The sequence below is a fragment of the Humulus lupulus genome, chromosome 7 (genome assembly GCF_963169125.1).
Source record: "Humulus lupulus chromosome 7, drHumLupu1.1, whole genome shotgun sequence".
NCBI lineage: Eukaryota > Viridiplantae > Streptophyta > Magnoliopsida > Rosales > Cannabaceae > Humulus > Humulus lupulus.
This window is the reverse complement of record NC_084799.1, coordinates 174,970,328-175,042,416: the sequence shown is the minus strand read 5'-3', so window position 1 is coordinate 175,042,416 and position 72,089 is coordinate 174,970,328. Positions and strand designations below refer to the sequence as shown.

The following is a 72,089-nucleotide window of genomic DNA, read 5'->3' as shown; positions in this document are numbered from 1 at the left end:
AATGATGAAGAATAAGAAAGGTAAATATGATTTATTTATTCTTATAACCAAGTGGAAAAAGATTTGTCATCCTTAATTTTACAGTTAGGGTCCACTAACAATGTTTATTCTTCTATGTAGATAGTTGAATCTTATGATTCAAAGAAGGTTGTTGATGATGATCTTGAAGTAAAAGAGAGAGAAAACGTCTACCTCGAGAAAGCGTTAAAGAAAGTTTGTTTATTTTATATTTCTTTAGTTTTATTAAAAGAAAACTATTATGTTGTTTTGAACAATTCTTTTAGTATTTTGAATTTGATTTTATTGCATGTATTGACTTTAGAATATTTTTTTAATTTGATTATTCTTTTAATTTCTTTAGACGTGCAATTGAATTATCAGAGTTTAAACGCTTTCATTAATTGAACAATCGCTAAATAACTCAAAATTATTTAAAGTAGCTAAACCGAAAGGAAAAAAAAAAGACAAAATGTTTCTAATAAGGATGACACATATCTTTGGTTTCTTAGACTTGGTCATATAGAACTAGACAGGATAAATTGGTTAACAAAAGATGGACCATTGAGAGAACTAAGAGTTGGAACTCTTCCAGTTTGTGAATCTCATCTAGAAGGCAAAATTATCAAACGTCCTTTCTCATCGAAAGGCAATAGAGCTAAATAACCTTTAGAGCTTGTACACAGTGATGTATGTGGTCCAATCAATGTACAAGCTAGAGGTGGATATGAGTACTTCATCACCTTTATTGATGATTACTCTAGATATGGTCTTACTTACCTAATGCTTAGGAAGTGTGAAACCTTTGGTAAGTTTCAAGACTTCAAAGATGAGGCTGAGAAGTAATTAGGTAAGACTCTTAAAACACTTCGATCAGATTGAGGTGGTGAATATTTGGATTTGGAATTCAAAGATTTCATGCTGCAGCATGGTATTCTATCCTAACTCACAACACTTGGAATGTGATAACTAAATGGTGTTTCAAAAAGAAGAAATAGGACCTTGTTGGACATGGTCAGTTTTATATTAAGCTACTCTTCACTTCCTCTCTCATTCTAGGGATATGCACTTCAAATGGTGAGATACATTTCGAATGTTGTCCCATCTGAGACAATAAGCTAAACACCACTAGAAATGTGGTGTAACGCCCCAAACTCCAGGGACCGTTACGGTGTGCCTTGTAAACAGTGCTAAACTCGCTAATCGAGTCATTTGGCCAAAATCATGATCTAGGTATGATTAGCGGTTTAGGGATTAAACATTTTGGTTAGGGTGTAACGTTTCACTAGAACGTTTAATATATACATTGGGATCCCGAAAATATAATTTCAAAGTTTATTACAGAAAATATTTACAATAGGTCGTTCTAAGCGGCAAAACAGGGTTCAACCCTAGTTCCACTTTAAACCTCGGCCGTGGTGGACGAGCAGCTGCATATGTACACGTCATCACCTAAGATCTCCAACTCAAGGATGGTCCAGCTTCCTCTTTCCTTTACCTACACCACGTAGCACCCGTGAGCTGAAGCCCAGCAAGAAAACACAATCCAACATGATATAATATCAACAAATAACATGACGTAATATCATCGGGTAACATGAGATAAGATCAACATATAACATGGTATAATACCAACAGATAACATGATATAATATCAACAGTAATTGTAACAGCCATTCAGGACCAACGGTCCAAAACAAGTAGGTGACAATAGCCAAAAGTCACAAAAGTGGGTACAGCTTCCTCTAGCCATGTGACGATAGGGTCACCAGGGCTTAACTGATAGGTGGTTCCTTCATAAGCTTGATTAGGATAGGTGCATGGTGATTAGTCACCAACATAACCATCCTCTCGACTCTAGAGTCGTAACTAAGGACAGCGTCCCCCAGCCATGTGACAAACAGTCACCGGGGTTATATACCTTGGCTGAAATCATCTGATCTTAGACCAGGCAAGCGCTTATAAGTTCTTCGACCCTAGGGTCGGTCTAGCATTAATTCCATAGAGCCATTCAATGCATGATTCTCGACTTTAGAGTCAGTCCCTGACAAGTCAGTGCCATACACAAGCAAGTCATGCCATCAAACATATACCACATGTTCAATATCCATAAACAATGTATTTAGCATGCTTACTAAACAGATACCAGTACAATTAGGATCATGTACAACCACAGAGGCTCAAGCTCTTAACAATATCATACCCAGTATACAAAGCATGTCCTAATCACATGTTTCTCATGCATCATATGCAATATATCCAGCAATCCAACATGCACCAATAACAGCCATGCATGTCACGTTTAATAGTCAACCAACACGCATCAAGAATAGCCATGTATGTTATACATAATAATCAACCGACATGCATCAATAATAACCACGCATGTCATACTCAATAATCAACCAACATGCATCATAATAACCATGCATGTCACATATACACAAGGTGCAGTTTTCTTACCTCAGATTCAAGCTCTTTCGATTAAAAGAACGACCCTTGAGAACGATCAACTTTCAGTCCTTTAGCGGTCACCTAGTCATAACCAAATATAAGGTATCATCAATAAAAATTATCAACATAAGTTCCCAAACCAATATCTAGCCTCCAGGACATCAATCCCCACTTAACCGGGTACTAGGTTCAACCCCGAGGCCTATGGCTTGAATCCCCAAGCTAAAAACATGTTTTTGGGCCAAAATGGCCTTAAGGGCCACGGAGCGCCCTAGCTGCGCCGCGCCGCGCCCCTCAAACAGAGAGGGCTCCCCCTGACTGACGCCTTGAGCCGCGGCGAACCACAGCCATGCCGCGGCTCAATACCCAGAATTCCCAAAATGGCAGCACGCACCAGCCAAATATCCCTTGTGTTTTCCTCTCAAACCAGCCCTACAAACCAACTCAAAACCTCCTCCAAACACTCATTTAAACCTCCATACATCACCCATAACCTCCCCTCATCAAAACCCAATCTAACCATTAATCAAAACCCCTTTAAATCCAAACTTCCAACAAGAAATCAAAACTGAAAAACTAAAGAAGAAAACAGAGTACCACCTGAATTCAAAGACTAAAACTCACCTCAAACACAGCTTTGAATCCCCTTTAATGGCTGAAACTAGTCCCCTAGCTGCCACCTTTGATTTCCTAACTCAAAACCTCAAGATGGCCTCAAGAACACCAAAGAAGAGATGGTGAGGGATGGTGTACGAGTTGAAGATGAAAACCCCTGTTTTGGCTCTGTTCTTTCTACAGCCCTCCTAAGTCATATATATCCAAACTCCAAATGACCAAATTACCCTTAAGTCACTTAAAGCCTCTAAAATCATTTCAATTGTAGAATTGGAACTTTTCACTTATCCCGTTAATCATAATTAACGCTTTCCAATTCCCGCTAATCTCAACAATCTCAAATTTCAATAAATCATACCCCATTACCCTTTAATTCCCGGTAATGCTCTAATCATAAAATTCACCCCGAGACTCTCCCCGAGCCTCGAACTTAAACCCGTTATGACTAGACCGAACACTTACATCTCATGATCGTCTCATGTCGATTAGCTCGAACCAATCCACCTTATAATGTGGCTATATTAATTAATAACAACCATGCACCCAAAATATACAATTACGCCCACAGTGGCCAAATTACCAAAATACCCTCACAATAATAAATTCTCCCATATGCATGCATCCACCATCATATAATAATATAATTCACGTAAACATGCATATAATCATTAAATACTATAATAAATCAATTATGGACCTCCCGGCCTCTTAATCAAGGTCCTAAACCTTATTAGGAAATTTGGGGCATTACATGTGGAATGGTAACAAACCTAGTTTTCACCACTTTTGCATCGGGGTTGTCCTGCTCATGTTCTTAGACCTAAATCAGGGGAACCTGATTCGAGGTCTAAAGTATGCATTTTCGTGGGCTACGCTCCGGAAACAAGACGCGGTTACTTCTATAGTCCCAAGGACCAAGAGGTATTTGTTTAAATAAATGCGACCCTCCTTGAACACGACTATATGAATAACTATAAACCTCGAAGCAAGGTAGTTTTGGAGAAACTCACAACTAATAAGATTCCATCACCTTCTTCATAATCATTAAATGATAAATGACAAACCAAGGAAACCACTATTCCTGAAAAGGAAACCCAATGCAACGTCGTAGTGAGAGGATTGTGAGATAGCCTGTTCGCTACGAACATGAGGCACATGTCCTTATTTCTGATACAGACAAGGAAGATTCATAACCTTCAAAGAGGCAATGGATGATCCTAAAAAGGAAAAATGGCGAGAATTCATGAACCAAGATATGGAATCGATGTATTCCAATTCTGTCTAGGAACTTGTAGACCCACCTGAAGATGTCAGGCCCATTGGGTGCAAATGGATCTTCAAGAAGAAAAGAGGTGTAGATGGGAAAGTAGAGACTTTCCAGCCAAAGGTTACACTCAAAGAGAGGGTGTTGATTATGAAGAAACATTTTCTTCGATGGCCATGCTAAAATACATTTGCATCCTCTTATTCATAGCTACCACCTATGACTATGAGATATGTCAAATGGACATCAAGACAACTTTTTTGAATGACTATCTTGATGAAAGTATCAATGATACAACCAGAAGGGTTCATTAAGAATGGGGAAGATCATAGGTTTGTAAGTTGTTGAAATCCATATATGGATTAAAGCAAGCATCTAGATCATGGAATCTCACCTTTGATGAGACAATTAAAATACACGGCTTCAAACAGAATGTCAACAAAGCATGTGTGTATAAATATGTCAAGGATAAAATGGTGGTTTTCTTAGTTCTTTACATGGATGACATTATCGTCATTAGTAACAATGTAGAGACACTGTCAAATGTGAAGAAGTGGTTAGTTGAAAAGTTCCAAATGAAATATTTGGGTGAAGTGAGCTATCTTCAAAGAATCCAAATCCTAAGGGATAAGAAGAACAAGCTCTTGGAACTTTCTCAGACTAATTATATAGATAAGTTGCTTGAAAGGTTCTCTGTGGAGAATTCCAAGAAAGGTCAGTTATCGACAAGACATGGAATTTCTCTTTCCAAAGAGCAATGTCCAAAGAGGACATGAGAAAGTATCCATATGCTTCTAATGTATGCTATGTTGTGTACTAAGCTCGACATATGCTATGCAGTAGGGATTGTAAGTTGTTATCAATTAAATCCCGGTTTGAAACATTGGATTGCAGTAAAGCACATTCTCAAGTATCTTAGGAGAACGAGAGAGTATGTTCTTGTATATTCAGGGGTGAGCTAAACCCTATTAGATACACTAATTCTGATTTCCAATCAGACAAAAGCAATCTTCGGTCAATGTCTGGGTCAGTATTCACTCTTGGTGGAGGAGTTGTAGTCTTGAGAAGAATTAAACATTCCAATATTGCAGATTCAACCATGGAAGCCGAGTATATAGTAGCTTATGAAGAAGCTAAGGAAGTCGTTTGGCTTAGAAAGTTCTACAAAGATATGGAAGTAATTCCTGATATGGAGAAGCCACTAATTTTGTACTGTGACAACAGTGGAGCAGTATCTAACTCTAAGGAACTTGGAATCCACAAGAGAGGAAAGCATATAGAAAAGAAATACCATCTGGTTCAAAAGATTTTGCTTCGAGGTGATGTGACTGTTAGGAAGATAGCGTCGGAACAGAACCTAGCAAACTCGTTTACCAAGACACTTCCTACAAAATCGTTTATGAGTATGTGCACAACATGAGATTAAGGGAGATACCTCACTCGCTTTGAGGGAAAGTGGGAGATTGTTAGGATTTATGCCCTAAAATCATGTAAAGTCATTTTATATTGATTTAAATAAAAGTACAATTTTATTATATTTAAATGTTATAATTATTATTTGAATAATTTATATAAATATCAAGAAAATTTCACATTCATTTATGAGGATATGATCTTGTATTAGTACAAGAGAATTAAGAACATATACAATGAATACAATAATCAGTAACATATTAAAGTAAGGAATCTTTAATGAATTGTTACTAGTATGGTTTACTATGCATACGAGATGCAAGTAGTCTAGATTCGGATTACCGATGTGGATAGACATCTTGGTAAAGGTATTGTATATAATAGAGATTATATATAATAGGACCGATACGAATTAACTATCTTTATAAACTTATCGTTTGCCATAAAGATTTAATTATTATCATAATAGATGATCATTTGTATATTAGTTTATATCCTGAGTAGTCATGAACTCGTGTTTGTGCTTATTAGATCTTTTGATTCACTCGTTAAGGTTTCTTCGTATAATGAGGCTAATGAATTATGTTTTGGAGATTCAATATCATGAGTGGCTAGGAACATGATTTACAATAATGGAATCCATACTTTCCTAACGGATCGAATATTGGTTCCCTTAAGGATTAATTTTGGAATTGAATAGTTATTGAGCTCAAATTTATAATTTGATTATATATTAATTATTCGCTAGTGAATTAATGGTACTTAATGAACAAGAGGTAATTAGAAGCATAAAACGGTAATTTTGACCAGCTCTAATTAACGAACAAATAAGTGGAGGACAGAACTAAATTTATTGATTATATCACTGGACTACAAAGAAAACTCTGTAAATATAATTCTATAAATACTTATAGTGCAATTCCATATTTATAGTGGAGTAATCATGAAATTAATAAATAAGATTATTAGATTAAAGAGCTTGATTAATAATCTGGTTTATTGGAGCTTCGTATTATAGGTCCATCATCATCGTGTCACCTTTATCCTATACTGTCAAGAATAAGAATGTCATAAGGAAGATTTGTAGAGAGAATGACTTAATTGCAAATAGATTAATTTTTCGAGGTAATGAACTAATTATGTGATACTTATGGTCAATTGATTAATTGTTAATTAATTAATTTTTTAACTATATAGTTTTTCTTTGAAAAACTATATGTTAAAATATATATTAATTATGTTTGGATTATTATAGAGATATATTAATAATTATCTTATTATAAGATATTTATTCATTTATTTAAAGTTTGATATTTTAAGATAAAGTTAATTTTGAATTAACTATATTTATTTTGGGATAAATATATTATCTTAAATATTAATTAAACAAACAAATGAGAAAATTAGGGAAATCCTTAATGTGGCTCACGACACACACTTACTGTACGGTAAGTGTGTTGCGCCACCGAGGGATAGAAAATATTCCCAGGATTTGAATTTTGAATTTCAAACTTATTTGTTTATGTAATTATATTTAATTATTCTTTTTAAATATGATTTAAGTTAAATAATTAAATAAGTTGTTACTGATCAATTTTATTTAAAATAAAATAAATGTTAATTGAATTAGTTAATTATCTTTATAAACCTAAAAGAAGCGATACTTTCAGTTTAAGTTTTATGAAGTTGTCCTCAAGAAAACGATAGAATTTCCTAAACCTGAAATTCTAGAAATTTCTATAGCCTCTCTCTTCTCAATCATCTCTAGATCTCATGTGCTGATGACATCTAGATAGTCTAAATCAACATTTGAATCATACGTGCCCATACACGTCCTTGTGTGTTTGATGATTGATCAGGAAGATCAAGGTGTAAGCTTATAGAATAAGGATAGGAAGTTCGTTGATTTATACAAAAAGATTCAAGGACACCTAATAGGCTTCAAGAGGTAATCTTTTATCTATTTGTATGTGATTTAATATATTTATTTATGTATGATCTTAGCTGGTATTAATAATTTTTTAAAAGATCTCATTTTGCTGCTTATTCTGATTTTCATATATAATACCAACAAACATTCCTTTCAATAACAATTGTTAACTCCATCCAAATTCACCTACAATTATAACAATAATTTTTTAAAACATTAACTTGACAATAAAAAAAAAGAATGTTTCAAAAATTATATCTCAATAATTAATTGTTGACCCACGATTTAGCCAACTGACACGGAGTCAAAATATGAATGATATAGAAGAATGTATAGAGAATAACTTAATGACAAAAGTAAAGAAAACACAGTGATTTATAGTGGTTCGGCCCCAGGATCTGGAAATGACCTACGTCCACTTAGAATGATATTGATATAGAATCAAAAGTATGATCAGAGAACTTGGGTTCAATGAGTTTCAACACTTCTGACCAACAATACAAGTTTACTAGGAGAAATTCTATAATCTCTATGATTACCAAGCTCTCAAAAAAAAGGTCCCTTCCCCTGAGCTATCTCTTGCTATTTATAGGCTCATGGAGGGTTACAAAATATTGTTACAGATATTACTCCCTGAATAATCGGATATCCAGAAGATTGCATGAGATAAATTCGGGATTCACAAAGATCTTCCATAATTGTTGCCTTGGCTGCGGAACCACCGACCAGACTGGTCGAGGGTAAGACAGGCTGATTCTGCTTCTGCTGTGCATCCTGGTCGATACTCTAGCAAACGCCTTCCAGGTATCAGCCACGTGTCAAGAGATTATTTGTCACGTCACAAATGCTAATTCGATGGATAACACTAATAAACTAAGAAAATGGAAACTTTTAAAATGAAAGTTGCACTAGAACAAAAAAATTTACTTATAATTTTATACAACAAAAAGTGCAATCAACACATTACACAATTTGCACTATTTAAAAAATTAAATCTACATTAATCTAAAATATTTCAATTATATTGTTTACTAACATTACCTAATATTTAACTTATGAATATACAAAAAAAAAGTATAATATAAATTTAATATAACCAATTTTTGGCAAAAAAAATAAAAAAAAACAACAAAAAAATTGAAATGTTACCCAAACAATCTTGAAAGAAATTTTCCAAGCTCCCTAACCTTGTATGAACATTGCCAACAATATTTTGAACATTTCCCACTAAAAAAATATAGGAATTAAGACAAAAACTTGAAAAATACTTACCAATAACATATTCTCAAAGCTCATCTTGATGTTCATGAAGATAATGATGAAAGAGAGCTAAAACCTTTGAGTTTACACTGCAAAAATGGAGTTTTCGTTGGTGGAGTGAGATAGGAGCCGAAAATGGAGAAGAGGGAGAAGAGGGAAAAAAAAGAAAAAAAAGGAGGAAATGAGGAAGAAGGCACAAGCTAGGAAAAATTAGGAGGAAATGAGAGACTCTATCTCGGTGGGCCCAGTACTAAAAATCCAATCTCAGTGGGCCCATTAGGCCCGTCGAGATAAAGCAATTTTTTTAAAATAAAAAAAGACCACCAATCTTTGCAGCCCATTTGATGCGCGTAGAGATTGTTCTCTTTCTCGACAGACACACACAGGCTCGCCAAGATTGGTATGACGAAAAAGCCCATTTTTTAATAGTGAGTGATTCTTACATGCCCACACACGTTCTTGTATATTTGATGAACGGTTTGGAAAACTGTAGTGTGACTATTTGCATAGATAGGAAGATCATTTGATAATACAAAAAGACTCAAGGACTCTTGATAGTCTACAATACGTATTCTTCTTTTCTTTTCATCTTGTATGTAAATTTAATGTATAAATATATGTATTGATTTTAGTTCAGTATTAATGATTTTTAAAACCACCGCATTCGGCTACATATCAAATTTTATTAAATTAATACCAACACAATTGAGTTACGGACGTGCTAAAATATATATAACAACAAGAAGCATTTATTGTTTCTTTCTTTTAGCAGGAAAGAAACAATGACAACATCATGGCACAAAAAAATTTATCGATGGTAACGTTAAACGACAATATTGTAAAAAATATTGTTAGTAAAAACTCTATTTTCTGTAGTGTTGCTATAGCACTTTTTGAGACGCTTTTCTTCTGATTCGTATTAAGTTCAGACTAAGATATTATGTCTAATCAAATATACAATATAGTTATAAATTGATCCTATCTATTCTATAGAAGTATGGAGTAAGTTAGTTACTCTAGATCGGTTACTTTATTTTTTAATTATGAATTATAAATTTTGATATTCTCTTCAAATATATGTCTAAAACTCATAATTTCAACTTAGTAAAAAAAAATTAACTTTTATATAATTTCATAATATCATTTTATGTATATATATTTTAAATATATATATAAATAAAATGTGAATTTGATTTAATCGGATATTTTCAACACATAAAAGTACATTCATTTTAATAGAAGTGTAGATTTTAAAAATGCAATCAAATCTAATTTATATGAATATCGACACTTAGCAAATTGAATTAAGTGAATATCATGAGCTTGTATAGGGTTCAATGAGTATGAGAGAAACACAGACATGGAGACGAGAGCGAGAGTTAAAGGTTAGGAAACTATAGATTCACAAAAAAAAAAAAAAGAAATACAAGAGTTTTAACCTAGCTAGTCGATGGCACGTCAGGGATTGATGGTGTGCAGATCATACTAAGAACCATGGCAATTGGCAACCGCATATATATGTATGGCTCTCTACACTTTGAGACCACAATGCCACTTGCCGAGCAAGTGTTTACATGGCTGCCATGTATATATGGCTCCTATGCAAACATACAAAAAGAATATATGCTTATGTTTAGTTTAAAAGACAAAATATAAAAGTGCTGCCAAATTAAGTACTTAAATTAAACATATGATTTAATTACTTATTTACCACGACAACAAGCTCGATAATTATTTTTCTTTAAAATAAGTCAGTTTTAAGTTTATCATTTTTATGGTGCAAGAAATTTTTTTATTTTTTTTATTTCTTAAAAGTACAATCTTGAATTTTCTAAATATAAAATTTATTTTTTATTTAATTTTTAAATTTAATATCAAGCATATATTGAGCATTTAATGTAACGTCCCAAAAATTCCTAATAAGGCTTAGTGCCTTGATTTAGGGCCAAGAGAGCATTATTGGAATTGTTTACCCAAAAACGGCTACTGATGACGTGACAATGATTTCTCACACGTGGTTGACACGTGGCAGAGTCGAAATAAGGAGATGTTGTTCGATAATCGACCAATTACACATTGCTTCGTCAAACCTCACGATTAGATACGACCACGCTGGTCGTATGATTCAGTTTATTTTCTTAAAAGATTGTAATCTTGTAATAACTATGTTGACGCAGTTCTTCGCCAAAAGGTAATTAAGAAAATAAGAGGAAGGGGATTAGTACTTATGTTGAACCGAAATAGATGAATGATCTTTTAAAAATAGGCTGGTGATACAATTACGTTTTTAGGTGGTTCAAAGGTTAAAATCATTCTACTCCACCAGTCAGTATTATTGCCATATGCTTGGTATTCTTTTACAGGGTATTTTTTACACAATAGAGTCCAACCATTTGCAACTCCCAGGGTCTCCATATTTATAGGAGAGAGCACCTGGGAGTTGGTAAGAAGGTCATCCCGTGACCTTCTTACCTATCATGTCAACTCTGTGACATTCATGATTAATACCTAAAACCTGACACATGAAGTGTGATCTAATCAATAGGTAAGGGGGATAATGGGCTGCACGGCCCAACCCAGTCGTGGGTGTCAGAATGCGCACGTTCATGCTGCGTGTCCGAGAAGTCAGGGATATATCAGACACGTGATGTCTGATATATGCACGTTTACCTTGCATGGTTGACTTTATAAAAGGTCACAGCCTCCAACTCTAGCTCGTACCACGAGCTGGATGCTTCCCTCGACCTGTGGCCTTCAATGTCCAAACCCAGTCTAATCTTGGCGAACCCTTAGGTTACCTCGAGCTGAGGAGGTAGGGTCTTTCGAGTGGCAGCTCCGATCTTGGGAATGTCCACGTGGTAGACATGATTAGGCCGTATCTCATGATTAGGTCGTATCTCAGCTTGCTAACAGCCCGTTGAAAAACCAGGGCGTACATTTGCCCCCCAAGCCTCTGCTCGTGGAACACGTCGTCGCATAGGGCCACAATAGGGGCTTTTAGGCTTCCCCATGAACTCTTCATATTCCACATTCTACGCAGGCGTCGAATACGTGGAACATCGTGGTTGGTGACGGTACGTCTTCCGAGAACCGCATTTAATGGCCTAGCCTATACCCAGCCGTCGTTTCGTATTTTGAGTGGAGAGCCTTGGATCCCACATCAGGGCAATCCAACGGCCCTCCTCACGTTGCCCTTCACGTATATAAAAGGGGTGGCCACCTTACGCATGGGCCACCCGTTCATTTGAAATTTTTCAGAAATTTTCTTCTCTTTCTCTCTTCTTTTTCAAAAGAAAAAACCCTCTTCTTTCCGGTTGCCATTCCCAGCACTCAAGAAGTTCAGGTGTAAGGGCTCCTTCGAAGCTTTGGAATCAACTACTCGGACGAAGCCTCAACCCAGGCGATCCCTTCATCCTCTTCTCAACCAAAACATTCTGTAAGTCTCCTGACTGTGCATGTTTTGAAATTATTTTTCACTGTAGCTTAGGTAAATATTTACTGTAGCAACATGCAAGGATTTTGTGGTTTTTTGTGGGCATGAAGGGTGAAAGCCTTTTAGGTTAGGGTATCGTTTGCAGTAGAAAACCATTTAGGAGCATTGTTTATAGGGTGCGTCTTCTGGGGAAATTTTCTGGATAGGATTTAAGGTAAGTTGGTTTAAAATACCCAGTATTTTGGGTGTAAAACCGGGTAGCTTAGGGGACATGCTTCACAGGCGGTTTTGCCTTTCTTGCCTACTGAAACTTTCCCTCCAAGGAAAATTCTATCCTGACCCTCCTGACAAACGAATTCTGAGTAATCGGGGATCTGTTGGGAGCACAGGCGCGTGTTCATAGAACCGCATGGTCTCACTCTACACGGGCTGGGCTTACCTCAGCTCGTGTCAAGGAAACACATTCAGATTCTTCTCCATTTTTAGGTCGCCTTTTTCTAAAATTTCTTCTTTTTGTTTGCTAGGCGACCAGATGGGACCCAAGAAGAACGCTCCCAAGAAGTCTGTAGGCAGCTCGTCCTCCCAACAAAACAAGGAAAATGAGGTGATGGTTGAATCCCCAATTCCCAACTTTGGGCCAGCAGTGGAACGGGAGCTCGAGGTGGCCCCCGACGCATTCTTTGAGGCGAAGAGGATCGTCTCGAAGATCACTGACCAGGCGAGGGTAAACAAAATATTCCCCTCCCACAACATCGAGCTGGGGAGAGGAATCGTGATTGCTCGACCTCCCTTAGAAGGCGAGCAGAGCTGCACGCCGCTTGATGAGGTGTTCTCGGCCTGGAGCGACGAACATTTCAAGGCGGGGGCCTTCCTCCCGTTGGACCAGTACTTCGCCGATTTCCTCAACTACGTGAGGTTGGCCCCATTCCAGCTCCCCCCCAACTCTTACCGTGTGTTGGCGGGGTTAAGATATTTGTTCTTGAAACAGGAGTGGGAGGTCCCCACTCCTGCAGACATCCTGTATTTCTTCTACCTCAAGGCCAGCCCGGAGCAGCGGGGGCGAGGTGACGAGTTCTATTACTTAACCCGGTTCCCCAACACGGATGTGGTCATCGAACTGCCCAGCCACCCCAATGACTTCAAAGATCAACTCTTTATGTCGACGGGGTTCTGAAACTGCGAGCTGCACTACTTCAACCGTCCTCGTAAGTGCCTTTCAACCTTAGCTCATAAGTTAAGTATCGGTTAGCTCCCCCTATATCCATTTCTGACTTAGAATAGTTCTGCAGCTATCTTCGCCAGGACAGAGAAGTCTGTGATCCTCAGGAGCCAGTACGAGACACTAGCGGGCTTACCCCTAGTGAAAAGGACTATCTTCAGCTCGTGACAGACGAGACAATGCTGGCCTGTAAGCTAATTTCCCCAGGCGAGACTCTGAACCTGAGGAGGCCCCGGGCGCTTCCCCCAGCTCGAGATACGAGGCCTATCATCGTGGAGGAGGTTGTGGGGGATGAAGATGAGGAGGACGAGGACGAGGACGAGGTGCCCCTCGTGAGGACGAGGAAGCAGGCGTTGGAGGTCGCCCAAAGGACGGACGAGGAGAGGATCCGGTCCGGAGCAGCTGCAAGTCCCTCCGGCCAAGGTAACCCTTATATGTTTAGGAACTTAGATATGGCCACTGCAGACCCCAGGCTAGCTAGGTTCAATCCCAAACAGATCGTCCAACGCCATCGAAGTGACCCAGACTTAGATGAAACCCTGCTCCGCTGCGTCGACCAGCTCGTGCTGGACTACGAAAGTAGCCGCCCTAGGGGTACCATAGTTGCAGACAACACCCTAGCTTTTAGGTCGGTCCTATTCGAGGAGTATGGGACTAACCTTCGGTCATGGCCATCACTCCGGGAGGGTGTCGTAGCTCCAGGTCTTAGGCAATACGTAGAAGAGTCTAGTCCTGAGACAGCCTCGGATCCAGAACCTGCGCCAGCTCGAGAAATAATTTCCTTAGATTCCCCGCGGAAGCTCCGGGGCCAATGGTCGTAATCATAGATTCTTCTTCTAGCTCGGGGGGTAGGATTCCCTTTAGTATATATATATACTTGAATTTTTATTTTTTCCCCTTTGTTTTTGATTTTGCATGACTGCTAACTTGTGTACTAACCATATCTTTGTTTTGCCAGAGGAGATGTCTCAGCCCGGGGGAAAAAATCTGCGGGCTGTGTTCACCGGGGGGAACTCCTCAGCTGGGGCCTCTGGGCCCAAAATGAAGAAGCTCCGGACGGTGCAGAAATCCGTCGAGACCCCAACCAAGTCTCCTGCAACGGAGAAAGAGCAGCCCCCAGCCGCCCAGGTCGAGGAAACTACACCTCCTGCTGCAGGGGGGAGCATGCCCCCACCCCCTCCGCGAGCTCCGGCCTTCATCCGGGATACAGGGGCGGAGCCTGGGACTTCGGCGATTGTGCCTCCCGAGGTGCGCATCCCAGTTGACCCCCAGGACCTAGAGAAGATTCCAGACGTCTTTCGGGGGACGGTGTATGAGACGGCGAACTACGCCGTCAGCCACTTCTACCACTTCAACGAGAGGGAGCTCAGGGCCATCGAAACAAGGAGCCCAGTGGGCGTACTGGAATCTTCATTGGGCATGGCCCTAACGGTAAGCTGACCTCACCCTTTTATGATTTTTGATTATCATGTCTTTCCCTGTTTTTCCTTTCTCCCTTCTCTCTCTTTTTTTTTTCTAAGGCAGTTGCCTCTCCGATTTTGCAGAGCGCCCTGGCCCTTCATCGCAGCATAGCCAGGACCAAGGCCCAGCTCAAGGATATGAGGGGCGAGCATCAGGCATTTGTGGCCACCCACCAGACTTCCTTTTAGACGGCTAAGGATGCCCTGGCGGCCGCGCAGACCGAGCTGGAAGAGGCCCGTCCCAAGCTTCAAGAGGTCGAGGCAACCAAAGCCGCCCTCGCTGCTGCTCGAGCAGAGCTAGACACTGCGAAGGCTAGGGCCAAGGAGGCCAAGGCTACCCTGGAAGCCGAGAAGGAAACTTCAGGCACCGCCATGGAGGACATGCTCTACCATTGCTGGGCCTATAACCCGGACGGCGACTTCTCCTTCTTGGGAGCGGACGTCTGGGAGCCCTTGCTGGAGGGGTTTAAAGCTCGCCTCGAGAAAGAAGCACCTTCTGAGATCGGGGAAGTCTCCGGCGCAGCTGAGCAGGAGGGTGAGACGGCGACCTCCACGGGGCCGATTGGTGGAGCCTAGGGCCTTTCCATTTTTCTCCCACTCTTTTATTATTCTCATTTTTTTTTTTTGTTGTAACTTTTGCATGAGGTGTTTCCACCTCGAGACAATTAATTTTTACTTTTAATTGGTTTACTTCCTTTTTCCTTTACGCATTTTACTTACTATTTTGAAAAACTTAGTTCGCATTAATTTTTATCAATATCTAGTGCATTTTAAGAAAAACAACGATCAATCGATTCAAATTGACTTCTAAGTTTTATGACCTGGTTATGTCCATGAACTTAATTTGAAAACTTAGTTCATGTTAATTTTTATCAATATCTCGTGCTCTTTAAGAAAAGCAATGATCAATCAATTTAAATTAACTTCTAAGCTTTATGACCTGGTTATGTCCAGGAACTTAATTTGAAAACTTAGTTCGTGTTAATTTCTATCAATATCTCGTGCTCTTTAAGAAAAACAACGATCAATCGATTTAAATTAACTTCTAAGTTTTATGACCTGGTTAAATCCAGGATAGGACTTAGTTCGCATTAAACCCTTATCAATATCTCGCGTTTTTTAAGAAAAATAATGATCAATCGATATGAATCAACTTCTAAGTCTTTAAGGCGACCTGGTTATGTCCAGGTACCATATGCCCCCCAAGTAACTGGGAAAGGGTCTTTCGTGGTTACTTTAGATTACACTTGTAAATATGTACAATCATAAACGAAAAGTTCATTCTCATTGCGTAATGCATAAAAAATGACCTTTTAGGTCTTACAAGGGAATCATTGATAATATCTCTTCAAATGGATGGCGTTCCAAGTTCGTGGGACTGCCCCTCCATTAAGTCGAGCTAGTTTGTAAGTTCCTTCTTTAATGACCTCGATGATTTGATATGGCCCTTCCCAGTTCGGTCCCAATACTCCCTCTTTGGGATCCTTACCGGCTAAGAAAACTCTCCTGAGGACCAGGTCGCCAACGCTAAAGGCGCGTTTTTTGACCTTAGGGTTGAAATAACGAGTGATTTTTTGCTGGTAATGTGTGAGCTGGAGTTGCAAATCTTCTCGTCTTTCATCAACCAAGTCGAGGGAAGTGTAAAGTAGCTCGTGGTTGCAGTCCTGGTCGTATGCCTGAACCCTATGCGAAAGTACCTTAATCTCCACAGGGAGGACTGCCTCACTCCCAAAGGTCAGGGAGAAAGGAGTATGACCCGTAGGAGTCCAATGCGAGGTCTTGTATGCCCACAGAACCTGGGGGAGCTGTTCTGGCCAAACCCCCTTCGCTTCCTCTAGTCTCTTCTTGAGGCTCGCCTTTAACGTCTTGTTGACGGCCTCGACCTGGCCATTCGCCTGAGGATAGGCCACGGAGGAGAAACTTTTCACAATTCCGTACCTCTCGCAAAATTCAGTGAAGAGGCCGCTGTCGAACTGAGTCCCATTGTCGAAAACGATTTTCTTGGGCAGCCCGAATCGGCAAATAATGCTCTTAACCACGAAGTCGAGGACTTTTTTGGAAGTTATCGTTGCCAAAGGTTCTGCCTCAGCCCACTTCGTAAAGTAGTCGATGGCCACCACGGCGTAACGGACCCCGCCTTTTCCAGTAGGGAGGGCGCCAACCAAGTCAATCCCCCAAACTGCAAACGGCCATGGGGACGAGATCATCTTCAGCTCGACCAAGGGAGCTCGGGCAACGGTGGCAAATTGCTGGCACTTGTCGCACTTCTTGACATACGAGATCGAATCCTTGGACAGAGTGGGCCAGTAATATCCTTGCCTCAGGACTTTTAGGGCCAAGCTTTGCCCCCGGTGTGATCTCTACAAAAACCCTCATGCACTTCCTGCAGGATGGCCCTTACTTCGCCTGGAAGAACACATCGTAGGAGGGGTAGGGAGTGCCCACGTCGGTATAGCACCCCGTCTACCACCGTATACCTTGGGGCCTGGTACAGTACTCGCCGCGCATCATTACGCCCTTCAGGTAGCTTCCCCTCGATGAGATACTCAAGGATGAGGGTCATCCAGGTTGGCCTAGCATCGATCATCTCGACCTCCGCCCTGGCTTCTTCTATACTTGGTTTTTCCAAGAACTCTACCAGAACTAACCCCAGAGCCTCCCTCTCCCCGGAGGTGGCGAGCTTGGCAAGAGCGTCTGCGTTAGCGTTCTGTTCCCGAGGTATCTGCTTGATTGAGCCTTGCCCAAACGCGGATAGTTTCACTTTTACCTTTGCTAGGTAGGCAGCCATCTTGGGTCCTCGTGCCTGATATTCGCCCAAAACCTGGTTTACCACGAGCTGGGAGTCATTGAAGCACTGTACGGAGCTCGCCTTCAGCTCCTGGGCTATTCTTAGCCCGGCCAGCAAAGCTTCGTATTCGGCCTCATTGTTGGAGGCCTTGAATCTGAATCTCAGCGCCGAGTGGAATCTATGTCCCTCGGGGGATATTAAAATGATTCCAGCCCCAGATCCATTCTCATTGGATGAACCATCCACGAAGATCCTCCATGACGCTTGGTTCGAGGTGACCTGGCGTGAGTCTTCTGCAGGATCCTCCCAGAATCCTGTGCACTCTGCTACAAAATCGGCCAGGGCCTGAATTTTTATAGCAGTTCGTGGGGTGTACAAAATCTCGAACTGACTGAGTTCGATAGCCCACTTTAACAGACGTCCCGATGCTTCAGGTTTTTGCAAAACCTACCTTAAAGGCTGATCGGTCATGACATGTATTGAATGGGACTAGAAGTACGGCTTGAGCTTTCAAGAGGCCGTGATAAGGAAGAACGCCAATTTCTCCATCAACGGGTACCGGGATTCAGCTCCGAGAAGTCTCTTGCTGATGTAATAGACAGGTCTCTGAACCCGGTCTTCTTCTCGGACCAATACGGCACTAGCTGCATCCTCTGTGACAGCTAGGTAGAGAAAAAGAGGCTCTCCTGATTTTGGTTTGGATAATACGGGTGGCTCGGCCAGATGTGCCTTCAGGTCGAGGAAAGCACTTTCGCACTCTTCTATCCATTCGAACTTCTTATTTCGTCGGAGCAGGTTGTAGAATGGCAAGCACTTATCAGTGGATTTTGAAATAAACCGATTGAGGGCTGCCACCCTTCTTGTCAGGCCTTGGACATCTTTGCGCGACCTGGGTGAGGGAAGCTCGAGCAATGATCTGATCTTGTTAGGGTTTGCCTCGATTCCTCGGGTATTAACGATGAAACCTAGGAATTTTCCCGATGTGACTCCAAAAGTGCACTTCTATGGATTAAGCCTCATGCCATACTCCCGTAGTATCTTGAAGCATTCTTCTAGGTCGGAAACATGGTTATCGGCAGTCTTCGACTTAACTAGCATGTCATCAACGTACACTTCCATGTTCTTCCCGATCTGGTTTGCAAACATTCTATTTACTAACCTTTGGTACATAGCACTGGCGTTCTTCAGCCCGAATGGCATGACCTTGTAACAATAAACGTTAGTCGGGGTCATGAAGCTGGTGTGCTCCTGGTCCGCCGGATTCATGGCGATCTGATTGTAGCCTGAGTACGCATCCATAAAGGACATGAGCTCGTGCCCCGCCGTGGAATCCACCAATTGGTCAATCCTTGGCAATGGAAAATAGTCCTTGGGGCAAGCTTTATTCAGGTCGGAGAAGTCGATGCAGGTCCGCCACTTCCCGTTGGGCTTCGGGACCAGCACGGGGTTGGCGACCCAAATCAGAAACGTTGCTTCACGAATAAAGTCGCATTTCTTGAGCCGGGCTACTTCTTCCTCTAAGGCCTCAGCCGGGGTTGTTCCAAGGCGCCTTTGCTTCTGGGACTTTGCAGGACTGCTTTTATCCAAATGAAGGGTGTGCATGATGACACTCGAGCTAATTCCCACCATATCCTCGTGGGACCATGTGAACACATCCAGGTTGTCTCGCAGAAATTTAGTCAGCTCCGCCTTCCTCTTGCTACAGAGGTTTTTCCCGAGCTTGACCATCCGTGAAGGGTTCTACAGATCGATGTTTACTTCCTCGAGCTCCTCAATAGCCTGGAGCTCGGACCTGTCCTCGCCTATTCGGGGGTCAATATCCTCACTTAAGATGATATTTTCCCCTTCGTCGCTCTGAGGTTTTTCAATCTCAGGATCCGCTAAGGGTTCCTGAGATTCCTCTCCACCACCTTGGATGGCCAATGCTAGCTGCCCGGGTTTCGATTTTCCCTTCATGGAAATGTTGTAGCATTCCCTGGCAGTGAGTTGATCACCATTGACAGTGCATATTCCCGTGGAAGTAGGGAATTTCATCGCGAGGTGGCGAATGGAAGTGACAGCCTCGAAAGCTATGAGCATGGGTCGTGCCAAAATTGCATTGTACGCAGCAGAGCGGTCGATTACCACGAACTTGAGGAGTTTGGAGACTGTCTGAGGTCCTTCTCCTAGGGTGATCACCAGCTCGATAGTCCCTATAGCTACTGATCCTTCTCCCAAAAAACCATACAGCATCATGGAGGTCGCCTTCAGCTCGGCGACAGTCAAACCCATCTTCTCCAATGTGGACCGGAATAGAAGGTTTACCGAGCTCCCGTTGTCGATCAGCACCCTCCTAAATCTCCGATTAGCGAGCTGAATTGCTACGACCAGAGGGTCGTTGTGAGGGAGCTGGACATAGCCCGCATCTTCTTCCATAAAAATGATTGGTGGCCTCTCCAATCACTGCTGCTTTGGCAGACGCTGCTCCGGGACGAACTCTACTCCATTATGTGCCTTGAGTTCGTTTACGTACCTCTTCTGGGCACCCCTACTCGCGCCAGCTAAATGCGGACCTCCAGAGAATGTGGATATCTCTCCTCCTATCACGGGAGGAGGGACATCCTGATCTACCGGAGACCCAGACTGACTGACCGGGACTTCCGGAGCAGGTCGATTTGCTGGAACCCTGTTCCGCGCGTACTGGGCCAAGGGGCCGGCTCGGATGAGAGTCTCGATCTCATCTTTCAAATGCCTGCTATCATCGGTATTATGGCCAACATCGTTGTGAAAAACGGCAAAACTTGGAGGTGTCTCTCTTCCCCTTTTGGTGTTTTAATGGCTCCGGCCTCTTCCAGGGGAGGCGAGTAGAGTTGGCTAGGAAGATGTTCTCCCTAGAGTTGGTGAGCTCTGTATAAGTCGCGTAGACCGGCTTAAACTTGTCTACGGACTTATTATTCTTTGGGCCGTGCTGGCTGCCCTCGCCGTTCCCCTTTCTTTTGCCTCTGCCGAGCTGGTTGTTCTGTGTGATGTTTTGGGTCACTGTCTCGACCTCCGTCCCCACTCCAGCGGGCTACTCAGGGGCCTGGCTGGTCCCTGCAGCTGAGGCTTCGGCCTGCTCCAAGTTTATCCATTCCTGGGCCCTATTTAGGAACTCGTTCACCGAGCTAAATCCCTTCATTTGTATATCTTTCCAGAGTCCCCCTCCGACAAGGATCCCAGTCCTCAAGGCCATGAGCTTGGAGCTGTCATCCGCGTCTCTGGCCTGAGCAGCGACGCTCGCAAACCTGCCTAGGTAATCCTTCAGAGGCTCGTCGGGCTGCTGCCTCACGTTAGCCAGAGATTCGGCCTTGACGTGGGCAGCCTGGGAGGCTCGGAATGCCCTTTTGAAGTCAGCCGAGAAAGTTTTCCAGGAGCCGATCGATTGTCTTTTGCTTTGCTTGAACCACTGCCTGTCTGGTCCAGTCAGTGTGGAAGGAAATATCAGACACCTCAGCTCGGGGCCAATGTTTTGGGCCATCATCAGGGTGTTGAACATCCCCAGATGATCCAATGAATCTCCGTCTCCATTGAATTTGGACAGGTGCGGCATACGGAAACCGGGTGGGTAAGCCGTTGCTGCTATGCTGGGGGCGAAGAGCTCCATCTCGTCCCCCGAATCATATTCATCTTTCTCTTTCTCCGATAGGAGCTTCCTCATTAGCTCCTCCATCTGAGCCAGGCGCTCGAAGGTTTTGTCCTGATCTCCTTGGTTATTCTGGGGCTGTTCAACAGCTCCGGATCCATTGTACATATTTGGTGGGTTATTGCCCCTCCTATCTTGAGATAGGTTATTTGGGGCACTCCCTCCGATACGTACTTCGGACAGGTCCCCCCCTGAGCGAGTATGGCTGCCGCCTCCTACTGACTCTCCTCTATGAGAGTTAAAGCGATCTCGCAGGTCGCCCCCCTGGGTGGTTTGAGGACTTTATGCCGAACTTAAACGCTGACGCAGGTCTCCGCCAGAAAGGTCACTCCGACGACTATCGGTCCAGTAGCTCCTGTTAGAGAGGCTCGGAGTCCGCCTTTGGTGGTGAGGATCCGGGCTTTCTCTCGGCGCCCTGCTACGTTGGGAAGGTCCCGCGGACAGCGGGTTTCTCCCAATGCTTCCATAAGCTGGAATATCTCGGATGGGCCGAGGTGGAGATGGATATCTTAATGGTGAGGGAGGATGCCTAACCGGAGATGCGATCCTGGTTCCATCAGGGAAAATCAAGTTAGGTGGGTGCCTTTCGGCCCTGCCAACCTGCGGGTCCCGCGCCTGGCGATCTAGACGAGGCGCAGGACGGCTTGTGGGGACGGGCTGATGTTGTGAGTCCTCCCCGGATCTCCTTCTGGAATTTCCTCGAGCTCTCCTGGGCGCGCTCGAGGCTGGTTGGGAGCTGGGAGTTGAAGTTCGGACCGAACGGTTGTACTGCTGTTGTTCGGCTCTAGGAATTTCTTCGAAGTTCGCCTCTCGATGGTGCGATGAGGGAATAGAGTTGGCTGTCGGAGGTCTGTCCGAGTGACTAGGCCTGGACCGATTACCCCGGCAGGACTTATGAGTCTCGCCTTGCCTCTTTCCGACGTTAGCGTCGGTTGTAAGAGGGGGTAGTCGGGCCAACACATCCTTGATCTGCTGATTAGCTTTCGCTAGTTGGCTCCTCAACTGAGCATTTTCCATCTCTACCGCAGTGTAAAAATCTGGGTTTGGATTAGGTGGCCGGGGCGCCGAACTTCCAGTGTCATCTTGGCCCGCCGGCTGTTTGCCCGGCCGTTGTTGGACCTCAGGAATTTGTTCACCGGGGATGGCGATATGATGAGCCTCCTGCCCATCATGTTGTTCTGTCTCGTTACCATACCTGGATCGAGTGGTCACCATAGTTGGATGTTTGCGACAGCACCAATCTAACTAGCTCTCAACAAGAGCACCAAACTATTGATGCGGTTCTTCGCCAACAGGTAATTAAGAAAATAAGAGGAAGGGATTAGTGCTTATGTTGAACCGAAATAGATGAATGATCTTTTAAAAATGGGCTAGTGACACAATTACGTTTTTAGGTGGTTCAAAGGTTAAAATCCTTCTACTCCACCAGTCAGTATTATTGCTATATGCTTGGTATTCTTTTACAGGGTATTTTTTACACAATAGAGTCCAACCCTTTGCAACTCCCAGGGTCTCCATATTTATAGGAGAGGGCACCTGGGAATTGGTAAGAAGTTCATCCCGTGACCTTCTTACCTATCATGTCAACTCTGTGACATTCATGATTAATTCCTAAAACCTGACACATGAAGTGTGGTCTAATCAATAGGTAAGGGGGATAATGGGCTGCACGGCCCTACCCAGTCGTGGGTGCCAGAATGTGCACGTTCATGCTATGTGTCCGAGAAGTCAGGGATATATCAGACACGTGATGTCTGATATATGCACGTTTACCTTGCGTGGTTGACTTTATAAAAGGTCACAGCCTCCAACTCTAGCTCGTACCATGAGCTGGATGCCTCCCTCGACCTGTGGCCTTCAAAGTCCAAACTCAGTCTAATCTTGGCGAACCCTTAGGATACCTCGAGCTGAGGAGGTAGGGTCTTTCGAGTGGCAGCTCCGGTCTTGGGAGTGTCCACGCGGTAGACATGATTAGGCCGTATCTCAGCTTGCTAACAGCCCGTGGGAAAACCAGGGCGTACAAACTACATTGATTATTTCCTCTTTATTGCCTTGATACACGGATATTAAGGATAGTTAAAGCCCATTGGCCCATGTAACCCCCCTTGAGCCTATAAATATGCATGAAAGAGCTCAAGGAATGGACTTTTGACCTTTTAATCTTTTTCCTGAATACTAAGAGAGAGAAAGAGAGAGCATATAGGGCGATTATCTATCGTCTTGTTGTAATTCTCCCAAGATTTGTGAAGCTCAAGAACCTTAGTTCTTTGATCACGACATTGGGATTCCATATTAATAATAGCACTAAGTGGACGTAGGTCATTACCATTCATTGGGGCCGAACCACTATAAATCGTCTGTGTTTATTCTCTACCATTAGATTAAACTCTTGGTTATTATCTCATTTCTTGTCGTATTCTTGACTCCGTGTCGTTGGTCAAATCGAGGGTCAACAAGAATATTATGTGTTTATATGTGAAGTTATTGGATATTTATGTGATTATGTGAATTTCATGAGTTATATTATTATATGACTGATTATGCATGTTTAAGTGTATTAAATATGTGAAACAGACCCACTTTTAAAGGGGCATATTTGTAATTTTGACCCGTTGAGGGTATAATTGTGATTGTATGATATTATATGAATAAGACCACATTATTATGTGGATATATTTGAGATATTCGGCAAGAGTTGGTCCTTTTGAGCAAGATAGCAGTTTAATAACAATGAAGGATTTATGCCCAGCTCAGGGTGAGCCAAGGGGTATTTCGGTAATTCAGTGAGTTACCGGGACTCATTGGAGTATGAGTCGTATGTCGAGAAAAATAGTGATATTTCGGGATTGTGAGACTGGAGGGAAAAATGATGATTTTGCTCTTAGTGGGCTTTGAGAGGGAAGTTTGGACTTAGGGGTAGTTTGGTCTTTTGGACCATTTGTATATATATGCTTATTTGACTGGGTTTATTAACTCAGAAGATTAGTGAAGTCTCTCTCTCCCCCTCACGTTCTCTCTCACTCTCTCTCTCTCTGTGTTAGTTTGAATTTGAATAGAAAAAAATGGATTCCAAGCTTAGGGCTTACTTGCCAAGGGAATTAAGGAGATTTGTCGCAAGTTTGGAGGCTGTTAAAGCTTTAGGAACATAGCTGGATTCAGATTCTATAAGAGGTAACTCAATTATTTGAGTTCAGTTTTGGTTTTTAAGTTTTATTAAATTCTAATTTTGAAGGAGTTGTAATTGTTTCAAGTTGGTTTTGATGTATCTGAGCTGCTGGGACCATTATTATGGTCGAAACTGGTTAAAATCGTGTTCTGAGATGATTTTTGATAGGTTTGCGATTCTTAAAATCGCTGGTTTTCTTGGTTCGTAGGTTGCGCTGCAGCATTGTTCTTGGAGGTCGTGACTCTCATGAACTCAGAGGGGGAAGGAGGTGTCTCGAACCGCCTTGGCGCCGCTGCACTAGGTGGGTTGTGCCACGGCTCATGCCCTATGGTTTTGGGCTCGGGGCTCTCTAACTTGTTGCGCCGCAACCCTTAGTGTGTGTGTGGGGGGGGGGGGGGGGGGGGGAGGGGGGGGCATTGTGACTCTAATTGGGGAAAAAAATTAGAAATTAGGTTTTGGTTTATAGGAACCCAAACCTAAGGGCTCGGGAATGGTTATACTACCCAGGTTAGTAGTATTCAGGGTCTCAGAGGCTAGGACTCAGTACGGAAGCCTTTATTAGTTTGTTTCCTGATAATTATTCATTGATATGGTTGTGACTAGGGTGAATCATTAAGCTCGGGAGGAAAGGACCGTACTCAAAGTCGTCATACGGTATTTACTCAAGACTTGAGGTAAGAAAACTGCACTCGGTCTGTGTTTAAGGCTTGGCCCGGTTATAGAACATGGTTATAACCATGCTTAGAATGTCATGTTGGTTGCGTTGTGCTTAACTGAGTTTAGTATTGATTGCTTATCCGTTATGTCTAATTGAAAGGCTTGGCTTATAATTTGAGGGTGATCTATTATAACAGATTGAGAGGCTCATCTTATACGTTGAGGGTTATTTATTATTTCTGATTGAAAGGCTCGGCTTATGAGTCGAGAGTTTATCGATTATATTCGACTGAAAAACTCGGCTTATAAGTCGAGACTCTATCTATGGTATATTTATAAAAGCTCGACTTATAAGTCGAGGACTTGTCTATGGTATCTAATTAAAAGCTCGGCTTATCAATCAATGATATATCTGGTTTAAAATGCTCGACTTATAAGTCAAGGGTTTACGAGGCTCGACTTATACCTCGGTTTATGAGTTGAGGGTGGCAATAGCGTGCTGAACGTCGACCAATGTGGTTAAGCTAACCCGAAAGCGTGATATACGCTTGAATGAAACTATGGCCACCTGAAATAATAAGTGCCAAGTACGCTTGGGCAACTCTAAGGCTGGTTATACAAGGAATTGGGCGATGGGTCCTAGTGTGGCTCTATAATCACTTATCTGGATTGAATGCATGCACGAGTAAGGTTATTACTGCTAGGCATGCTAATTATGATTATGTGTTCTAATGATTTACTACTTATGAGAATGATTATGTTTTCTTGTTGAGTATTGGCTCACGAGTGCTAATTGGTGTAGGTAAAGGAAAATAAAAGTTGGACCAACCATAAGTTGGAGAGCTTTAGGGGCAGGGTGTACATATGCGCCCTGCTTGACCACCACAATCGAAGGTATCCGTTGGAACTAGGGTTGAACCCTGATTTTTCCGCCTAGGTCGGCTTTTGTATTCATTTTGAGTTTGCAACAGTTTAAATTCTATTGAGAACCCATGTATTGAACTCAAACTCTTTAATGAAATTGTTGACTTTTGACCGAAATTTTTAGTACCTAAACCTAGAGTTAGCTTCAAGTACACGTTTTATGTCCAAATGACTCGTTTAACAAGTTAAACTCTATTTAATTACACAGTGTAATGGTCCTGAATTAGGAGGACGTTACATTTAAAAAATACATTTATAGCGAACACTTTTCAAGCATATATTAAAGAGGAAATTACACCATGTATTACTAATTATTGAAAAAGAAAAGAAAAAGAAATACAACATCAACCTTTTTTACTTTCAATTTAACGGTTCTAATATGTCTGCAACAGTTAGCTGATTTTTTATTTTGGGTAAAACACCAACAGTTTTATGGAGAAATAAAATATAACCTATTCATGTTAGAATATCAAACTGAAGAAAAAAAAAATTGGCTGCTGTCATATATTATGAATGAAAATAAAACACGCCGACTTTTTCCTAATTATGAATATATTTAAAAAGAATCCATTCTTTTTTTTTGTTTGGTTTATACTTTTTTGGGCCTATATTTTGTCTCATTACCTGTTTGGATCTTGTATTTTGATAAATTACTTTTTGAACCCTAATTTTGTAAAATAATTAAAATAAAACCCTAAACTCAATTTTGATGAAGAAAAAATTAAATATAACAACACAGTTTTAAGTAGAATTATTTTATTTTTGTTTTGAATTGTTAGTTTGGTAAATTATTTGTGATTTTAGTTGAGAAAACATTGACCAAAATCGGGTTTAGGGTTCTATTTTAACAATTTTACAAAACATAAGGTCCAAAAAGTAATTTGTCAAAATACAAAGTCCAAACAGGTAATGGAACAAAACACAGGGTCCAAAAAAATATAAATCCTTAAATAAATATATATATATCAAAGCCTGGAAAATTAAAATATGTATTATTTAATTTGGTAAAATATATTTATATATAAAATAAAAAAATATATTTTATTTATATTTTTATATTTGATAAAAGCAATACATTTTTAATTTTATTTATAAAATTTATTAATTATATTTATTAAATTTGTATCATTATCATATAAATTTTAAATAAATAAACAAGATTATATATAAAAAAATGACATAAACATATTAAAAGAAAAATTAAATCAAAATACTATTTAAATTTTTTTTAAAATATATATATATATATCTATGATAATATTTTTAAACATAAATGATAATTTTTTTAATTAAAATTAAGATTATGTATTATATATTATAATAATAATAATAATAATATTTTATAATATTTAAATTTATATTAATATAAGTACTAAATATCTAGTCTTATGTTAAATATTATTATAATAATATTTTATAATATTTAAATTCATATTAATATAATTAGTAAAAAATACTATTATCATAATAATAATTTATAACATTTAAATTTATATTAATACAATTATTAAATATCTAGTCTTGTATTATATATTATTATATAATGATATTTGTTAACTTTTGTATTTGGATTTGAATTTATATTAATATAATCATTATATATATAGTTTTATACTTTAAATATTATTATAATAATAATATTTTATAATATTTGAATTTACATTAATATAATTGATAAATATCTATTTTTAAGTTAGTTTTAAAGGTATATTGTCTTAAGTATTTAGAATATTTTATTAAAGTAAATAAAACATATTGTTAAAACAAAAAATTTATGTTAACTATACATTTTTTATATATAAGAGATAATTATAAATATCTATTTTTAGTTAGTTTTAAAAGTTATATTACTTTAAATATTTAGAATATTTTATTAAAGTTAACTAAACAATTTTCTTTATCTACATATTTTTTTATATAGACCAGATATTACGGGAGGAAGATTTGAATTCAGGAAATTCTATTTGTAACGAGAAAGTATAGTATATTGCTAAGTTATGCCTATGACCAAAATAGAAAGAAATTCCTTGGTATCTATAACCTTATACAACTATATTTTCTCACGATGTGATTCACAAGTGATTAACATCAAACAAAAAAAAAAAGTGTGAGAATGCTTACCTCTAACTATACATAATGTAAAAATGAAACAAAGATAACTATTCCACAAGAATCTTTCATATTTATAAGAAACATTAGTTTTATTTCTCAAGTGATCTTATTTGTTTGAAAACATTACAATAATTGAGGGCAAATTCAAATACAAAAAGTACGTATATATGTTTCTTCTATATCAGACAAAAATTACATTTTTATTCGTGATAGCAAAGATTTTGAAAAGAACAAAAAATAATCGTAAATTTTGAAGTAATTGTATTCTTCACTCAGTTGTAAAGTTTACATGAATGATGAAATGTGATACCCACAATCGTATTCATACTTCCCAATATTATTTTATAACATGCAAATTAAAGTATGTAGTTTAGGTTTATTGATAAATTAATAAACATCACAATATTGTGTTTTAATCCTATAGAATAGTTCCAATCTTTTTGCGTGAAGATATTTAGAATTGTAATTACTAGGAATTATTTGTGCGTAATCATATTAACCAAAAATACGAGGATAAAAACATACCATTAAGGTAATATGCTAAACAATAATTTGATTTTCACGGGTGACATATTTGAGATTAACTTGTGAATTTCAGGTCCAGGCATAATATTGTAAGGTTAATTAAAAAAATACTGGAATAACTAATAACGTTTTTTTCTTAATTATTTTCAAATGAGATTGAAATTCCGTTTTTTTATGATTATCAACTTAATTATTCAATTTAAATAATTAATTGTTGAATTGTTACAGAAATGTTTAAATAGATACAGAGACTGTTTGAAGAAAAACTAGATATATTTAAACAGTTTATTACCAGAAGATAAAAACGAACATAAGATAAAGAACACACGAAATTATACGTGATATCAGCAATCTTTGCAGATTGCTACTAGTTCACGGGATCACGCCCAGAGAATGAAATTTATTAGAAGAATATCTAAACGATTACAAAACCAAATTGACTTATACAAATAAAGACTCCCTCTTGAATTTGTCGCAAATGTTGTAATCTAAACTCCTAATCAAATTTCTGAAGTGCTAAGATCTTGAACTCCCTTCAAATCATAACACTTGCACTTTTCCTCTCGAAAAGTGTCTCACGAACAAGACTTCTCCCGAAGCTTGATGAACAATGTCCAAGTGTGTTCAACCCGCACTATTAACACAAAGAAAATAATACAAAAGTACATTGTAATAAACCACTAAGAACTTGCTGGACTCAAGTTCTTCACATAATAAAGTCTCTCTAAAAACTTGAAAAATATTTGGAAAATAATTCACCAAGAGAGATGATCAAAAACCAGCGACCTATGGATGATTATATACTTTTTAGAATCCCTTTAGGTCGTGGAAAACAAATTAGAAACCAATCAGCCAATAAATGGAAAATCTTCCCAAACAGGAAAGTCAGAATCTGTTCAAACAGATTGGCAATCCGTTCAAACAGATTCATTGAACGTGGACATTTTTAAACCCAGTTTCCTTTAATATAAATAAGGAAACAAAATATACATTATCTCTGCAAGCTGTACACGGTTTAGAGAAACAAATCAGATCAAAAAATAAATACCAATAATTTCCATATTTTCAAGAAAATATATTCTTTTATAGGAAATTATATATTTATTTTATTAATATATATAGAATAATCTGATTATAGAAAACACATTACACCAAAACAGGAAACTACCCATTTCGAAAATTCTTCTTTAATTAATTTTGTCAATATTGTCAAATATGCCAATAAAAGATTTTACAATCTCCCCCTTTGGCAATTTGATAGACAAAATTAATTCAAAAACCTGCAACACAAATGTTAGTTACAAATAAAGAGAAAAAAACTCTCCTTGCAAATGTGCATTAACTTATAAAAAACATTTAAATAAACTAGACTTAACTCCCCCTCAAAATAAGAAAGTCCAGAGTTAAACAAAAACAAACAAACAAGGCATGTTTTTGGAAATATCTACTCTCCCCCTTTGTGTCTTTCAAATAACCATCATAAAAAAACAAAAGAGAGTATCAATGTTCTTAGGACAATAGACATAAAAATAAGTAAAAATAAACGACTGGATCTTTGGACAGAGTTTGAACAGCATCCAACACAGAACGTTGTAGTCCTTCAAATCGACATCACTCGAGTAGCCAAAGAATCAACAGAGGCTCGAACAGCAGCTATTTCTGTAGCAACAAGTCCTGAATCTGTGGGAACAGAGGAGGATGCATGAGGAATGTCCTCCAAGGCAAACTCCAGAGATTGGGGCTTGACTTTCTTGGTTGATGGAGCGTCAGTGGCTTCAGTAGGAGGAGCAGAGGCCTTGTAGGAAGCAGCAGTAGTGGGAGCCACCAAGTCTTCTTGATCACGTTGGAGATCTTTTTTCTGCATACTCAACACTTTATAAATAACTTGAGGAAATTGAAGATTCAAGTTTTTCCTATTACCTTTTCAAAACCCAATGATTTGATCATGGATGACTATAGCCAAGTTTATACCAATACTGGTCCCCACCTTGTACAAAAACAAAGCCATGTCAAATGAGATAGTTGCGGTGTGAGAAGTTGGCTTCCAATTGGTTGTGGCAAACTTATGGAGGACAGCATAAGTGTAGGTGAGATTAGAGACCGAGATGACTATATTAGATGGCCATACCATTTTTTGCCCTACTAATTCAGTGATAACCGTATCCTTGTCAAGAGTGGCAAGATCATCATCATCCTTGACATCAAGAGGAAGATGCAAAGCATGGGCAATGTCTTGAGGAGAAAAAGAGAACCAATGGCCCCTAACAAACACTTTACAATATAGAGGAGATTTATGTTCAATAATTTCATTAGTAAGATTGGCATAGAATTCCTTGACTATTCTATCCACAAAACCAGTAAATTTAACCAAAGAACCTGTCCATTTTTTATCTTGAAGCATTGTTAGCACACTATAAGGCCGATGATCACTCAAGACATAATTTCTCTCAACGATAAATTTCCTTTGAGCATAGAGAACCATATCACGAGCATTATCATTATTACAAAAAGTTGAAGAATAAGGTTTAAAATTTACACCTGGATGTTTTGGAGAAGGTGTAGAATCAGAAATAGGTCTCTTCCCTTTAGCCTTGGATGACAAAGGAGATGCAACTGGCTCTGAGTTAGATTCGGCTTCTTGTTCAGAGGGGACAATGTCTTCTTGTTCTGGCTCATCAGACTCAGCCTCTGATTCTGTATTGTCAAGAACAGTTTCATCAGATAAGGTGGTATCACGGGTTGCTTCAAATTCAGATTTTCCTTTCTCAGGGTCATATTCAGAGGAATACAGAGAAGGGGGATGAGCCTTCAATCTTTTCTTGGCAACAGTCGAGGGGGAAGAAGACGTGTCCAACCCCAATTTTCTTTTGGGAGCCACAGAATTTTTCTTGGACTGGCTCGGCTTCAAGGGCAGTTTGAGTAACCCAGCAGTAGCAGCTTTGGAAGAAGATGAAGCAGATTTTGATTTTTCCCTAGCCGTCGGAGACGAATCAATCGGAAGAGGAGATAGGTTCTTGGCTCGAGAGGGCACCACCACTTCAGATGGTGGTGCAACATCAACAATATCAACTGTGATATCGGGAAACACCATGGGGAGTTCATTAGAGAGGGAGAACACCTTCTTGCGCGCCTTGGATTTGCAAGTCTTCCCAACAGATGTGGCAGGTGCTGGAACAGATGGAGGCCCCGTTGACATAGATGGGGGAGGCGATGGAGAGGACACCTTTTTGGATTGAGAACCAGGGATCTTCTTAGAGGAAGCTCCATGAGTTTTCACCATTGTTCCTTCTCTGAAAAATAGCAAACACTTACAAAAAATGAGAGAGAGAAAAAATTAGAAGAAGAAGAAGTGGCTTAGAGGGATCGTGGGTGAGAAGAAAAAGGGCAGTGTCAAGTTTTTTTAAGGACAAAACTTACCCAATTTGGACACCCACGGCAAGAAGAGGTTTCCTTTTTTAAAAAAAATTGTTTTAATTAAAAAATAAAAAGGAAACAATCCTTAAGACACACGATCTAATAAAACACTTACCCTTTTTTATTTTATTTTATTTTATAAAAGGAAATAGAATAGATATATGCCAACAAAAAAATAACCAGAAAAATAACCCCACACGATCTTCCTATTGACCTTTTCCCCTTTTTTTTTAAAAAAAAAAAATCTAAACAAGGTGGAAGACAATAAAGATACAAATCATGGTATTCCAAATTGAGAAAGAGGACAAAATAAAATCGTTGGAAATAAAGAATATATTAAATCACACAAAATAAATGCATAATTTCACATAATTACCACAAAGATTCGGTCCACCATGAATTTCCTTGTCAATCAAATTTTTATTTATTTATTTATATATATATATATAAATGCACAAAAATAAAACTCAGCAAAAAATTTCTGCTTTGATCAATGTGAGTCATACTGATAAGAATAAAATCAAGCAACTGAAAATAATTGTTAGGGTATACCATGGATAATAACACTTGTGAAAATAAAAAATTAGGAAGAATATTCGAGAGAAATAAAGCACAATTCAGTCACAATCACATATTCTTAAGTGAATCAATCAACATGTATGAGTCTTACACACATTTTTTTTATTATTATTATAAAGTGTGTACAATTTTTCTTACACAGTTTCAAGCATAAGTGTGTGACAGTGTATGCAAGGGAACATTGCCCAATGAAAAATAAGTCTTTTTTGAAATTATAAATAATTGTAACCCATGAAGACATTGTCACACTACACCAGTGGTAGCCCTTTTCTATGGTAGCGTATCCTCTTTATAACTCTGAATTACAAAGTTCCAACTTATTCAAAAGACGGCTTTCACACACTGATGTAGGTAGCTCTATTCCTGCACAGGAGCTTGAAACAATGCTACACAAAAGGAAGCTCAAACATTTAACCATTGATTGATTGACCCAAATATGCCTAGGAGGAATTGATTATTTTTCTCTCAAGAATATACAACTAAAAGCTCATAAACACAAGTCAGATTATCCAGCTTGACACACAACAAAATTTTCAAATTAATTGACAATTTTCTTAAACTTAAATAACACCCATTTGATCAAGAGGACAACACAATAACAAGGAAATTTAAAAAGAACAAACCCCCAAAGATTTCCGGAGGAAATCAAAGCGAACCGAATCAAGAGCTTTAGTGAAAATATCAGCAATCTGTTTATGTGTTTCAATATGTTCCAAGACAAGAACTTTATTTTCAACTAATTCTCTTATGAAATGATGACGAATATCAATATGTTTAGTACGGGAATGTTGCACAGGATTTTTTGAAATATTAATTGCACTTGTATTATCACAAAAAATAGTTAAAATGTCAAGATCAAACCCATAATCCATCATCATTTGCTTCATCCACAAAAGTTGTGCACAACAACTTCCTGCTGCAATGTATTCGGCCTCAGCTGTTGAGAGAGAAATAGAATTTTGTTTCTTGCTGTGCCAAGAGACTAGATTTTTTTCCAAGAAGAAACATCCTCCACTAGTGCTTTTTCTGTCATCAGTGTTACCTGCCCAATCAGCATCACTAAAACACACTAGATTAGGGTTAGTTTCTTTTGAATACCAAATACCATAATCAACAGTCCCATGAACATATCGAATGATTCTTTTGACAGCTGCAACATGAGACTCTATGGGATTTCCTTGGTACCTGGCACACACACCAACATTATAACTCAAATCAGGTCGACTAGCAGTGAGATAAAAAAGACTACCAATCATGCTCCTATACAGTGCAGGATCAACTTTGACACCATTTTCATCTTTGGATAGCTGTTGATCCCGAAATAGGGTGTTTTAATATTTAAACTCGCAAGTGCACAAATCGTTTCAAAATATAATGTTCATGTAAGTACGAGGTCGAACCCATGGGAGTTGACTAACATCAAAAGAAACTATTTCAAACAAAGCAATAATATTCTAACCTAGTTCCAAATATTTGATGAGATTTTGTTTTAGAAAAATAAAAGACAAGTAATAAAAAGATTTAAGATTAAATAGAAAAATGGTTTTCAAATGATATATGTAAAATAAGATTATTAAGATTTTAGAATCCACAAAATGCAAGTTCAATAGTATTTATAACTATATTGATTCCCAAGTTTTAATATAGTTGAAATAAATCACACTATATATTTTTTCAAAATATATTTTCTATTCAAGCACAAGTTACTTTCAAAAAGGTAGGATTTTTCTTCACTTATAAAAGATATAATTTCTAAGCATTAGTTGTGTTACAACCTAATGAAACTACAAGAAATCAAAGAGATTATGTTTAGGCAAAATATGATACTCATGCTCTAAGAATTAGATGTGAACAATTTAATGAAAAACATTTAATCAAAGAATATTATTTTTTTGCATAATGAAGAACTAAGTGTAATATGCTTTAACACTCAATAATAGATGAAAAATGCATATCTTTGATAGAAAAATCCATAAACAATGTTGTACAAATGGGAAATCAACATACAACATAAAAATACTATCTAGTTACATTTTGCTTCATCATCATCTTAATAACCTTTGAAAAAGATTAGAAGCTCATAACTAGATTGAAATAAAAATTACAAAATAACATACTTGACATGCTCTTCAAAAGATGAAAATGGTAGAGAGAAAATAGTAAAAAGAAGAGAGAAAAATATGTGTAGAAGATGTTGAAAATATGAAGAAGAAGAGCTCCCCAAATGGTCTTACAAGACTCTATTTATAGGCAAAATGTGGAGATTAAATTAATCAAATTAAAATAAATAAATTGATTAATTTAATTGTGTTGGGAAGTGGTAGGATAAATAGAGTAAGTGTAAGGGTATTGGAAAGATGAAATGTTTGGTTGGGTAAAAGATTAGTGAAAAGCTAGGGTAAAAAAAATAAATTAGGAATGTTTATTTAGGTAAGAAAAATAGGGAAAAGTGAATTGATATTTGAGCGAAAGATATTGGGAATGAAAATGTGATTTTTGGGTCTTTTTGGTGGTTGTTTGGTGCTTGGTCTAGGCTGGCCGAAATGGGCTTGGCGTGGACTGATGCTGGGCTCGGGCCTGTGAGGAGATTGGCTGAAGAACTCGGGCCCGTGTGGCTAGAAATGGGCAGGGAGCTTTGTTGCTGGCAGGCGGGCTGGGAGGCCCACGGTGGGCTTGGGCTGGCGGAATGCTAAGGCCCGTGTGCTGGAAATGGGCAGCTGGTGATGTTGGTCACTCGGCTGGGAGATTGGGCCTGGGCCCAAATTGCTGGAGTGATTCACTTGTGATGGCAGCTTGGTCAGGCGTGTTGGCTTCATGCTGAGGCTAGGAACTGAAGGAAGGTTGGAGGCTGGACAGGTGGCGATGCTGGGAAGGAGGCGCTGAAGGCAGGAGGTGAGCTTCACAGGGGTTGATTGCTGGAGGGACACGGATTGGGCTCCTGGAGGTAGGCCCAATGGCTGGTGGAAGGGAATGGCTTTTGGGCCTTTGAAAAATGCCACAATCTTTTTGTCTTTCTCACAAAATTATCACTTTTCTTTTCTTTTCTCTTCTTTATTTTCAAGCATAAAAATTTCCCTACAAAATATATATAAAATAAATCATAATACAATATTTTCAACTGTAAAATAAATCAATTTAATTCTTTGAAAATATTAATTATAACTTAATTTATATTTAACATGTAAGCTCAACATTACATCTTTTTACTCCTAACTTAACAATATTAATTTTAAATAATTTAAACTATAATATTTTACAATAATATAACTATAAAAATACACAAAAATCTATAAAATTAAAATAAACCTAATAAATTCAAAATTACTTAAAAACTTAATAAATCAATTAAAAACTCAAGAACTAAGCAATAATTAACACATAAAAAGTTGTAAAATAACTCTATTTTGCAGAGTTATCAATAGCTTCACAATCGTTCCCATTGGTGTTTTGGCAATCTTTGAACTTTCAAGTCCAAACTTTTTGACCAAGTTCTTAGCATATTTGCTTTGAGAAACAAATGTGCCTTCATCTAACTGCTTGACTTGCAAACCTAAGAAATAAGTCAATTCTCCCACCATGCTCATTTCAAATTCCTCTTTCATTTGTTTCACAAATACCTGCACCTCATTGTCAGAAGTAGAACGAAACACAATATCATTAACATAAATCTGAGCAATAATTATGTTAGATTTAATATTTTTGATAAATAAAGTTTTATCTACTCCACCCCTTTTGTATCCATGAAAAAAAAGAAATTGAGTGAGTCTCTCATACCAAGCCCGAGGAGCTTGCTTCAAACCATAAAGAGCTTTCTCCAACTTGTAAACATGATCAGGTGCATGAGGATCTTCAAACCCTTTGGGTTGTTCAACATATACCTCTTCATTCAAGATCCCATTGAGAAATGCGGATTTGACATCCATTTGGAACAACCTGAAACCAATCAAACAAGCAATATACAATAATAATCTATTTGATTCAAGTCTTGCAATAGGTGCAAATGTTTCATCAAATTCTATTCCTTCCGCTTGTGTGTACCCTTGTGCCACTAATCTTGCTTTATTTCGCACAATTGTACCAAATTCATCAGATTTATTCTTGAAAATTCATTTTGTGCCAATAATATTGGTATGCGATGGTCTTGGCACAAGGATCCAAACTTTGTTTCTAAAAATCTGTTCCAATTCCTCCTGCATAGCATTAATCCAATTTTCATCAGTTAAAGCTTCTTTCACATTTTTAGGCTCAATTAAAGATAAGAAACAAACAAATTGAACAACATTACTAAACCTTCTTCTTGCCACCATACTGTCTTTTGGATTTCCAAGTATTAAATCTACTGGATGATTTAATTTAACTCGGGTTGATGGCTCCTTTTGGGCTTCATCCAAAATAATATCTGGAAATTTCTTTTCTGTCTGTCCAGAATCAGTTTCATCGGATTCGTGATCTGTTGGAACAGATGGACCAGACGTTGCAACAGTAGTATCACTGACACAAGCTTCTTCGTATTTTTCAGTAGGTTCATCAATAAACCTATCAATTTCTTCCTCAGTAGAAAACTCAAAAAAAATCCCTAGCATCATCAATAACAACGTTAGCTGACTCCATTACAGTTTGGGTTCTCATGTTATACACACGATAAGCCCTACTGTTAGTGGAGTATCCAATAAAAACACCTTCATCACTCTTAGCATCAAATTTACCAAGATTTTCTCTATCTCTCAGAATGTAACAAACACATCCAAAAACATGAAAGTAAGCCACACTTGGTTTCTTACCTTTCCAAATTTCATAAGATGTTTTAGATGTACCTGGACGGAGAAAAACAAGATTTATGATATAGCAAGCAGTGTTAATTGCTTCTGCCCATAACCGTTTGGTCAATTTTTTGTTATTTAGCATCACTCTAGTCATTTCTTGAAGAGTGCGGTTTTTCCTTTCTACAACTCCATTCTGTTGAGGAGTTTTGGGAGTTGAAAACTCATGAGAGATATCTGCAGACTTACAAAAATCATCATAGAAAAAATTCTCATATTCTTTACCATGATCACTTCTTATACGAACAATTTTTCCAATGTTGCATTCTTTTTCAACTTTTTATTTCAAGCAAAGAGTTTTAAAGGCATCAAAAGTGTCAGATTTTTCTTTCAAGAAATCCACCCAAGTATATATAGAAAAATCATCCACACAAACAAAAATATACCTTTTCCCATTTAAACTCTCAATTTGAATTGGACCCATAAGATCCATGTGAAGCAATTCTAAAACTTTTGAAGTGTTTATGTCAGAAACACTTTTATGTGTAATTTTTAATTGCTTACCAAGTTGACAACTCTTGCACTTATCATCAGATTCTTTACCAAGCTTAGGTAAACCGCGAACAATCCCTGCATGTGACAGTTTTTTCAAAGTTTTGAAATTTATGTGACCAAGTTTAGCATGCCACACATCAGTGTTATTACTCACAGTAGGTTGACACATAATAGATGGCAGAAGAGTGTAGCAATTGTCATTAGATCTAAAACCTTCAAGAACATTCTCACCATTCTTGTTTAAAACAAAACAACTCTCTTTATCAAAGTTAACAGTATAACCTTGATCACAAATTTGACTTATGCTTAGAAGAGTAGCTTTAAGTCCTTCCACAAGTAGTACTCTTTTGATTCTAGGCAACCCTTCAAAGTTAAGAGTACCCATTCCAAGAACATTACCCTCAATTCCATTGCCAAAAGTAACAGATCCACAATGCATAGGTTTTATGTCTGTAAGAATAGACTTGTCACCTGTCATATGTCTTGAACAACCACTGTCAAAATAACAAAAATATGAAGAAGTAGATCTATCATATTCACTAGTAAAACCAGCAAAACAATTATTCTTTTTTATCCATATTTTCTTTGATTGAACATTTTCCTTTTTTACTCTTTTGAAATTATCAAAATAATTGAAATTTTCAAAATATTCATTTTTGGCAAAATTCATAAGAGTAAAACACTTAGGACGAATATGACCCTTCCTACCACAAAAATGACAGATTGGAATGAATTTTTCCAATTTTCTATTGGATTTTCCTGCTGACTGTGTCCATTCTGTTGGAGCAATCCAAGAATTGGATGCAACAGATTTCAGTGAAGATGACACATGAACATCAAACGATAGCATCCCTGCTGAGATAAAGACAGTTTTCTTTGATTTTTGAGAACTTGAAGCACCAAGTCCCACATGACTTTTTTGGCCTGCATTCTGTATTTTCTCAAAAACAGTAGAACCGGGGTTAAGCATTCTAACATTTTTCTCAAGAGTATCCAAATCTTTAGACAACTTATTAATTTCAACATTTTTTGAAATTATTTCTTCTTCAAATTTTTCATTTAAGTTAGTAAGTTGTTTAATTTCAAAGGATAAATCTTTATTTTTGCTTACCAATGACCGATTCTCATAACACACTTTCACCCATGAACCATACATATTTTTGTAAGATTCACTCAAAGACTCATCATTTAATTCAGATTCATCACTATTAGTATTTTCTTCATCTTTTGAAACATTATTCAAGCAAACAATTTTCTCATTTTCAGATTTAGAAACAGGCAAAATAGAAGTGAGAGCGACATTACCTTCCTCATCTTCACTACTTTCAGAGTCATTATCACTCCAAGTAGCAATCATACATATTTTGTTCTTTTTCAAGGTGTTTGCACATTCAGACTGGATGTGACCAAATCCGTCACATTCCCTGCACTGAATACCTTTTTTAATGTTTAAGAGAAGAAGGAGTACCTTTTGACATCTTGCCATTGAATTTCTTATTTCCTATCTTATTCATATATTTTCGAAAATTCTTTGCAAGCATTGTCATTTCATTATCACCATCTTCATCATCTGACACTTCTTTTTTAGTGCTCTTGAAAGCTATGGTTTTCTCTTTCTCTTTGGAAGTACTTGGCTTGTCTTTTTGACGAATCTTTTGATTTAACTCAAAGGTACGAAGTGACCCCATCAATTCTTCTACATTCATAGTACTGAAGTTTTTTGCCTCTTCCATAGCAGTGAGCTTAACATTGAACCTGTCAGGAAGAACTCGAACGATTTTTCTAACAAGAACATAATCATCAAGTTTCTCACCAAGTGAAAAATACTCATTAGAATATCAGATAATCTCTCATAAAATTTAGATGGTGTTTCAGAATCAGACATCCTAAGGTCATCAAACCTAGTTTGTAACATAATAAATCTAGACCTTTTAACATCTACAGTTCCTTCAAACTAAGTTTGAAGAATTGTCCAAGCATCTTTAGCCGAGACACATGTGGAAACAAGTTTTATAAAAATTTCTCCAACACCTTTAAATATGGTGTGAAGAGCTTTATTATTATAACTGGATAATTTTCCTTCTTCTATATCCCAAATAAGTTCAAATTTTACAATTGTGCTTCCATCTTCACCTTTTTCGGTAGGAGGTGACCATCCAGACAAAATTGCTCTCCATGCTTTCTCATCTTAAGCTTTTATGAAAGCTCTCATCCTAACTTTCCAACATGGATAGTTTGAGTCATTTAGTAATGGAGGTCGAGACACCGAACTACCTTATGCAAAGAAAGACATTTCACACAAAACAAATCAAACGGAAAATAACCACAAGATCTCACTAAGAGTTTAGTGAACCGCTCTGATACCAATTGAAATTTCATTTTTTTTATGATTATCAACTTAATTATTCAATTTAAATAATTAATTGCTTAATTGTTATAGAAATGTTTAAACAGATACAGAGATTGTTTGAACAAAACCAGATATGTTTAAACAATTTATTACCAGAAGATAAAAACGAACATAAGATAAAGAACACATGAAATTATATGTGATATCAGCAATCTTTGCAGATTGCTATTAGTCCACGGGTAAAATATTCATTATCTCTGCAAGCTGTACACGATTTTTAGACAAACAAATTAGGTCAAAAAATAAATGCCAATAATTTCCATATTTTCAAGAAAATATATTCTTTTATAGGAAATTATATATTTATTTTATTAACATATATAGAATAATCTGATTATAGAAAACACATTACACCAAAACAGGAAACTACTCATTTCGAAAATTCTTCTTTAATTAATTTTATCAATATTGTCAAATATGTTAATAAAGGATTTTACAGAGATAAATTTGAATCCAATAATATATATTAAAATCTTCTGACATTTATTATTATTATTATTATAATTATTTTGACAAGAAGATTCGAATTTGGAATTTCTTCAAAGAGAGGTGTACAATATTATTAGATTATTATTATTATTATTATTATTATTATTATTATTATCTAATAAACAATGGCCAAACATTATTTAAAGTAGAGACTAGCTAGTGCTTGTTATGTGTAGACAAAACATTGCACTCATCACATAGTGTGAGAAAGTTCAGTGTAAAAGGTTATTGTCCACTTTGCAAATGCCTTCTCAATATCTTATTTATTTTACAAAACCATCCTTTTCTACTTTGAGCAATTTGCACAAAAGCTATAATTTTATAACATCTAAAAGAAAGAAATAAAAAGAGGGCAGATTCTATATATGATCATATTTCACCTTATATAATGGATAGGTCAAATCCAACGGACCTAAAAGGATCTAAATGTTTTTTGGGTCCACAATGAGAAGGATTAAATAGATTTTTTTTTTTTTAAAAAAAAAAGAAAAAAAGAAAAGAAATTGATATAATTACAAGAATTTTAAAAAAGTGGGTAAATGATTTGCACAAATAGGGGAAGCTCTATATTCTAACAACTATTGTGACCGCTTAGAAACGATCACATTGAACAACAAATTGATGACAAGAAATCTCCACTTAAGAAATAAAAGAAGAACAATTCCAATGCTGACTTGCTAAGAAAAATCTCCATATCATGCATTAACATTGGTATATTATAATCATATGCTAATTGAGAAATCTCTATCATAGTAGCTAAGCCAAGCCAGAAATACATTATAAAAGATTTATTTTTAAAACAAAAAGGGGTTCAAGTAAACCACAAATTATTAAAGCAACTAAATATCCTCTATAACAAAACCATTAAAATATAGACTAATTTAATGTTGAGTATAACCAAATAGTAGTAACAACATTTGAAAAGAGAATATTACCACCAATGCTAACCCCCACCATACATCCGCTGGCAAAATTTTCGACCCTCGTCCTATCTAGAGAAACAATAATTTTTGGGTTTCTAAAAATAAAATAGGATTTTACATTTCCAGGATATATATATCTTCTATATAAAAAGTGTGTAGATAACGGAAATTCTTAGTTTTAAAGATTTTTTAATTTTTCTCTTTTAACTTTAAGAGGATATTCTTATATTTAAGAAAATATTCTTATATTTAACGGTAGATTGTAAACATATATTAAACTTAAATAAAATTAGAAAAATAAATAATTAAACAAATTAAAATAAGATATTTTACAATGATAATTATTTAAAAATAATAAAATCATATATTTTATAACGTCAATAAAATTTCATTCAACTTAAACTTAATATTATATTAAACCTATAATATATAATATTTTGTTGTAACTGTCAAATTCAAAAACTAGAACAAACATAAACTTAAACAAAAATAAATAAATAAATATATTAATTAAAATATGATATTTTTAATATATTTTATGATAATTTAAATAATTAATCATATTCATTTAAAAATAATAAAGATATACATTTCATTTTTTTATCTAATAAATTTGTATGATAGTTTGTGTTTTTATCAAGTGATTGAAGCTCTTTTTCTTGATCAAATTTACCAATAAAGAACATTGTGAGAAACATTAGAAACTAAAAATAATTGATGCATGTATAATAATGTCTACACTGCGACTTTAATTCATTCTATTATATATATATATATTTTAAAAAATAAACCGATTTTTATTAAAATTATTGACAGTGTTTACAACATTGTTCATTGCATTTACCTAGTGTGTATATATATATATTCTACTTTGATGGTACTGTTTATGGGTTTTAACTTCACCTTGAAGGAATTTAACACATTTTTCCATCACAAAATTTCAATCACATCCGTTTTTTTGAGATATTAATTTTTTTAAATAAATAAATATTTCGTCGTAACAAAATATTTATTATGTGGCCTATGTAATATTTAGCCACAAAAATTAAACACATCACAAATCCAAGAGGTACTGATCAATTTAGCGTAAAACTATGAAGCCCCAATTTATTGTAATTTTCCTAGTTGTTATAAGGGTAAGCAAAATCTTCATGTCGTTATTATTAACATCAATGTCATTAGTGTTTTTTTAAGGGTGCAGACATTAGAGTTGGTAGTTTACTAAATTATATTAATATATTGATTACATAATTTAAAAATAATAATTAGAAAATGTGTATAAATTAAAAAAAAATGCAAATAGACCCACAGAATAAATAAAACTAACAAAACAATTTGCCTTAAAAGTTCTCCTTTTGTGTAAAATTGGCTTTTTGAACCTATAAAGTAGATCACGAAGGCCAAAATCTCCCCTTTAGTGAGAACTTTATAATAAAAATTGTTAATATAATTGTATGGAAATTAATGAGAGAAAGAAAGTGTGACATGGGGAAGAAAAGGTATAGTATAATATATGTAAGAGGAAGAAAATTACAAAACAAGTACATACATATAAAAATATTCGATATGAATATGAAAGAAATGGTGGATATGGGTTTATTTTATGAAAGGTTTAAAAGAAAGGAGGCTTTATTATTCTGAGAAGCAGGAGATCTTCTTCACCCCATTATTAGAGTGATTGGATGATCCATCCCATGGCACAGAAAGAAAGAAAAAAGAAAAGTGTGGGAATTGGGAAATGTTCGAATATCTTTGGAAGAATTCTCTCTCTTCCTCCTTCCTTGTCACATCACATCCCTCCTTTCCCTTTACCCCTTTATCCTTATTTCTTTCCTACACATTCATTTCAGCACTGACCGCTGAAATCACCAACGAATGAAAACTAGACACGTGTAAACAAATTTTATGGACACGTTTCGAACTACGTATGCACACTCAATCAAAAGTTTCATATTTCCACCAAATGGTTGTTTTTTATTGGGTTATTTGGAGCGAAGCCTCCTATTTATTTATTTATTTTTATTTTTTTATAAAAGTTGTGACAATCCTCAAACCAAAACCTAATCCGTTAGTTTGCTGCAAGTTAGTTTTATATGTCAAAAAATTATTATTATTATTTTTTAAATAATAAATTTAATTAATAATTAATAAAAAAAATAATAAATTTAAATTTCTTTCAATTTAATTTTTTGTTTAATTTTAGTTATGTATTATTATTTCAAAACATTAATATATTAAAAAATAATTAAAACAAAAAACTAACTTAAAATAAAAAAATAAGAACTTTTTTCTAATAAATTTAAATTTTGATGGGAATAAATTTAAAAACATTTTTTAAAAATAAATTTAAGTTTTGAAAAAAGTTTTTAAATTTATTTTTTGTATTTTAAGTTTTTTTAGTGTTTTAATTATTTTTTTATTATTTTAATGTCTTAAAATAATAATATTACATAATTAAAATTAAACTAAACTTAAAATTGAATTTTTTTTAATTTATTTTTTCTATTTTAAGCTTTGATTTAGTGTTTTAATTATTATTTTTCATTTGTTTTAATATTTTAAAATAATAATACATAATTACAATAAACAAAATTTTAATTTGAAAAAAAGTTTTTATCTATATTTTTTCTATTTTTTGTTAATTAAATTTATTATTTTTAAAAAATAATTATTTACTAACATGTGTTCCTATAAAGTGTTGTCACGTATATCTTAGTTGGAACTTAACTTGTTTACATGACATTTAACACTTAAAATTGATAACTTGCAACAAACTATTAACAGAATGAGGTTTTGCTACAAAATTTTTTTAGTAAAAGAATAGAGGGTTTTGCCGCAAATATCTATTTTTTTTTATTTTATTAAAAAGAATGTGTGTGTTTTTGTTTTTTTATTTTTAACGAAAAGTTTGATGAGCTATTTATTTTTGTTTGATGTATCATAATTTTTACACATTATTATTGAACCTTTAGAAATTGATTAGAGATAGTATTGTTGTAGCAAATATTAAATAAATTGTTATGGACACAGGGGAAATAAAGATACAAGACGTGTTAAGCACAAATGATTAACAAAGAGACAATACCAAAAATGCCATCTCTATGAAATTATACCATCTTATACCTTTTGTTACATAAAAAGAATACTATATAATCTTCTTTTTTTTTTTTCATTCAACAGGATCAGAATTTCTTGCTCTTTCCCTTTTCTTTTTCTACACACACCCAACTACTACTTGAGGTTAACATTTCTCAACTCTTTAAATATATATAGTGGTCAAAACTACGATGTAAAAGCTATTTTTTTAATCATTTATCACAATTTATTAATAAAATCTAAAAAAAAAATTACAATTTCATTATAATGAGATCACAATATCCATAACGCTAAAAGTGTATCCAAAAAAATATAAGTTATAGTCAAATTTTACTCTTATTCATAATTATTATATATAAAAGCTATACACTTATTAATGCTACACTTCCATGTTAATTAAATCCCAATAATGCCACTTATTAATGCTACACTTCCATGTTAATTAAATCCCAATAAAGCCACTTATTAATGCTCCAAACTAACTATGGTTAGAATATTAATATTAGATAGGTACCTATTGAATTTTTTTCTCTTACAAAAGAAAATATTTCGTTATAATAACTTATTTTAACGTGTAAAATTGACAGCAAAGTCCATGAAATGATTTCCTAGGATCATTTTAGGTAGGTTTTGAGACAAATAAGTTTTTTTTTTCTTACAACTTGCAAAAAAAAAAAAATTAAAGTATTATTTTTAATGAATTTAAATAAAAGGTTTATGTGAATTTTGGTCTCACTACTAACTGCCCGAGAGTGATTTAAGTTCTCTCATTCTTAATACGTAAAACAAAAGTTTGACATTATAGTACTTTGAATTATATCACTTGTTACGTACGATTCGATCTTTTTAAAAAAAAATTAAAATCCATCATTAAACTATTAATGTTCTTGCGATTAAAAAAAATATTTACATTAACCATGTGTTCTTAATTTGCATAATTTTTTAAAATTATTTTATTAAAAAAATTGTCTTCTATTGTTAAAAAACTTAATTATTAAGAAAATAAAATTTAAAGAATGTAATCAATAAAATTAAATTTCTAATAATCAAACAGTAGCATATAGTATAATATCTAAATATACTAAATGTGTGACTTCACATGTACCAATAAGAGATTTATGTCCTGGTAGAGTAGTAGGCGTTTGAGATATTTTTGAAGAATGAGTTTGACCAAAAGCAATAAATTGTTCTCCTATTTTTAAATGGAAAGAGTATATTTAGATTTTTATTTTATTTTTTTAGAGAAGATGTAAAATGGTAGATAACACAGTAATTTTCTTTCGGTGTTATTCCCAATTAAGAAAAGCACATTCGGCTTTTGCGTTTTATTATGCTCTTTTTTCTCATATAAGAACATGTTCAAATAATGTTGGTAATCACTAGTGTAGTGTTGTCGTTCTACCCTTTCATTGGCCAAAACCCAAAAACCTTCGTCCACTAGTCACTTCCCTACTTTTTGCCAGCCTTTTGGATTCATCCATATAATGGAGATGAGAGCCAAAATTAACGAATCACAGGTAGCCACGTGGCGACGGAATAAGAGGCACACGCGGAGGATGCGGATTGGTTTAAGATTTAGACTTTTGTTCTGTGGTAGAGCCGTGGTCCATCGGCCCTTTAACCATTTAGGGCCCCCACTCAACTCCACTCGACTCTTTAGCCCACAATGATGGCGAAGCCAGCGGTGGCTGGCTGTGGATGCAAAATTTCCCTTTTCTGCACTGGTGGCCAGCCTAGCCGAATTTCGGTATATTCTTTCTTGGACGCACTCTTTGTACGTGTGTAATGGCTCACACGTGTGCGTTTATAGTTTAGGCAGTTATTTTAGGGGAGATTAATTTAGATTGTTTACGTAGATACCGGGTTTAGAATTTATGAAAATTGTAGTAAAGTTTTGTTTTATTCTGTTGAATCGAATTATTGTCTTCTGTCAATATCTAAACATCTCTATCCAACAAGCTGCTTTATTGTTTTTTCGTATATTTTTATTTTATAATTTAGTTTACATCCTTGGAAAAAATAAAAGATTAGATTAGAAATAAATAAATCATTTTAATTTTTTTAATAAACATAATATCAACCAACACGTGCAAGAAAGTAGCGAACCACAATTAATTTCTGTAAATGTAAAAATATATTTATTTATTTTTATGTAAAAAGTAAATAAGAAAGAATTTAGGACTGTTTATTCCCAAAAGAAGACAATTTTGGATTAAAACTGTAATTCTATTTAATTCTGCAGCATGTGCGTGCCTTCAATTACCTAAACTGTAATATTCTCTTCGCTTCTTATGACACACAGTGTAATATTCTTTTAATTTGCATTCTAGCTAAGCAGTAGTGGAAATAGAGTAAAGTAGAATAATTTTTTTGTTAGCCTAATATAGAAGTTATCAACACTATAGTAGTATAGTACTATTCTTCTTATCTTTTATTTCAAATGCTTTTTTGTACGTTTTTTTAATAAAACATTTGTGACACTTTTAATAAGTGGGAAATTAATTATATAAAATATTTTTAAGTAAAAAGTTGGATATCACTTCCATGACATGTCTAATCAATTTACGTACGTAAAAACTATATAGATTAATTCACAACCATATACATATTAAAAATATATTTTTGGATTCTCCTATACTACTTTAAGTGAAACACTAATTATTCTCATTGGATCAACTTACATATATTTATGTGGTGGCTACACATTCTCATGCATTAACTATGCATTTTCCCACATTCAACTTCACTAATTAATTACTATATAAAATTTAAAATAATGGCCGACACTCGACATTTAGAATGAATGCCCCTCACGAAGTTGGGAAAAAAAAAAAGCGTATGCTTCATTTTATGGATATATATAGATTTACATCTATATATACAATAATATTAGGAACCACCGACTCTTATTCCTCCTACTTTTTTTTGTTTTTTCTTTTCATTTAATTGATTTGATGTGTGAGAGTGCAAAATCTCCAATAAGTTTAATTTTAAAAAAATTATTTGGTGTTTAATTCACAAACTACATAACTTGACTGTTTGAGAATATATATTTCAATCTAATATATAGAAACTAAAAAACAACTATACTCGTGAAATATTTAATAAATGTTACAACTAAAAGTTCAAATTGTTAAAAATAGGAAAGTTATATTTAATTTATTATATATTCAGAAATTCTTAATTTAGAATAAAAAATAAACTAAAGAATGGTTTATATCAATTGCTATTGAGAGGTTTGCTAATTATTTTGTGGTTAACAGGCATTAGAGAAACTTATAAATTAAGGTATTGTAATCAATTCTAATCATCTCATAATCATTTCATTTTTCAGAGCTAACTTACTTTTCTCTGTTTTTATTCTCATTAGAGAGATATTTGTATTTCTTCGTAAGTAGTAAAATATTTTCTTCATTATTTCCAATTTCAACTTTAAGTAGTTGAACAACCAAATTTCCTAACACAAATAAATAGAAAGATAAGATGATAGATATATAGAAAATACAACTCAAAGCATAAACAATACAAATAAATATATAAACTAAAGAAAGAAGTAAAGCAAAGAAAAAAAGAACAAGAATAAGAACAAAACTCTAAAAAGAAACTCTTGCACTCACTAATATTAGTGGGAATCACCAACTTGAACCAAGTTCAAGACCTTTGTCGAAAAGTTTATTTCCCATATTCTCTAAGCACTAAAAGATCTCACACAATTTGGAAATAGTTCTCTAGAATTATTAAGCATTTTGGTGTATTTTCTAGCCAAGTGCTTTGTGGATAGAAAATGATATGTCTTACAAGTGAACATTAGTCTCTTAGTTATAGAGTTTTGAGACACAATTTGAATTTCAAATTCCACCAACCTCCTTGGTTGTACAAATGTTTAATTGGATGTTTATGGAATTAAAATCATGATTTGTAAGTTATTTGGGTTCTTGAAAACGTTCAAATTGATAAAAAAAAAAAAAATGGAACTTGGTTGACAGCATCTCAGGTCGCGGCCTGGGATATTCCAAGCCACGGTCGTGAGCTTTTGTTTCCCAAGTTGCGACCTGGGATGCTTATGGCCGTAGCGTGGAGGTTGTTGTAACCTCCCAATTTTGCACATTTTCTCAAAACGTCTCAATATCTTTCTCACATGATTTTGTAACATCCATACATTTAATGGAAGTTAAAATCATATATTCAACAACCATTTCACATTATGACTTATGAAATTCAATCTAACAATGTGTAACTCTTAATCCGCACATTATTGGATGATTTTTTAGAAGTTACAAATTTGTAACTGATTTTGTAAATCCAAAAATATGTTATACAATTGGACACACACATATGTCCAGTTTTGTAATTTTCAATATTATCTTACAAAGTGTCACAAATCATATTTATCACATTATTTAATATAACATTATAGTATATAAAATAATATAACAATGACTACTTGATTATATTTAGTTGTAAAAAGTTAATACATACGAGTTTAGATCCCAATATATATATATATACTCGTCTATGACTAGTAATAATATCTTTCACTTTATGTACACAATATATTTAAGATACAATGTCATACTAAAGATGTTTAGATACATGATTAGGAATCACCCATGTTTCGCAATTACCTTTCAGCACCATACTAAATGTTGAAAAAAAAATATACAAAAACTGTTATTTGTTTACAAATTTATAGATTTATATTTATACACATTTGAAGAGAGTAACATTAAAGTTCTACACTTTTTACATGTCCCCTAATAATAAATACAATTTTTCTCGAATATAATATTAAAAATACTTGAATGATAGATGATCAGATTACTAATTCGAAAAGATTCTGCTCAAACAAGGAAATGCATTTATTTTTAATTTTTTTACCGTACACTCCTATATTCTTGATAAAATTAAGAAGCAAATCACAAAACAGACGCCCCCTAATTAACCACCAAAACTAAAATCAAATTAATTTACCATCAATAGTGGTTGCATTATAATGACAAGAGATGACCTACCAAAATTTTTATTTCCATCCAGTTCCCATAAATTTTTGAAATAGCGATGGGTTGGAGCCGTAAGGACACCATTGATTCTTTTTACTTTTTGATAAAAAAAATTAAATTAATTATATAATTGTATATATAATTCCTATAATGAAGAGAACAAAAAGTAGTTATAAGATTTATATATAAATAATTGGATGTATATTTTGGGTAGAAAATATATATTATTGTTGTCCATGTTTTCATCAAATGACACGTGTAATGCATTAAAGGGTAATTAAGTCTTCACGGAAGCAAATTAAGTCCCTTGGAGCTCGCTTGGAGCTCCACAAAAGGAACGCCTTGTCTTTAATCACCGTTCACCACCACCGGAGGAGTATGTTCTCGGGGGAAACCTACTTCCCGAGGACCACGTTCCAGGATGTTACTCCAAGTCATTAGCAAGACTGTTTCTTCCACTCAGGTCCTCTAATCCTGCGAGATTCCTCCTCCAGGGCTGGAGTAGAGCTGCCAGGTGCCAAGCATAGTGACCCTGGACCATAAGGAGCTGTTTGACATTCCAGGTCTGCGAGATTCCTCCTCCGGGCCTGGAGTAGAATTGCCAGATAACAAGCATAGTTACCATGTACCACAAGCAACTATCTGACATTCACTATTGCACAAATCATGCTGCTGATTACATACAAGCGACAAGTAGGATGTTTCACAATGCCGTCTGAAATGGGAAAATGTGCAGCTACCCTACTAACACTGTCAGGAGCGTGTTACCCCATAAAGTAGTAGGTTGAAACATCATAATTAGGCCCACTGAGATACGCAGGGGCCTATCAGCACATTAAATGATGGAATTTACCATTTATTATTCATTTAAAACCTCATTGATTTGTGATCAAAATATCATTTTATTAGTTTTAAGGTTTAAAATTAATTATGTTTTAATTAATATTTTCATGAATTTATTGTAATATATTTTATATTTGAAAATATTAATTTTAATTTAATTTGTGTTCAATTTTCAGGAAGTAAATATATATTTTGTCACAAAGAAAAAGAAAGACGAAATAAAGAATTATAATTAAAGAAAGAATTGAAAAAAAATGACATTTTTGAAGACAAATCCACGCCCAAGCTAAGCCCGAACTATACTCTTGGAGCTTAACAACCATCTGACACGTGTCGGCATCAGAGTCTTCAAGCCAAGCTAAGCTGCCTATCAACCGAACCACTCTGCCTGACGCACCTGCAGCCCCTCCATCGGCTACCTGACGCCACTGGCCCACCACGCCTGCCACATTCCTGCCAAGCTTCCGACGACGCAACACGTGTCTAGTTGTCTCTCCACTCACCTGCAGTTGCTGCCACTTGCCTGTCAAGCCAACCAGTGCGTGACACGTGGCCAACGTGTCTGCTTTACTGCTGCAATTTGTCTCCCACTTGTCCCACTTTGCTCCAATTTTGTAGCCATTTCCCACTTCCCTGTACACGATTTTAACACATTCTTGGTCCTATTTTCACTATAAATAGAGAGTCAAATAAAGTGGAAAAGGCATTAGATGGTGGAATTAAGAGTAGAGTTCATGTTTCACATTATATTTTTTAATATATTGATTCTATTTGTTCTTCATTTCTATATATTCGTTACAATTAAATTTATTTTATTCTAAGTTTATGGATGTCTTTTACATAAGTCTAGTCATGCTCTTCTTATGTAATTTAGACTCTTGATTTAATTTAGGATATTTGTTTTATTATATGCTTTTTACTGTATTCTATCATTGATATTTTGTCGCTGTAACGTATATAATATGATAGTTTTTTAAAAATAAAAATTAGTATAATTTAATTAAGAACATATTTTAAGGTGAGCTTTATTATATATATTTTTCAACTATAATTAATGGTGAAGAATCATTGTTGAGTAGAATGAATCAATTTTATTAATATATATATATATATATGTTTGCATGAATGAAACTTGTGTTTTCCATATTTTCTTTCTAATTCTAATTCAATAATTTTGTTTATTTAGTGTTTAAAAATTATTCTTTTTCAAAGTTACATTATGTCTAAGTTTCTTATTTCTTATTTACTAATCTTTCTTTTTACTTGTATTTTACCTTTTCGTAGATATGACATAGTCTGATTACTACGACAACCATTTAGGAGTTTATTGGGCGATATCACTCATTAATGGAGAATAATTGTAATAAACCCTCATTAGGGAACCCTCAACCATCTATAAATAGGGCTAGGACACACTTTGTAAAAGATTCCTGATTTTATCTTGTACTTAGAGCATTGTCAAAATGCTGCCTGAAAACCTTCATAGAAGCTTGATACCTCCAAGCTTTTATCATCCTAATACAAGTGACACGTGGACTAGGGTTTATTCATAACCTGAACCACATAAATCCCGCGAGATGAGCAAACACTATTGTAGGAAGAAAATTACACTAACATGTTTTTTTTTTTTAAATGAAGGAAAGTAAAAAAAAAATTAAATTATAAATTTGATTTTAGTAAAATTTTATGAAGAGTAAATGTATGGTTGGCGATATAATTGTGCATACATTAAGTTCAAAATCTCACATGAACTTGTAGTGTATAGCATAAATGGTGCACTAGAAGAAAGAAGGTATTTGCTGGTGCAATTCATAATTGCGTCGGTAAAAGAAACCTTTATCAGGGTAATTAGCAAAACGTGCCAGCAAAAACTAGGTCTTTTGCCGGCGTTCATTTGCGCCGGCAAAGATTTATGAAAATTGGGAAACAGTTTAGTAGACACTTTTGCCAGCGTATTTCACATAACGCGCCGGCAAAAGTCAACGCGTTATATTAAACTCGATGCACGTTTTAAAGAAGGTAGGTGGCTAGACTTTTGCCGGCGCGTTTCGTTGCGTCGGCAAAAGTCTAAACTACGTCGGTAAAAAGTTTACTTATTTAAACGGTACCGTTTTGGTTTAGGGTTTTCTGATTGACTTTTGCCGGCGCAACGAAACGCGACAGCAAAAGTCATAACGATATACCCCCAATCGCCAAGCCTTCTTCCCCATTTTTGCAATCTTTCAATTTTCTCATCTTCATACTCCAACAGCACCACCACCACCCCGACCCTCCACCACCACCTCGACCCTCCCTTCAACGCCACCACTAGCACAATCTCTTCTCTTCTTCCCCACCACCACCCCCAAGCCTCCATCGCCACCCACCCCGAGCTCCATCGGCCACCCCGACTGTCTAAGGCCGACCCACCCCCGACCCCGAGCCTCTGCCTAAGGTAAGTTGAGTTTAACTTTGTATTTTTTTTTTAGTTTTTGTTATGTATTGAATATTTTTTGATATTTTTTTTGTTTCTGTGGAGTCTCCTAGAGCCGCTACAGACCCAAAGTAGTCGCCAACCCCGAGCCACTGCCAACCCACTGTAAAATATATTTTTTATTTGCCATTTTTATGTTATTTTTATAATATATGTTTTTAGTATTTATTAAAAAAATAAAAAAAACAGATTTGAGTATGTATTTTTTTTTTAATTTTAATGCTTTATATGTATATTAAAAAATAGATTAGATTATTATATTATATTGTATATTTACTTTATTTTTTTATATTAAAGATTATTTGTTTATAAATATTTACTAAATAAATTGTTTTGATGTTACTGATATAAAAAGATTTGATATATGTTATTAATCTTGGTCTATGTTGTGCATGCTCTAGGAATATTCTGTATATTGCTCTAGAAATATTATGTATATTTTTGTGTGTAGTTTGCAGGTTTTATAAAATTTTGGGATAGTTTAAAATATAGTCGTTATGCTGCCCAAATTTTGTTAATATTAGGAAAATTAACATTAATTACAAAAAATATAGTCGTTAACATTAATTTTTATTTTAATGATTTATATGTATTTGTTTATCTTAATAACAACTATTTTTAAGTTATTTTTATAATATATGTTTTTAGTATTTATTAATTTTTTTTTGTAAAATTAAAAAAACAGATTTGAATATGTATTTTTTTTATTTTAATGTTTTATATGTATTTGTTTATTTTTGCTTGTTAATATTTATTATATTATATTTTGTGATATATGTATTTTAGTTAAAGTATGAACTTAAAAAAAATTAGATTAATAGTGTATGTTTATATTTTTAAATTGTTTTATATTAAATGTAATATGTTTGTAAATATGTATTTAATAATTTTTTTGTATTAATAAAAAATTAGTTTTTGTATATGTTTTTTTGTGGTTAAATATTTGTATATATGTAAATTGATGTATTTGTTAATGTATATATATGTTTTGTATGATCTATGAATATTCTGGTTATATATGTGTCTAATTTGTAGGTTTTAAAATTTTTGGGATAGTTTGAAATATAGTCGTTATGCTGCCCAAATCTTGTTAGGGTTAGTAAAATTAATAAAAGTTTAATAATTAATTAAATAAAAGTTTAAGTATAATTAAAAAATACATCTAAAAATTAATTTTTAACTATAATTTAAATAAAATAAAATTACCAATCATAATTATTAACAATTAATTTTAACATTAATATTATATGTTTTTTAATTGAAAAAAGTTAAAAATATAAATAATTTAATAAAATATAATTAAGTAAAATATAAATATAATAAAATTGTTATTAATTAAGTAAATAATCAAATGCAAATTGAAGAATTTAATAAAAAATTAAATAATTAAATTAATGTATAATTAAATTAATTTTAAAAAAAAGTAATAAATAAGTAAATGATTTTAAAAATTGTAATAATTAGTAATTAGCTACATTTTCTTTGGTAAATATAAATAATTATTTTTTCCAGAGACATGATATTATTATCAATTAGTGATAATTAGGGAGACAAACAGTTATGAAATATTTTGACTATGATTTCCCTCATTTTAAGACAATTATTAATATTTTTCTCGAATTATTTTGCTTGAAGATGGCGAGCGACAGAAGCTGGATGAGTGCAAGGAATCGTTGGTCTCTGGAGTACAAAAATGGTGTTAAGGAGTTCTTCGAGATCGCTAAAAATATGGTGAACGATCGAGGTTTGGTTCGTTGTCCATGCAAGAAATGTGGGAATGTTAAGTTCCAGCCTATAAATGCAATTTCGATGCATTTATTCAACAATGACATCACACAGTCCTACAAAGTGTGACATTACCATGGAGAGGCATTGCCGCCGCCACCAGATGTGGTATGAGATCAGGATAGAGATGAGTTAGCAGATATCCTGGAGGATGTTTACGCTGAAGATGACGCTCCCGCTGGAAACTATAATGATTTTCCCCAAGATGATGTTCAACATCGTGACAAGTATGACAATTTATTTAAGGAGATGTCAAGTGAACTGTACTCGGGTTGCAAAAAGTATTCTGCGTTGAACTTCTTGGTGAAGCTGATGCATCTTAAAGTTATTAACAAGTCCAGCAATTATTACTTTGATGGTTTGTTGGAATTGTTAGTCAACGCTATGCCTGACGGAACAATTTTTCCTAAGTCTAACTATGACGCAAATGCAAAGTTGCGGAGTATTGGATTAGGATATGAGTCCATCGATGCTTGCAAGCATGACTGTGAACTTTTTTGGAAGGAGAATGCAAATTTGGAATTCTATCCGGTTTGTGGTGAATGTCGCTGGCAAGATAATCGTGGGAATAGAAAGAAAGTGGCTCATAAGGTCATGCGGTACTTTCCGTTGACGCCGAGATTGAAAAGGTTGTACAGTTCGAGAAAACTGCAGAGGATATGAGATGGCACTATTCTCCAAGGCCAAAGGAAGATGGTGTGATGAGGCACCCCGCTGACAGTAAGGCGTGGAAGCACCTTGATGAGTTATACCCATCTTTCACAGACGAACCTCGAAATGTTAGGCTTGGGTTGGCTACAGATGGTTTCAATTCTTTTGGGAACATGAGCAACTCTTACAGCATGTGGCCTGTGATACTTGTCCCATACAACTTGCCACCGTGGAAGTGCATGAAACCACAGCCATTAATGTTGTCTATTATAATTCCAGGCCCTTCTTCACCTGGAAAAGATATTGATGTCTATATGAGACCTTTGCTTGACGAGTTGAAGGAGTTATGGGTGAATGGTGTCGAGACACGAGATGCGTACAATAGTACCTTGTTCAATATGCGTGCAATAATCTTATGGAGCATTAACGACTACCCAGCTTATGTTATGATGTTTGGGTGGAGCACAAAAGGATACAAGGCGTGCCCCACATGCAATGAAGAAACTCCCTCTGTATGGATTAGAAGTAAAATTGCATACATTGACCATAGAAGGTTTCTTGATATGGATCATGAATGGAGGAGTAAACGAGCACTATTCGACGGTAACAAGGAACTTTGGCCACCACCGAAAGATTACTTCGGTGATGATGTGTTGAAGCAATTAGAGAATTTGCAGATTAGAAAACCTGGGAAACACAAGGAATTTGGTGGTGTGAAATGCAAAAGAGCTCCGACTGAACTTAATTGGTCAAAGAAGAGCATATTTTTCGAGCTTGATTATTTGAAGGAATTATTGTTGAGGCATAACTTGGACGTAATGCACATTTAGAAGAATGTTTGCGATAGTGTCTTAAGAACTTTGTTGAACTTAGAGGGAAAATCTAAAGACACTGACAAGGCAAGACTTGATCTAGCAGACATGAAAATTAGGGAAAAACTCCACCTCCGCAAAGAGGGAAACAAGTGGAAGAAATCGCACGCCAGTTACACCCTCAGTGTCTCGGAGCGTCGAGTTTTTTGTGAATTTGTGAAGTCAGTTGAATTCCCGGACGGTTTTGCTGCAAACCTTTCGAAGAATGTCAATGTCAATGATGGCAAGAAAACTGGGCTGAAATCACACAATTGCCATGTGTTGTTTCAGCAGTTGTTGCCCGCCGCAATTAGATCGTATTTGGTTCCTGAAGTTCGGAAGCCAATTATTGAGTTGTGCGGTTTTTTAAAAAACTTTGTTCATGGACTTTGAATGTGAAAGACCTTGAGAAGACGGAGACAAACATTATCACCATTTTATGCAAGTTGGGAATGATTTTTCTCCAGCATTTTTCAACATTATGGTGCATTTGGTTTTGCATCTTCCGAAAGAGGCAATTCTTGGCGGTCCCATGCACTTTAGGTGGATGTATCCCATTGAACGGTCAATGGCGGTTTATAAACAACATGTAAGAAATCATGCACGTCCTGAAGGTTCAATCGCAGAAGCTTACGTGGTGAACGAGGCCTTAACCTTTTGCTCAATGTACCTCCAGAGGGTTGAGACTTGATTCAATCGAACTGACAGGAATGACGATCGTGTTGAATCCCAACCAAATCAGGAATATTCTATTTATAAGGTTGTTGGTCGTCCATTTGGTAAGAAATCAAGTATGCTCCTTAATCTGCAGTTAAAGCAAAAGGCTGAGTGGTATATCTTGAACAATTGTGTCGAAATTAAGGAGTACCTTAGGTGTTTTTTCTAGTCTATTTTCAATAAATTTGTTTGGTTTATATACCGAGTAAAGGCAATAATCATAACACTGTTGTCCATTTGTAGTGAGCATATGGATGAATTAAGAAGACGGGGGGGGGGCTCGAATCTTGAAGTTCAACAAGAAGCTGAGTTTCCTCAGTGGTTCAAATAATGAGTATGTATATTAGTCAATTCTTTTTCGAAACCCCACTTAATCAATCCAAAACTAACTTTCAATGTTAATGTTGATAGGTGAACGGTTTGCATGAGTCAACACCTACTGAAGTTAATAATGAATTGTATAAAAAATCAAGCGGCACTGTGTTCTCTTATCTATGGATGATAGTGAATGGTGTGAAATCTGGATTCATGGTCGTGATATGAAGCTTAAAACACAAAATTGTGGTGTAATGGTTCCAAGTGAGGAAGGAGTGAACTACTATGGAGTTCTGGAAGAAGTAATTGAATTGTCCTACTTGATGGGTTACAGTGTTCTCCTATTCAAGTGTAGATGGTTCAGTACAAGTATAATTAAAGTGGAATCCAATTTTACGAGCGTATATGTGAAGGAAGAATGTTGTAAAGATGATCCTTTCGTTCTCGCATCTTAAGCAAAGTTGGTGTATTATCTTCGAGATGTTAAAAATGGGGATGATTGGAGGCTCGTTAATGAATACATTCCGAGGAAGGTATTAGATTTCTCAAATTCTGATGTTGATGATACTGAGACCACAAATGATATACCAATATTGCAAGAAGTTAATTCTTCTTCATTTCAGTTGTGGTTAGAACTTCCAATTTTTGATAAACTTCAGTATGATCGGGTTGATGTCAATCTCACTGAAGTGTACAACGTCGATGATTTGGTTGGTGAAGGTTTAGCTGAATTTGTTGTTGATGATGAAGTTGAATTTGAAGACGACACATTGGCCGAGTATGAAGACGATGAGGATGACGACAATGTTCTAGTCGATAGTGATAGTGGTGTCCATAATGATGTTGTAGTTAGTGATGATGAGGACAGTGATGTGTAATTTGAACAAATATATGTAACTTTTTATTTAATTCAATGAAAACTTTATTTATTATCATTAATTAATGATAGTATCAGATATATGTACACATGCACCTAGTGGGTGCCTTGGGGATAATCAATGTATTCATGTATTAGTTCTCATTTTTTCAAGATATTTGATGAAATATCTTAAAAAAATGAGAATTAGTACATGATTGCTTACTATATCAAAGGGATCCACTAGGTCAGAATAGGGTAAGTTGGGAAAGACAATAAGTAATAAAATGTTAATTTTATATATAAAAAAAAGTAATAGACATGCGCCTAGTGGATGCCTTGGGGATAGCCAATGTAGTCATGTACTGCTCCTCATTTTTTCAAGATGTTTGAGAAACATTTTGAAAAAATGAGGAGAAGTACATGACTGCTTACTATCTCCAAGGGATCCACTAGGTCGGTATAGGGTAGGTTGGGAAAGACCATAAGTAATAAAATGTTAATTTACAAAAAATAATAGACATGCACCTAGTGGATGCCTTGGGGATAGCCAATGTATTCATGTATTGCTCCTCATTTTTTCAAGATGTTTGAGAAACATTTTGAAAAAATGTGGAGAACTACATGATTGCTTACTATCTCCAAGGGATCCACTAGGTCAGAATATGGTAGGTTTGGAAAGACCATAAGTAATAAAATATTAATTTTATAGAAAAAAACAATAGACATACATAATTTGAATTAGTTAATTAATGAATATTTTAATGTAGAATGGCCGAACCAAGTAATGACATCGGTGGTGGCTCCAAGAGGGGCAGGGGAGCTTATTACGATGCCAATATCAAGAAGGAGCTGGTCATCAAAAAAGTTAGCCATCTGAAAGTAGAGTTTGATGCACAAACTGGAAAAGCTATTCAAATGTATGGAAAGTGGTTCAAAAATTCCATGGCTCGTTATATGCGTGACACCATACCCCCAACTACACTAGCTTAGGAACAAGTAACGCCAGCTGATATCCAAGTTATTCGTCATAGGTTATCTGTAAGCATTTTTTAAATCTTCTATAACTCACTATTAAAGATTTTGTTTATCTTCATAATATTTTAACAAATTCCAAATTTAATTACGATTTTAGGACAAATTCATTTATCCACAAGACAATCCAGTAATCAACGATGCCATAATAAGACAAATGCAAAAGCATCTGAGTGATTGACGCCACATGATGAAGAAACAATAGGTACAGGTTGGAGGAGAGGTGGACAACGAGAGAGCGAAGTCGAAACCTTTTGGGTCGATTACTTCTTCTAATTGGGCACTTCTATGCGATTTTTGGGCTTCTGATTCTCAGCAAGTATGCCTTAGTTTTTTACATTAATGTTTAATTATAAAATTACAATCTAGTTTAATGAGTATTATTTTCTGTTTGAAGCGTATATCGAAGAGAAATAAAGAAGCTCGACCAAAAATGACCATACCAGGAGGACACGATTATAAATCCATCGTTGCCCATGTTTATGATCATGTAAATTATAATAACCTATATCTTTACATTTACAAAAATTTTATAAAGGGAACAATGTTTAAATAATTTGTTTTTTTAGATGGACCCATATACTAGCCAGCTTCCAAGCATGATCGACACATTCGAGCACCTCCACAAGAAGAAAAATAAGTGGATTAATGATGAAGCGACGACAAAACATGTAAGTTTCCTAACCTTAACTGATTTATAATCATTTAACTTTAAAAAAGGTTAGTAAATAATTATTAAATATTAATGTTGACGGTAAGAACTCGTCAACGATTGATGGTTAGAAAACTTTAATCTCTATACTACAGAAAGCTTTGAATCAGATGGAAAGAACTTGAATCAGCAGAAGAAAACCAAAGAAACAATCAGGATCATATATTTCTTAAGTCTCTTTCATACATTCAGTTTTCCAACCCCTTAACCTGAGGGGTTGGGGCCTATTTATAGGGGGGCTCTATTGGCCCTAGATATAAACAAGTCCCAGACGACAAGGACATACACAGGTACTCTGACAGTGCAGTGGCTCAGGGCGTAGTGGTGTCTTCCCTGATGATGCCAGAGTCGTGGCCTAGGACATAGTACTGTCGGCTCTGGCGTATGGTCGGGGGTGTCCAAGTGGTACCACTACTCTTCGTATAGGTTCATACCGCCACTACTCTTCAGACGCAGATCACAGGGTCGTGCCTCTGTTCTCTCCACAACCGTACGCCCCGTGTCAGTACACGTGTCCTGTACCCGATCGTCCTCATCAACCCCCGTTTGATACCCAATGCTAACTTGGTGTTCCCATTAAGTGTTTCTAAGTACTCCTCATGCCAATGCCAAGGAGGCTTCAACCTGTAGGTGCCATGTGAAGCCAAGGCGCTAGGAGTCGAGGCTGGCCTACGCAGGTCACATGAAAGCTAGGCTGAGGACACGGTCGGCACAACATGGCAGCACCCTCGCATAGCGAGGCTGCCCCTCCTCCCCCCGGGTGCAGGCGTGGCGAGGCTCGGGGCATGGTTGCCACAACAAGGCCTCACCCTCGCATAGCGAGGGTGTCTCGCGTAGCGAGGCTGACCTTCTTCTCTCGAATGTAGGCGAGGCTCGATGCTTGATGGAAGGGGGAGCACACGGATGGCCAACTGAGGACCCTCGCATAGCGAGGGGGACGTTCGGATTGGCAAGCGGCCGAGGGCCCTCACATAGTGAGGGTGGCCCTCTTAGGCCAATTCCTTCACCATCATGTGACATCCTTATCCCCTTGTGCGGACAATGGGTGGCTTTTAGTATGTCTCGTAGTATAGAGCTTCACTTGTGAATAGAATTCATAAGGGAGAAATTTCCACATTTACACTTCCCCCCGAGTCTATAAGTACACTTTTAAGTGTGTTTGTAGACTCTCTCTATTTCTCTTGGCTGACATGTACGGCCAACCTTGGGGGACTTAGCCTTGGAAAGTTTCACAACATCGCTCGAAGAAATACGAACTGAGGCTTGGAGTTGTGTTTCTTTATAGTGTCCAAAGAAACACAACAGCCACCTAACACTTGGGGGATGCATGAAAATTCCTAAGATTGCATAAGGACCAATCATCCTCAATCGCGAATCCCAAGGTTACCCATACTCTTGATCTCCTCCATTCATAGGGAGATAGATCCAATGGCTAGGGAGCATTGACTTTCCCTATAAATACCCCCAAGGCTTGAAGCCACTTCTTCTCTTTTTCTCCTCTTTTTTTTTTTTATCAAACTTAAGGGGCTCTGGTAAGTCCCTCTTATTACTGTTGTTCGTGGATTACATATTTTTCTTTGATCTGATGGCAATAATCTTTCTGGTGCACCTTGATTATACTTGTAAGGACACGTTAACCCGTTGGGCTGTTGGGGTCCTTTTATATTCTTTGCGCGCGCTTATTACTTTTTGCGAGAAGCGTCCTTCTCGTCCTTATACATAGTACTATTTTTTTCCAAGGGTCCCTTGTAAGACCCTTTTTGGCTAGCTGGCTTAATGGCCGGTCTAGACTTATCGGGTGATTCCCTCCTTACAGCCTTACCTCTTGGGGTGTCGGCCTTTCGTTAGAGGTCATCCTTTTAAACTGTTCCCTTGATATTCATAAGGGTAGCTAATCCTTTTGAATATAAGATATTTTTTTTTGTTTATCCTTGTCGTCCTACCCCCAAGTACCTGTTGAGACTTATCTTGGCGGGGACTTTAGTTGATACTCGCATAAAGAAGTAAGTAACATACGAAGTGGAAAACAGTTTCATTCATAGTAGTCAGATTACAGTGATATATAAATAGATAAAAGGCTTACGTATACTTGTGAGGTTATCTAGGTAACCTCTTTGATTCTCGTCTACTAAGATAGCCTAACCTGCAACAAACTAAACACAGTTACTGCCTGCGCTGGGAGTGGAAGTCTTACTGGTAGTACTTCCTAAGGTGTTCCGCGTTCCATGCTCGAGGTATGACGGTGTCGTCCATGCGCGCCAGCTTATAGGTGTTCGGGGGTATGCACTGAGCAACCTGGTAGGGCCCCTCCCAGTTCGCCCCCAGCGCTCCTGCTCCTGGGTCTCGCGTATTAGGGAGTACCTTCCTCAGCACCAAGTCGCCAACTCTGAAAGTTCTCTCTCGCACCCTCGAATTGTAGTACCTTGCGGCGCGCTGTTGGTATACTGCCACCCTCATTTGTGCTTTTTCTCTCTTCTCTTCAAGCATGTCCAAGCTTTCAGCCAGAGCTATGCGGTTGGCCTCGTCTCCATACGCCTGTACCCTGTGGGACTTAACCCGCATCTCAACCGGGAGTACGGCCTCACATCCGTAGGCCAAGGAGAATGGGGACTCCCCAGTAGTCATCCGTGGGGTGGTTCTGTAAGCCCACAGCACATTTGGTAGCTCATCTACCCAGGCTCCCTTCATCTTTTCTAGCTTTGTCTTCAAGTTCTTCTTAAGGACCCTGTTTATGGCCTCCACCTGTCCATTGGCATGTGGGTGCACGACTGCGGAGAAACTCCTCCTTATGCCCCTTTCCCTACAATATTCCTCGAAAGATCCTCCCTCAAACTGGGTACCATTGTCAGAAATAATTTTGTAGGGTACTCCATATCTACAAACAATGAATTTGTTGACGAAAGAGGTGATGTGTTTAGCGGTTATCTTCACGAGGGGTTCTGCTTCTACCCACTTAGTGAAGTAGTCCATTGCCACCACCGCGTATTTTGCTCCACCCCTGCCTGTAGGAAGAGCGCCGATCAAGTCTATCCCCTAGATAGCGAAGGGCCAGGGGCTGGTCAGTTCACTTGGGGGTTTCCGAGGGTAGTTGGCGTGCCTTTGGATTTTGTCGCATCTCGTGGAAAATTCATGCGCATCTCTCTCCATGGAGGGCCAGTAGTATCCTTGTCTCATGGCCTTCCTAGCTGTGGAGGGTCTGCTCTCGTGGTTGCCACACTCTCCCTCGTGTATCTCCTGTAACATTTCCAACGCCTCCTCCTCTTCTACACACCGCAGGAGTGGCATTGAGAATCCTCTTTTGTAAAGGACCCCATCTACCAGGGTGTATCTAGCGGCCTTGTACACCAACCTCCGGGACTCGTTTTTGTCTGCAGGCAAGGTTCCTTCTTCCAAGTACCTTTTGATCGGCTCAGTCCACGACTCCCTTGGGACACTAATCATATGCACGTCCGCGCCTTCGATGCTGGGTTTGGGTAAGTACTCCACGGATATTGACTCCAAGATATCACCATCCTTGGTAGACGCCAGCTTCGCGAGTGCATCTGCATGGGTATTCTTTTCTCTGGGGATTTGCTCTATGTTATATGCCACCAACCGTCCCAGATAGCCCTTCACCCTCTCCAAGTAGGCTGCCATCTTGGGTCCCCTCTCCAATTATTCCCCCTTTACTTGGTACACTACCAATTGAGAGTCACTGAAGATACGAAGGTGCGTCACTCTCAGCTCCTGGGCTAAACGCAGGCCCGCCAGGAGCGCCTCGTACTCTGCCTCATTATTGGAGGCCTCAAACCCGAACCAGATCGCGCAATACATTCTGCGTCCCTCGGGCCCGGTCATCATGATGCCCGCTCCGGATCCTCCTTCATTAGACGCCCCATCAACATGCAAACTCCATTCCTCTAAACCCCCTCGCTCCTCCTCTATAACAGGCTGTTTCCCTTCTTCATTCCTTCCTCCATTCGGCTGATGGGTGAGCTCTACTATAAAGTCCGCCAGCACCTATCCATTGATGGAAGCTCTTGGGGTATACACAATGTCAAATTGACTCAACTCGATCGACCATTTCATCAGCCTCCCTGAGGTCTCAGGTTTATGTAAGACCTGCCTCAAAGGACTATCCGTCAGGACTTCAATTGTGTGTGAATGGAAGTAAGGCCTCAACTTCCTCGAAGCCACCACTAACGCATAGGCCAATTTTTTCGATCTCCGGATATCGGTTCTCCACGTCTACCAAACGCTTGCTGATATAATACACGGGTTGTTGCTACTTCTTCTCTCCTTTAACCAAGGCTGCGCTGATGGCATGCTCAGACACTGCCAAGTATAGGTACAGCTTCTCGCCTTTCTCAGGTTTGGCCAACAGGGGTGGCTTCCCCAAGTGCTCCTTCAGCTTGACAAATGCTTCCTCGCATTTTTCATCCCAAGCGAACTTTTTGCTCCCTTTGAGGATGTCAAAGAAGGGGAGGCACTTATCGGTGGACCTTGAGATAAATCTATTAAGGCCCGCCACCCTTCCCGTTAGGCACTGCACTTCCTTCTTGTTCTTTGGTGGGCTCATCTCTATTAGTGCCTTTATCTTATCAGGATTGGCCTCGATGCCTCTGGAATTGACCATGAAGCCCAAGAATTTTCCTGAGGATACATTGAAGGTGCACTTGACGGGATTCAACTTCATCCGGTATTTCCTAAGTGTGTCGAACATCTCACCAAGGTCCTTGTTGAGATCTGTTGCTTCCTTGGTCTTCACTAACATATCATCCACATACACCTCCATATTCCTCCCTGTCTGGTTAGCGAACATTTTATTCACCAACCTCTGATAAGTGGCACCCGCGTTCTTCAGCCCGAAGGGCATCGCCTTGTAATAGTAGAGCCCTTTATCTGTAATGAATGACGTGTGATCTTCATTTGCTGGGTTCATTGGGATCTGGTTGTATCCTGAGTAGGTGTCCATGAAACTTAGTAATTCATGTCCTGCCGTCGCATCTACTAGCTGATCTATCCTTGGAAGTGGGAAGCTGTCCTTAGGACAAGCTTTATTCAGGTTCGTGAAATCGACGCAGGTTCTCCATTTTCCATTTGGCTTCGGCACGAGTACTGGGTTCGACACCCACACAGGGTAGAAAGACTCACGGATGAACCTGTTGGCCTTCAGCTTGTCAACCTCCTCTTTTAATGCTGCGTATCTTTCTGGGTCTAGCGCCCGCCTCTTCTACCTGATGGGCCTCGCCTCTGGGGAGATATTCAATTGGTGGCACATCACACCGGGGTCTATACCCACCATATCCTCATGACTCCACGCGAATACGTCTAGATTATCCTTAAAAAAATTTATCAACTCCTCCTTCACGTCACTTCGCAGGCTTCTCCCTATCTTCAATTTTCTTAACGGTTCCTCCGTCACCGTAACCTCCTCTACTTCCTCCACTGGTTCTGCTCTTGACTCATCCACGACCTGAGGGTCCAGCTCCTGCAAACCCCCCGCAGGCACATGTAGCTCCTCATGTACCACCATAGCCATTGGTTCCCGTGGTTTCACAGGCGCACGGAGTGAGGTGTTGTAGCACTCCCTTGCCTCTTTCTGTTCTCCCTTCATACTAGCGACCCCTCCTGGAGTTGGGAGCTTGGCAACCAAGTGATATATTGAAGTTATGGCTTTCAATTCTCTTAGGGATGGTCTCCCCAATACTGCATTGAAAGCTGATGCACAATCTACTACGACAAAGTTAGCCATGATCGTAGTTTGCCGGGGTTGCTCCCCCATGGTGAGTGTTAATTCGATCATTCCTAGGGGTTGCACTGAGTCCCCCGTGAATCCATATAGGGATGATTGGCAGGGCTTCAGATGATGAATGCCCAGTCCCATCTTTTCCAAGGCAGGGCGATATAGGATGTCCACTGAGCTCCTGTTGTCCACTAGGACTCGATGGACGCGCATATTTGCCAACTGAACTGTCAACACCAGCGGATCATTGTGGGGGAAGTGTACCCTGCGCGCGTCCTCCTCAGTGAAAGTGATCGAGTCATTTTCTCCCTTGAAGCTTTTCGGGGGTCATTGTTCCAAACTCATGACACAGGGTGGTGGACTTCGCCTGGCTTCTCTAGCGTACCTATCTCGTCCTTTCCAGGAGTCTCCCCCAAACCCCGGACCTCCGAAAATAGTTCTCACTTCTCCCTGGATCTCTGGATCTTCTCTTTGCGTCTTAGATATCACTGGTTCGTCCTCCGACTTTGGCCTTTCTCTCCTGACATATCGGTATAGGTGCCCCCTGCGGATGAGCTCCTCAATTTCTTCTTTCAAATGAATACATTCTGCTGTGGTGTGACCAATATCCTTGTGGTACTAACAGTATCTATTGGGATCCCTCTGGGACTGATCCTTCCTCATTGGTGGGGGCTTCTTGAAGGGAACCCGCTTCTCGTTGGTGAGGTAGATATGCTCCCTTGTATCCGTTAGGCCCGTATAGAAAGTATAAGCCGTTTGCCTATGGTCGCTTCCCCGCTTGGGCTTTATATGTTGATCGTCCCTCGACCCTTCGTACGCCCTCTTCCTCTTTGCACCATTCGACCCTTCATTAGTTGGGGGCTTTGCAGGGGACTCACACTTTCCCGCCTTTAAGTTCACGTGGCCATCCTCTACACGAATATACTTCTGCGCTCTCTCGTAGAAATCATCTAGGTTTGTGACTTCCCTTTTGAGCATATTATCCCACAATTTGCTTCCCGGAAGCACCCCGGCAGTGATGGCCATTTTTAACTCTCTGCGGGTCAAGCTCCCCACTTTAGCTGCTTCCATGTTAAACCTGTGGATGTAGCTTTTTAGACTCTCATTTTTGTCCTGTTTTACATTGGCGAGGCTGGTGCCCAGCATTGTATAATCACGCACGGAATGATGCTGTTGGAGAAATTCATCTGAAAATTGTTGCCAAGACCTGACGGATCCCGGTCGAAGTCTCTTGAACCATTTGTATGCGGGTCCTTTCAACGTGACTGCGAAACAGTGGCATCTAGCCCCGCAACTTATCCACCTCAACTTCATCAAGTCATTGAATGCGTCTAGGTGGTATTTGGGGTCAGTGCTTCCTTCATACGGGGTCATATGAGCCTCCTTGAAGTTGGCTGGGAGTCGGATGGCCTGGATCTCTTTGGTGAAGGGTGATTCATGGTCGAACTCCTCCTTAAGGCTTTGCCCTCCAGACGTGGTGACAATCTTACTCCGCAGGCTCTTCATTTCTGTATCGAGGTCTTGCCTCCTCTTCTTCATGGAGTCTCTCAACATGGACGGGTTGACATCTTCCTTTCCTTTGCCGTCCCGGGGGATAGTAGGAGGGGTAGTCCTCTTATTCGCCCTCTTCTTGTTGAGCTCTTCTCGTAGATCTGAGGGCATCTTCTTCGAGGTGACCTCGATGTTGTTGCGAGGACCAACATTATTCCCTTGCCTTGGCCCCTGGGGTGGCCTCAATGGTCCGGGACGCTCATGCGGCTTCTTCCTGGGGGTGTTACTGGTGGAGTGTCTGGTCCTCCCGTCGTCTACCGGGATAGTGGTTTCCTGACCTTTTTCTTTCCTCTTGGGCAGGGTCACGTTCGACTTACTTTGCAACAGGCCATTCAGCACCTCCTGCATGTTCTCCAGGGTGGTCTCCAGCCTTTGGTTCTTACGGTGCAGCTCACGAATCTCCTCTTTATAGAAACGAGATTTAGAACTCGAGCTCACGGAATGGACCCGGGGTTGTTTATCACGTCTATGCGTCAAGGGGCTCGGATCCTGCTGGCCGGAGTTCGGTACCTGCGGTGGTTTGGGAGGCGGGAACTCGTTGACATTCCCGGGTGGTGCGGTAGTCGTCCTTGGAGGATTCCCACCGGGCGGGATGGCCGGTGATGAGGCCTCCCTGTCACTCCCGCGAACCTCAGGGTCCCTTGGGGGCTCCACGTCCCAGGGTGGAGGTGGATCCTTCATGGAGGCCTTCAGTTGGACTCCGTTAAGGTGGACCTCCACCTCTCTTGGCTCCCTGAGTCGTTTCGAACGTCTTGGCATTTCCTCTTGCTGGAAGTTATGGTAGAACAGTAGCTTGGTGCTTACGTTCCCACAGACGGCGCCAAACTGTTGACGGTAAGAACTTGTCAACGATTGATGGTTAGAAAACTTTAATCTCTATACTACAGAAAGCTTTGAATCAGATGGAAAGAACTTGAATCAGCAGAAGAAAACCAAAGAAACAATCAGGATCATATATTTCTTAAGTCTCTTTCATACATTGTAATGACCCACTAATCTAGACTATTTGGACCATTAACGAAACTATACATAAAACTTACAATTTTGCGGAAATACCATAATTTTATTGAGTAACTTGTGAAAATAAGAGTTACTTACAAAATAGAATACTAAGAAGGATATGGGATCCCATTGTCTTTAAAAACAAAAAACATGATTTAAATGAAAAGAATTACATAAGAAAATGCGGAAAATACATATAAAACCATAAAAATTAAAATGAGACTACATCCTCGAATCAAATAACGCTCGGCCCCTTGACTCCATTCACCATCGATACACATCCTCTAAGCGTCACGAATCTTTCCGCCTCTAAAGCTTATTTCCTGCACATAAACAGAAAGGAATGAGCCTAATGCCCAGCAAGGAAAAATCTAACACATAGTCATACAAATCAATTTCATAATAATGTAAAGACATATCATAACACATAATACACTTATTATAATGGCCATTATTACTTGGGGTCCCATAGACTAAACAAGCTTATGCCCATGAGATTAGTGGGGTCCTACCAGCTAAATAGGCATATGCCCACAATCTTTTTGGGGTCTTGTTAGTCAAATAGGGCATAAGCCCAAGCCTACAAACAAACACATTTATAACATATTCATAACATATCATAACATAACACATAAGATAACATAAACATAAACATATAGATTCTAGCCTATTTTCCTTACCAAAGTTACCGGGATATAATGGACTGAGTTGGGACTTTTGGAACACTCCGAAACTTATGTGCTTAAGAACTTGGATTCCCTCAAAGACTTGTAAGACCAATCCACACCTCAAACCGAAATACCATAAAACCTTACTTCCCAAAGTGTTTGATAAGCTTATGATGATCAAGCTTATGATTCCCCAACCCAGGTGTTTAACTCTCACACTCTCCTAGCAATCTTGCAGCCTCTGAACTTAGAGTAAAAGGTGAATAATGGCTGGGTACTAGGTCCTATTTATAGAGTTCTAGGAATAAAAATCTTCTTTTTAGCTTTGAATAAAAATAATAAATTTATTTTGAAAATATTTGAATATCCTTCAGCTAAAGGCTTAGGAATTGTTCAAATTTTTCAGAGAGATTTAAGGATTCAAACCTTGATTTTTAAAATAATAAAAACAAATAGAATCCTAACTTCTAACTCCCTAAATCTCGTAACTCTAAACTCCCCTTCAGTAAAATCAACATATCTGACGCTGTAGAACTCCGATTTAGACTCTCTTTATACCGTTAGAAAGCTCATTAAATTATCTACAACTTTTAAGAAATACTATTTTTCGAAATTCCTAATATAACTGGGTCAAAAACAGGTCGGAAGTTACAGTATCCTAAAGGTACGAAAAATCTATTTACAACCTAATTCACAAATAAATAAAATTGCGATAAATGTCATGCTCCTATCAGATTTTGGTGAAGACTAAGTCTTATATTTCTCTTATTTTATCATTAAAATAATAATTTCTTAATAATCATACATATGATAAGTGTTACTATCTTATTGGGTCTATCTAAACCTTATAATATAATAAATATCACCATCAATATCAATCATATTAATCAAACCTTAGGTTAAAATTAATATTCTTAAACTATAGGTTAAACTTAGAAAATCTACAAGTGTTACTATGAGTGTCCAATTAAATCCCGGTCTGAACCAAAATCCACAGTTATAAACATACTACAACTAATACTAGCTATTACTACTACTATCTAACTAGCTAAGTAAATTCTGGGACTCTACATACATTCAGTTTTCCAACCCCCCTTAACCTGAGGGGTTGGGGCCTATTTATAGAGGGGCTCTATTGGCCCTGGATACAAACAAGTCCCAGACGACAGGGACGTACACAGGTAATCTGATAGTGCAGTGGCTCAGGGCATAGTGGTGTCTACCCTGATGATGCCAGAGTCGTGGCCTAGGACATAGTACTGTCGGCTTTGGCGTATGGTCGGGGGTGTCCAAGTGGTACCACTACTCTTCGTACAGGTCCGTACCGCCACTACTCTTCAGACGCAGATCACAGGGTCGTGCCTCTGTTCTCTCCACAACCGTACGCGCCCCGTGTCAGTACACGTGTCCTGTACCCGATCGTCCTCATCAACCCCCGTTTGATACCCAATGCTAACTTGGCGTTCCCATTAAGTGTTTCTAAGTACTCCTCATGCCAATGCCAAGGAGGCTTCAACCTGTAGGTTCCATGTGAAGCCAAGGCGCTAGGAGTCGAGGCTGGCCTACGCAGGTCACATGAAAGCGAGGCTGAGGACACGGTCGGCACAACATGGCAACACCCTCGCATAGCGAGGCTGCCCCTCCTCCCCCCGGGTGCAGGCGTGGCAAGGCTCGGGGCACGGTTGCCACAACAAGGCCTCACCCTCGCATAGCGAGGGTGTCTCGCGTAGTGAGGCTGACCTTCTTCTCTCGAATGCAGGCGAGGCTCGATGCTTGATGGAACGGGGTGCACACGGATGGCCAACCGGGGACCCTCGCATAGCAAGGGGGACATTCGGATTGGCAAGCGGCCGAGGGCCCTCGCATAGCGAGGGTGGCCCTCTTAGCCCAATTCCTTCACCATCATGTGACGTCCTTATCGCCTTGTGCGGACAATGGGTGGCTTTTAGGATGTCTCGTAGTATAGAGCTTCACTTGTGAATAGAATTCATAAGGGAGAAATTTCCACAATTAATTATTAATTGGTCGGTGTCAATTAGTAATTATTAATTAAATTTTTAAAAATTAAATCTTTATAATCTATGTGCCAATATTTTTATGATTAATGATTGTTGACTAAGATAAAAAAAAAATAACGTAACTAATGTTGTCCTCGTATCAGGGAGTTTGTGGGCTAAGTTAGCTTGTTCATGAAAATCCATATCACAAACATGCAAATATTGTTGATGTATATGTTTACAGACGTAAATTCCTCATTAATGGAATTAACTGCTCTTACTATATATATCAAAAATATCTTCATGATTGTGATTTAGATATGGATTTTCATGACCAAATTAACTTTAGCCCACTTGCTCCCTGATACAGGAACAAAATTAATTACATTCTTTTTCAATCACTGGTCTGCAGTCATTAATGATAGGATGCTGACAGATAGATAATAAAGTTATATTTTATATGTAGTTATATTAAAAATTTCTAAGTTAGGTTTTCAAATAATGTTATATTGGAATTCGAGATATGTGCTTTTTATTGTGCAGACTGAGATGACAGAGCGTCGAGCATTGCGGAGTACGACCCCTTTATCATCTGCTGCTTCTTGTGTCGGCGATAATGTCGACGGTCAGTTCCCGCCTGATATGGATATTGTCATGGATGTCCTTGGGCCTCGCTCGCGTTATAAGAAAGGGTTTGGGGGGTTGCCTAGGTTGAGGGTAATTGGCGCAAGAGGGCATCATCTTCATCAACTTCTCAAATGTCCAGGAAATTGCCACCTGAAGTGGACACCATTTTGCAGCAAA

General features: G+C 37.4%; 1 protein-coding gene across 1 annotated transcript; it reads right to left on the bottom strand.

Annotated features, from left to right (window-relative positions):
• Positions 1 to 30,478: 30,478 nt before the first annotated feature.
• LOC133792384 (uncharacterized) lies at positions 30,479 to 32,158 on the bottom strand. Its single transcript, XM_062230285.1, has 2 exons — positions 30,866 to 32,158; positions 30,479 to 30,736 (listed from the first exon to the last, which is right to left on the bottom strand). The coding sequence occupies exons 1-2, from the start codon at positions 32,156 to 32,158 to the stop codon at positions 30,479 to 30,481; spliced, it is 1,551 nt and encodes a 516-aa protein (XP_062086269.1).
• Positions 32,159 to 72,089: the final 39,931 nt, after the last annotated feature.

Bases quoted from the DNA above. Each gene is read 5' to 3' on its own strand.
- LOC133792384 (XM_062230285.1), bottom strand. From the start codon at position 32,158: ATGGTGAAAACTCATGGAGCTTCCTCTAAGAAGATCCCTGGTTCTCAA. The intron at 30,737-30,865 runs GTGGGGACCAGT...TTGAGTATGCAG, and splicing joins TGGCTTTGTTTTTGTACAAG to AAAAAAGATCTCCAACGTGA.